Source organism: Haematobia irritans, chromosome 3 (genome assembly GCF_050003625.1).
Source record: "Haematobia irritans isolate KBUSLIRL chromosome 3, ASM5000362v1, whole genome shotgun sequence".
NCBI classification, from domain to species: Eukaryota; Metazoa; Arthropoda; class Insecta; order Diptera; family Muscidae; genus Haematobia; species Haematobia irritans.
The window spans coordinates 207925738-207997826 of record NC_134399.1 but is presented as its reverse complement, the minus strand read 5'-3'; the positions used below and the strand labels follow the sequence as shown (position 1 = coordinate 207997826).

At 31.7% G+C, this 72089-nt stretch overlaps 1 protein-coding gene and 1 long non-coding RNA gene across 2 annotated transcripts; both read right to left on the bottom strand.

Moving 5' to 3' along the window:
* Positions 1-23308: 23308 nt before the first annotated feature.
* On the bottom strand, positions 23309-26496 carry dnc (phosphodiesterase dunce). Its single transcript, XM_075302012.1, has 4 exons — positions 26241-26496; positions 24544-26084; positions 23979-24060; positions 23309-23395 (listed from the first exon to the last, which is right to left on the bottom strand). The coding sequence occupies exons 1-4, from the start codon at positions 26376-26378 to the stop codon at positions 23309-23311; spliced, it is 1848 nt and encodes a 615-aa protein (XP_075158127.1). The 5' UTR covers positions 26379-26496.
* A 12495-nt stretch (positions 26497-38991) lies between these two features.
* On the bottom strand, positions 38992-40167 carry LOC142231775 (uncharacterized). The gene is made up of 3 exons (XR_012720914.1): positions 39624-40167; positions 39308-39568; positions 38992-39235 (listed from the first exon to the last, which is right to left on the bottom strand). It is a non-coding gene; the product is annotated as an uncharacterized LOC142231775 (long non-coding RNA).
* Between the last annotated feature and the right edge of the window lie 31922 nt (positions 40168-72089).

Below are 72089 nucleotides of genomic sequence, written 5' to 3'. Positions count from 1 at the left end.
CTGTAAGAGATACGACTGGATCATAATCGGGTCCGTAGGGCATTTCACAAGAAGTGTATTCGTCAATATCATGTGGTTTCTGAATTATATCGAAGTAATCATAGTTGGGGTCAATCTCCGGACGTGCTATACTTGTTGGAGCTAGTACGAAGAGAACACCAACCAGAGGTAAAATATAGAACTTCATCTTGGACAATTGATCGATTGACTTTTCAAAGAATTTACTTTGGATTGTATGCTTGTCAGAGAGAAATAATTAGGAGTTTATATAGTCGAGTTGCGTACTGCAAATGAGGTAACCCACCCAGCAAATACAGTGAAGCGTTCTTAAAAATGTTCGAAAACAAATATTTGTTTTAATGGAAAGTTAAAGTATTTCTTTATTTTTCATTATTTGTTTCAAATTCAATTCAAATCAATTTAATATGTGGTTGGACTTGAGATAATAAGAATAGCAAAATAAATTTAAATATTAGGAAATTCTGCAGTCAAAAACAAAGACTATATCAATAACATCTTGCAGCAGTGTTTTGCTAAAACAGCTGCTATTAAAAAGCCATACCCTCCATCATAGATTCCTTAGAAACATCTACGAAAGACTGTCATTCGCGATCGAATTGTGGTAACACTTGCCAATGGCAAGGTATCGTAAAATTTCTTAACATAGTCTTATGGCGATTTCGCTTGGGAAAAAAGGTGCAACATTTTCGAAATTGATTGCAACATATCAAGGACACTGCCATAGATTTTGGATCCTTTATACCTCACAATATTATATATTAACAATAACTTTAGAATTACACTATCATTTGGGCGAATTGTCAATTAGGGAAAAAGTAGTGTAACACCAAGGCAACATATTGTTTGCGAATCGAAAACGCCCTTAGTCTTAGTCCGTGTGTAGTCTACGTTTGATAAAACAGGTAGATTAAAGATCTATAAAAATCAACTCACTTCTCACATTGACGGGTCTATAAATAATTATGAACTGATAAGAAGCAATTTTCGCATGGCAACTGCAAAGCCAATGTCAACAGTATCGATTGAAATTTGTGCCTCCATGAAGCTCCAGAAGCCAGATTTATATGATTATTTGAAAGCATATATGTACAGACATTACGTACCAAATTTCGATCGGATCGGATGAAATTTGCTTTCCCATTAGGTTCATGAAATCTGGCGATCGATTTATATGGGGACTATATATAATTATCGATTATCGATATGGACGAATTTTTGCATGGTTGTTAGAGACGTACAAAATATCAACAAACCAAATCTATGGATCGGTTTATATATAGAGTGAAATATCTCAAACGTGGACACTCGGAAGACCGGACACCTCCAAAAAGTAAAGAGTTGTCTGGGGACGTTTGCTATATTAATCCTCCGATAGAAAAAGCAATGAAGAATGGTAAAGAACTTCATTTAGCGTGGCTGAATTAAGTTTTCCATAGGAAAACTTCAATTTATCCTGGTTGAATTAAGTCTTCTGTGGAAAAAATTCATGTTAGCTTGGCTGAATTAGGTTTCCTGTAGGAAAACTTCGAGTTAGCTTGGCTGAATTAAGTTTTCTATAGGAAAACTTCAATTTAGCCTGGCTGAATTAAGTCATCTGTAGAAAAAGTTCATGTTAGCCTTCGCTGAATTAAGTTTTCTCTTGGAAAACTTCGAGTTAGCTTGGCTGAATTAAGTTTTCTATAGGAAAACTTCAAGTTATTCTTGCTAATTTAAGTTTTCGATAGGAAACGTTGAAAATATCCTTGCTGAATTAAATTTTCTATAGGAAAACTTCAATTTTGCCTGGCTGAATAAAGTTTTGTATAAAAAACTTTAATTTAGCCTGGCTGAATTAAGTCATCTGTAGAAAAAGTTCAGTTAGCCTTCGCTGAATTAAGTTTTCTCTTGGAAAACTTTAAGTTAGCCTTGCTAATTTAAGTTTTCTTTAGGAAACGTTCAAGATATCCTTGCTGAATTAAGTTTTCTATAGGAAAACTTCAAGTTAGCTTGGCTGAATTAAGTTTTCAATAGGAAAACTTCAATTTATCCTGGCTGAATTAACTTTTCTGTAAGAAAACTTCGAGTTAGCTTGGCTGAATTAAGTTTTCTGTATTAAAACTTCTATTTAGTCTAGATTAATTAAGCTTTCTATGGAAAAGCTTCAATTTAGTCTAGCTGAATTAAGTTTTCCATAGGAAAAAGGTTAATATGGCTTTGTTGAATTAAGTTTTCAGCAGAAAGAGTCCAAGTTAGTCCTGGTGAATAAGAGTTCAATAAAAGATATTAGTAAGAGTTCAATATAGCCTTGCTGAATTAAATTTTCTATGGGAAAACTTCAATTTTGCCCGGCTGAATTAAGTTTTCTATAGGAACTTTTCAATTTTGCCTGGCTGAATAAAGTTTTGTATAGGAAAACTTCAATTTATCCTGGCTGAATTAAGTTTTGTATAGGAAAACTTCAATTTATCCTGGCTGAATTAAGTTTTGTATAAAAAACTTCAATTTATCCTGGCTGAATTAAGTCATCTGTAGAAAAAGTTCAGTTAGCCTTCGCTGAATTAAGTTTTCTCTTGGGAAACTTTAAGTTAACCTTGCTAATTTTAGTTTTCTATAGGAAACGTTCAAGATATCCTTGCTGAATTAAGTTTTCTATAGGAAACCTTCACGATAGCTTGGCTGAATTAAGTTTTCTGTAAGAAAACTTCGCGTTAGCCTGGCTGAATTAAGTTTTCTATAGGAAAACAACAATTTAGCCTGGCTGAATTAAGTTTTCTATAGGAAACCTTCAAGATATCCTTGCTGAATTAAGTTTTCTATAGGAAAACTTCAATTTAGTATGGCTGAATTAAATTTTCAGCAGAAAGAGTCCAAGTTAGCCGTCCTGAATAAGAACTCAATATAAGATATTAGTTCACTATAGCCTTGCTGAATCAAGTTTTCTATAGGGAAACTTCAATTTTGCCTGGCTGAATTAATTGTATAGATAAACTTTAATATACTTTTGCTGAATTAAATTTTCTATAGGAAAACTTCAAGATATCCTAGATGAAAAAAGTTTCCTAAAGGAAAGCTGCAATTTAGCCGGGCTAAATAAAGTTTCTGTGGGAAAAGTTCAAGTTAGCGTTGCTGAATTAAGTTTTCTATAAGATAGCTTCAATTTTGCCAGACTGAATTAGGTTTTTTCTAAGAAAAGTTCAAGATAACCTTTGAGAATTTAGTATCTATAGGAAAACTTCAATTCAGCCAGGCTCAACTAAGTTTTCTATTCAATTTAGCCAAACTGAATTAGGTTTTCTCTAAGAAAAGTTCAAGATAACCTTGCTGAATTAAGTTTTCTGTAGGAAAAATTCAACTTAGTCTAGCTGAATTAAGTTTTTTATAGGAAAACTTCAATATATCCTTGCTGAATTTAGTATTCTATAGGAAAACTTCAATTTAGCCTGGCTCAACAAAGTTTCCTCTAAGAAAAATTCAATATAACCTTGCTGAATTTAGTATTCTATAGGAAAATTTAAATTTAGCCTGGTTCTATTAAGTTTTCTATAGGAAAACTTCAATTTTGCCTGACTGAATTAAGTATTGTATAGATAAATTTTAATATACTTTTGCTGAATTAACTTTTCTATAGGAAAACTTCAAGATATCCTTGCTGAATTAGATTTTCTATAGGAAAACTTCAATTTAGCCTGGATGGAGTAAGTTTTCTATAGGAAGACTTCAATTTAGTCTGGCTGAATTAAGTTTTCTGTAGAAAAAGTCAACGTGAGCCTTGCTGAATTAAATTTTCTGTAAGAAACGTTCAAGATAGCCTTGCTGAATTAAGTTTTCTATAGGAAAAATTCAATTTAGCCTAACTGAATCAAGTTTTCTATGGGAAAACTTCAACTTAGCCTAGCTGAATTAAGCTGTTTTATATTAAAACTTCAATATATCCTTGCTGAATTAAGTTTTTTATAGTAAAAATTCAATTTAACCTGGCTGAATTTAGTTTCCTATGGGAAAACTTCAAATTAGCGTTGCATAATTAAGTTTCGTATAGAAAAACTTCAATTTAGTCTGGCTGAATTAAGTTTTCTGTAGAAAGAGTCCACGTGAGCCTTGCTGAATTAAGTTTTCGGTAAAAAAACGTTCAAGATAACCTTGCTGAATTAAGTTTCCTGTAAGAAAAGTTAAGTATAGCCTGAATGAGTTAAGTTTTCTATAGGAAAACTTAAATTTAGTCTGGCTGAAAAAAGTTTTCTGTAGAAAAATTCCAAGTTAACCGTGCTGAATTAAGTTTTCTGTAATAAGAGTTGAATAATGCCTTGCTAAATTAAGTTTTCTATAGGAAAACTTCAATTTAGCATGGATGCATTAAGTTCTTTTGGCATAACATGAATTTGGTCTAGCTGAATTAAGTAGTCTAGAGGAAACTTTAAGCCTTGCTGAATTAAGTTCAAAATTTACACAGGGACCTTAACACCCATCGGATGGTTAAGACATTAAAATTAATCTCTAGTAAGTGGACAACTCCTACAGGTGGCAAAAATATAGGCGACTGTGGGTGACCCCTCTTCAGATATTTCCCTGCAATTATTGACTGATATATGGACCAAACTATATATCAGCTTTGCATATTAAGACAGAAGTTCATCATCTGTGGTGGCACAATGGTCTGTATTATTATGTTTAGGTTAGGTATAGTAGCAGTCCGATATTTCAGGCTGACTGAGTAGTCTAATTCAGTCCATTGTGATACCATAGGGGGTGAACTTTTCTTTTATCGTTGAGTGCTGCGGGATTATCTGTTTAGTTCAGTGACAAGGGACCTACTTTCTATAGCCGATTGCGAACGACGTTCGAAACTGGCATTGAAGCCATGACCTTATGTATGCAAGGCGGACAGGGCGGCTTCTTTTAAGTTAGCCTGGAACTATAGACTGCCACTATAACCTGACCCAACCTAACCGTTACTCTCATTATTTATTATTTAATTAACATTTTAAAGCATACTCATATATTTAATGTGGATATTCTCACAAAAAAACTAGCTGACAAAGCCAATCAAATTTTGATCGATTTAATGCATTATAAAAGGAAGAGTAGTAGCGAAACCTGCAGTTGGTGGTCTTGGTATATCCTTGGTCAATCTACGTGCATAGGTCATATGCATGTTAGAGGCTTGAGGATATTTTACATCCATAGTGGTAACAGCTGGATATGTTTTTGAGGGCTGAGGATATTTCAAGTCCATGGTGGAAATTTGAGGATATTTCAGATCCATAGTAGAGGCTTGAGGATATTTCACATCCATAGTGGTGGCAGCTGGGTATGGTGTGGCAATTTCTTGTCCAAACTAAAAAGAATAGAGATAAAAAATAAAACATTAAGAAAAATTAATTTCATTCACAAAAACCAGACCAGAAATGGCAAACGTACCTTAATGTCCATGGTGGAAGCTTGAGGTAAATCATCGGTAGAAGCTTGAGGTAGAGTTGGTGCTGGAGGACACACTTGTACATTTTCAGGCCAAAGATCATCTGTCGAAGCTTCGCGTGGATATGGAGCTGGTATGGCCATATTCATTGGTACGTCATGATGACTTAAAGCCCAAGATGGAGCTCGTGCAGATGGCATTTCCATGCTATCGGTGTGATACATGATCGGCTGAGGAGGCATATCAAGGAAATGACTCATGTCATATTCATGATAATGGAACCGGGGCTTAGCCGAGCCAGCAGAGATGGCAAGAATACCAACGATGGCAAATAAAAAGTACTTCATTTTTACCAAAAGAATCAATAAAGAACGTTCTCCTCGTGAATCCCGATTTCTAGTGAATGCAAATCTTTGCTTATATACTCAATTTGCAGAAAAATTGGCATGCAACCGAGTATAATTTGCTTAATGATACCATTTGAATAAATACAAGGGAAATATTTTTGTTTTTATATTAAATCAATAATTTATTTTAGCAAAGAAGAAACAAAACATACTTAAAATTTTGATCATATAGTCAAATATTGATATTTGAAGAAATACAAATAAGTCACAAGTATTGGAGAATTTGCGAAAAAACAAGGTTTGCAATTATTTAGAAATTCCAAGAAATATTGCATTTAGAAACACAAAGAGGAGATGATGGGGACATACTCTAACAAATGTTTAATGAGATCCAAAGATTTTGACATTCATTTAAGGATTTTGGTATTGCTTCCGAGCCACAAATGTTGCTCAAGGACATTTTTTTAGGGAGCTATATATCTAGCTTTAAATCTTGTATCTGTAAATTTAGAATTAGGATATTGATCTAGTTTTTAGATTTGTTTGTTTTTGAATATATTAACACAGCTATTTATGGTGTGTATATAAAAATTCCATGCCATAACGGATATTTAATAGTAAAAAATATTTTTTAAATTAAAAACAAGTATATACGGACCTAAGTTCGGCCAGGCCGAATCTTTAATACCCACCACCATAAATCAAAAAATATAATTGTTTCCTTAGAAAACTCTTGGTCAGGTTACTAGAAAATATATATATATATATATATATATATATATATATATATATATATATATATATATATATATATATATATATATATATATATATATATATATATATATATATATATATATATATATATATATATATATATATATATATATATATATATATATATATATATATATATATATATATATATATATATATATATATATATATATATATATATATATATATTGAATTTCAGGTGGATTTGATGACAGATACTCTGTCAAGTAACATAGCTATCGGGAGACTTAACACATCGGATCTATAGCAAAACATGGACCGATCCACACCATATTCTATTTAAATCTAAATTTTAAATTTTCGTTAAATCGGATAAAAATTGCGGCGGATAAAAATTGGGAGGTATATCAAAATCGATCGATACGTCCCATAGTCGGCTTACTTATGTATGGACCCAACATACCTCTTGATAACCGATCCCCAGATTTGACCTCCACAGCCTTTTGGTGCAGCAAAATTCATCCGATCTGATTGAAAGTTTGTACGTGGTGTTAGCATATGGTCTATAACAACCATACAAGAATTGGTCTATATCGGTACATAGCCCCCATATAAATCGATCCCCAGATTTGAGGATCGATCTATCCAGGAGACTGGATAGACACATGGTGTCTTTGGCAATATTGTTCAGGGCCGGCCCTGAGTCGATCTAGCCACACCCTCATAAAAAATCGCTTCTGTAACATATACTCCCAAACATATTTTGCTTCAAGCATATACATTTTTGGGTATTGCCCAAACATTTATATGTTTGATCTCTTCCAATATATAATATGTTTGAAAGCATATTGGTCTAAACAATATATGTTTGGGTAGTCTAAGTTCCAAACATTTTGTATTTTTGCATCCATATTCAATAATGTTGTCTTCCAAAAAACAATATGTTATTTTGTGAACATATAATATGTTTGGAAGCATTTTGCACCCAAAAATATTATATGCTTAAAAAAATTCTTCCAAACAATATTGTGCTCAAAATATTATTTATTTATTTATATATTTACAATCATAATGAATTATGAAAATAAACAGGTAATATAGGTTTTCGACCTGAATGCTCAAAATTTTGTTTCTGCCTAATTGTATATTCCCCCACATCTTTCTCACTTCCACGACATTTTTTAGTTCTTAGCACCTTTTTCTGTAATACAAACATTGTAGAAGAAATTATTCAATTTTTTTTTTTATTTTAACTTTACCTTTTGCCGGACGGGGATTCGAACAGCGGACCACACAGTTTGTAAGGATCAAAGAAGTAGCTGATCAATTGCCCAAGGAAAAATAAAATGTTAATTTTGTAATAACAAGCAACAAACACCAACTTAATTCAATATCGCTCCCTGTTAAATAGCGCTCCAAGCTACTAAACACATATATGTTCATAGGCTATTTCTAAATTAATATATGTTTGCATCCAAGCATATTATATTTACAAACATTTTATGTCCCAAACATAATATGTTCTAACATATTAACATATATGTCCCAAACATGTTATGCTAGTTTATGAACATTATATGCTTGCACTCAAAAATATTGTGTTTAAAAATTTGTGTTCCAAACATATAATGTTTATAGCCAAACATATGAAAAACAGTCTTTTTCATCCGTGCATGTCCGTTTGTCTGTGAACACATTTTTGTAATCAAAGTCTAGGTCGCATTTTTGGTCCAGTTGATTTAAAATTTGGCACAAGTATGTGTTTTGGGTCAGAATAGAATCCTATTGATTTTGGAAGAAATCGGTTCAGTTTTAGATATAGCTCCCATATATATCTTTCGCCCGATATCTACTAATATGGCCCCAGAAGCCAAGATTTCAGCCTGATTTGCTTTAAATTTTGCACAAGGAGTGCAAATTTAGTTGAAATCGGTTCAGATATAGCTACCATATATATCTTTCGCCCGTTATGCACTTATATAGCCCCAGAAGCCAAAGGTTTGCCCTGATTTAAGTAAAATTTTCTACAGGCAGTAGAATTAACGTTCTCAATATGTATGCCAATTTTGGTTGAAATCGGTTCAGATTTCAGATATAACTCCCATATATATCCTTCGTTCGATTTACACTCATATCTCTGGGATGATCAAATTTGTAATCCGATGTAAATGAAATTTTGCACAGGAAGTAGAATTAGCATTGTAATTACGCATGCCAAATTTTGATTGAAATCGGTTCAGATTTAGATATAGCTCCCATATATAGCTTTCGCCCGATTTACACTCATATGACCACAGAAGCCAATTTTTAACTCCGATTTAGTTGAAATTTTGCACAGGGAGTAGAATTGGCATTGTAGCTATGCGTGCCAAATTTGGTTGACATCGGTTCAGATTTAGATATAGCTCCCATATATATGTTTTTCTGATTTCGACAAAAATGGTCAAAATACCAACATTTTCCTTGTTAAATCGGCACTGCTTAGTCGAAAAGTTGTAAAAATTACTCTAATTTTCCTAAACTTCTAATGCATGTATATCGAGCGATAAATCATAAATAAACTTTTGCGAAGTTTCCTTAAAATTGCTTCAGATTTAAATGTTTCCCATATTTTTTTACTAACATTGTGTTCCACCCTTGTGCATTAGCCGACTTAAATTTTGAGTCTATAGATTTTGTAGGAGTCTATCAAATTCTGTCCAGATCGCGTGATATTTAAATGTATGTATTTGGGGCAAACCTTTATATATAGCCCCCAACACATTTGACGGATATGATATGGTATCGAAAATTTAGATCTACAAAGTGGTGCAGGGTATAATATAGTCGGCCCCGCCCGACTTTAGACTTTCCTTACTTGTTTTTTACTAAAATTGTGTTCCACCCTAGTGCATTAGCCAACTTAAATTTTGAGTCTATAGATTTGGTATCGAAAATTTAGATCTACAAAGTGGTGCAGGGTATAACATAGTCGGCCCCGCCCGACTTTAGACTTTACTTACTTGTTTTTTTTATTAAAATTTTATTCCACCCCAGGACATAAGGCGACTTAAATTTCATATCTATTTTATTTCTTTAGAAAATTTTCTTAAAATTTTATTTCTAAAGAAAATTTTGTCAAAATTCTATTTCATTGTAGTTGTTTTTTTTTTTTCTAAAAAATTTTTTCAAAGTTTTATTTTTACAGAAAATTGTGTCAAAATTTTTTTATATCGCAAATATTACCAACATTTTATTTCTATAAGAAATGTTTAAAAAATATATTTCTATAGCAAATGTTGTGCAAATTTTATTTCTATAGAAAACTGTATTAAAATTTTATTATACCCTCCACCATAGGATGGGGGTATATAAACTTTGTCATTCCGTTTGTAACACATCGAAATATTGCTCTAAGACCTCATAAAGTATATATATATTCTGGGTCGTGGTGAAATTCTGAGTCGATCTGAGCATGTCCGTCCGTCTGTTGAAATCACGCTAACTTCCGAACGAAACAAGCTATGGACTTGAAACTTGGTACAAGTAGTTGTTATTGATGTAGGTCGGTTAATATTGCAAATGGGCCATATCGGTCCACTTTTACGTATAGCCCCCATATAAACGGACCCCCAAATTTGGCTTGCGATTGCTCTAAGAGAAGCAAATTTCATCCGATCCGGCTGAAATTTGGTACATGGTGTAAGTATATTGTCTCTAACAACCATCCAGAAATTGGTCCATATCGGTCCACTTTTACGTATAGCCCCCATATAAACGGACCCCTAAATTTGGCTTTCGATTGCTCTAAGAGAAGCAAATTTCATCCGATCCCGCTGAAATTTGGTACATGGTGTAAGTATATTGTCTCTAACAACCATCCAGAAATTGGTCCATTTCGGTCCATAATTACATATAGCCCCTATATAAACCGATCCCCGATTTGGCTTGCGGAGCCTCTAAGAGAAGCAAATTTCATCCGATTCGGCTGAAATTTGGTGCATGGTGTTGGTATATGTTCTCTAATGACCATGCAAAAATTGGTCAACATCGGCCCATAATTATATATAGCCCCCATATAAACCGCTCCCCAGATTTGACCTCCGGAGTCTCTTAGAGGAGCAAAAGTCATCCGATCCGATTGAAATTTGGTTCATGGTGTTAGTATATTGTCTCTAACAACCATGGCAAAATTGGTCCATATCGGTTCATAATTATATATAGCCCCCATATAAACCGATCCCCAGATTTGACTTCCGAAGCCTCTTAGAGGAGCAAAATTCATCCGATCCGGTTGAAATTTGGAACATGGTGTTAGAATGTGGTCTGTAACAAACACGCAAGAATTGGTCCATATCGGTTTATAATTATATATAGCCCCCATATAAACCGATCCCCAGATTTGATCTCCGGAGCCTCTTGGAGGAGCAAAATTCATCCGATCCGGTTGAAATTTGCAACTTGGTGTTAGTATAAGGCCGCTAATAACCATGCCAAAATTGGTCCATATCGGTCTATATTTTTATATAAGCCGATTCCAAATCACTCAAAAATTGGTCCATATCGGTTCATAATCATGGTTGCCACTCGAGCCAAAAATAGTCTACCAAAATTTTATTTCTATAGAAAACATTGTCAAAATGTTATTTCTATAAAAAATTTTGTCAAAATTTAATTTCTATAGAAAATTTTGTCAAAATTTTATTTCTATAGAAAATTTTGTCAAAATTTTATTTCTATAGAAAATTTTTTCCAAATTTTATTTCTATAGAAAATTTTTTCCAAATTTTATTTCTATAGAAATTTTTTTCCAAATTTTACTTCTATAGAAACTTTTTCCAAATTTTATTTCTATAGAACATTTTTTCCAAATTTTATTTCTACAGAAAATTTTTTCCAAATATTATTTCTGTAGAAAATTTTTTCCAAATTTTATTTTTATAGAAAATTTTTTCCAAATTTTACTTCTATAGAAAATGTTGTCAAAATTTTATTTCTATAGAAACTTTAAATTTAATTATATACGTATTTAATCGGCCTTTTTAGTTTAATATATACCACGTATGAACTATGTGGGATATATTACGGTGTTAGGAAGCTTTAAGATACCTTGCCATCGGCAAGTGTTACCGCAACCCAAGTAATTCGATTGTGGATGACAGTCTTCAGTAGAAGTTTCTACGCAATCCATGGTGGAGGGTACATAAGCTTCGGCCTGGCCGTATATACTTGTTTTTATACCCACCACCATAGAATGGTGACGGGGGTATAATAAGTTTGTCACTCCGTTTGCAACATATCGAAATATCGATTTCCGACTATATAAAGTATATATATTCTTGATCAGGGAGAAATTCTTAGACGATATAACGATGTCCGTCTGTCTGTCTGTCTGTCTGTCTGTTGTAATCACGCTACAGTCTTCAATAATGAAGCAATCGTGCTGAAATTTTGCACAAGCTCGTCTTTTGTCTGCAGGCAGGTCAAGTTCGAAGATGGGCTATATCGGTCCAGGTTTTGATATAGTCCCCATATAAACCGACCTCCCGATTTGGGGTCTTGGGCTTATAGAAATCGTAGTTTTTATCCAATTTGCCTGAAATTTGAAATCTGGAGGTATTTTATGACCATAAAGAGGTGTGCCAAAAATGGTGAGTATCGGTCCATGTTTTGGTATAGCCCCCATATAGACCGATCTCCCGATTTTACTTCTTGGGCTTATAGAAACCGCAAGTTTTTTTCAATTTACCTGAAATTGGAAATCTAGAGGTATTGTAGGACCACAAATACGTGTGCCAAAAATTGTGAGTATCGGTCGATATTTTGGTATAGCCCCCAAATAGACCGATCTCCCGATTTTACTTCTTGGGCTTATAGAAAACGCAGTTTTTATTCAATTTACCTGCAGTTGGAAATCTAGAGGTATTGTAGGACCACAAATATGTGTGCCAAAAATTGTGAGTATCGGTCCATATTTTGGTATAGCCCCCATATAGACCGATCTCCCGATTTTACTTCTTGGGCTTATAGAAACCGCAGTTTTTATTCAATTTATCTGAAATTGGAAATCTAGAGGTATTGTAGGACCACAAATATGTGTGCCAAAAATTGTGAATATCGGTCCATATTTTGGTATAGCCCCCATATAGACCGATCTCCCGATTTGGGGTCATGGGCTTATAGAAACCGTAGTTTTTATCCAATTTGTCTGAAATTGGAAATCTAGAGGTATTTTAGGACCATAAAGAGGTGTGCCGAAAATGGTGAGTATCGGTCCATATTTTGGTATAGCCCCCATATAGATCGATTTCCCAATTTTACTTCTTGGGCTTCTAGAATCCGAAGTTTTTATCCTATTTGCCTGAAATTGGAAATCTAGAGGTATTTTCGGGTCACAAAGAGGTGTGCCGAAAATGGTGAGTATCGGTCCATATTTTAGTATAGCCCCCATAAGAACGATCTCCCGATTTAACTCCTTGGGTTTCTAGAAACCGTAGTTTTTATCTGATATGCCTGAAATTGTAAATATTCTGGTATTTTAGGCTCACAAAAACGTGTATCGGATTAAGTTTTTATCGGTCCATTTGGTAATGCCTCCATATAGACCGACTTCACATCTTGAGGGTGTAGAAGGCGCACTGATCATGAAAATTGCTTGAAACTCAATGTAAAATTTCCAGATTTTACTTCTACAGATTTAAGATTTCAAATCAAGACGTTATTTTATAATTTTCTTGCACACTTACAAGAGATGTTAATGATTCCTCTAAAACTCAAACAAAAATGGTTCTTATAAATCCAGAATCTGATGTAGTCTTCATAGGTGAAATCTTTAAATTTATCTTCGGGATATGGTCTTCATAGGTGAAATCTTAAAATTTATTCCTCAAGTCCTCAAGCCCTCCTGAAATTTCAAAGGAAACCCTAATATTTGGTTCATGGTGGTGGGTATTTAAGATTCGGCCCGGCCGAACTTACTGCTGTATATACTTGTTATATAATATTTTGTAAAAATTTTATTTCTATAGAAAATTTTGTCACAATTTTATTTCTATAGAAAATGTAGTCAAAATTTTATTTCTATAGCAAATGTTGTCAAAATTACATTTCTATGAAAAATTTTGTCAAAATTTTATACGTTTAAAAAAGTTTGTCAAAATTTTACTTCTATCGAAAATGGTGTCAACATTTTATTTCTGTAGCTGATATTGTCAAATTTTTATTTCTATAGAAAATTTAATTTTACAGCAAATGTTATCAAACATTTTGTTTCTATAGAACATTTTGTCCAAATTTTATTTCTATAGAAAATTTTGTCACAATTTTATTTCTATAGAAAATGTAGTCAAAATTTTATTTCTATAGCAAATGTTGTCAAAATTACATTTCTATGAAAAATTTTGTCAAAATTTTATACGTTTAAAAAAGTTTGTCAAAATTTTACTTCTATCGAAAATGGTGTCAACATTTTATTTCTGTAGCTGATATTGTCAAATTTTTATTTCTATAGAAAATTTAATTTTACAGCAAATGTTATCAAACATTTTGTTTCTATAGAACATTTTGTCCAAATTTTATTTCTATAGAAAGTTTGTGAATTACCTCTTAGTTGGAGAGGAATATTTTGCAAAATCTACCAAAGCCCATAAACGTTATTGTACTTCGCTTTTATACTTTCCATAACAAATTTAATACTGTGATTGAAAGTGGAAATATCCCTAGAAAAATCCTCAAATCACGATTTTATCCCCAGTCAAATCCCCAGATCCCCAAAGTGAAAAAAAATATCTCCAACCACGAGAAAAATTCCCCAGTTTGGGGAAAAATTCCCTAGTCTGACAACACTGATTTGATATGGTATCGAAAATGTGGATTAACAAAGTGGTGCAGGGTATAATATAGTCGGTCACGCCCGACTTTAGACTCTCCTTACTTGTTATTCAAATTGAAAAAGCTTTCAGCTTCAATTAACTTCTTAATTGAAAATATTTTTGTGATATTTTTGGTGGTATGACAAACCCACTTTTGGTTTATATAGTCGTAAATCGTTATTTTGATGTGTTTCAAATTAAACGACAATCTTAATATGCGCTCATCACCTTCCCTATAGGAGGTAAGGCGTCCCGTTATCACCACATGATCACCATCTACAGACTCTGAAGATTTGCCCAAAAAAATGGCGTTATTGAAAATTTTTCAAAATCGATTAGACGATGTGTTTTAGCAAAAAGTCGATATCGATTAATTAAAAGTTGACTCAGACCAATTCTTTTTTTGTTTTGTTTTGAAAGTGACAAAAAATCAATTCGTATATGCCTATCATATAGCCAAAAATAAATATAACCTATAAATATGCTCTTTTCAGATTTTTATTAATATATAATCTTTATTTTTTTTTTGAGAAATGTTCGATCACGTTCATCACATTGTCCAATTTTAATAGGGCACTGGTCGTAGAACTTCACTCCTTGGGACATCTCTAGTCAAATGACTCCATTGAGCAATGGCTGGTTGAGCTTCGAATGTTCCTACCGTAGGTTTATAGGCATGACGGGCTATTGATGGATATGCAGCACCATGAGGCAAATCTTTTGTAAAGCGGCCAGGCAATTTGACATCGAAGGTATCAAAATGGGGTACATCTTTGGTGATTTGAGCTGGGTATCCTTGAGGATAAACAACTTCGGGTCCTTCAAATGTAACGGGTTGCATAGGTGCCGAAATAGGCATTGCCATATTATGAGTATGATGCATTTGAGGATTAGCCATGGCTGAACCGGCAAGGAGAACAAAAGCAGATAAGGCGAAGGGCTTCATGATGTACGTTGAAGATAAGACGATAGCTAAAACTTCTACGATTAATTGCCAGTCCATGATACCTATTTATACTAGAATCTTGGAAATCTTGCAAATCATACCACCCACAAAACTTAAACCAGAAATTTGGAAAATCCATAAAACAAAACAATAATGCGTTAATAACACTTGTTTAACTTTTAATAAATATTTCACTAAACTTTTGTTGAATCTTTGTTTGTGTTTGTTTGCAAAAATCAATATGTGTTTTATTGTGAAATAAAATTGAAATATATTTTTTTTTTATAATTTCTCTAGCAGGTGCTATTGGTAACAAATTGCAATTTTTTAGATTGTTTTATACCCTGCACTATGGTGTCCTTCTCAACAATGATCAGGACCACATCCTGACTCGATTTACGGATCCTACTGTCCGTCCGCCTGTGACCACATTTATCAATGCCAAAATTTTCTATAAAAATCAAATATTGACCAACTTTTCTATAGAAATAAAATTTTGACAAAATTTTCTATAGAAAAATATTTTATCAAAATTTTCTATTTTGACAAAATTTTCTATAGAAATAAAATTTTTACAAAATTTTCTATAGAAATAAAATTTTTACAAAATTTTCTATAGAACTACAATTTTGAAAAAAAAATTATACATATATAAAATTTTGACAAAATTTTCAATAGGAATAAAATATTGACAAAATTTTCTAGAGAAATAACATTTTGACAAAATTTTCTATAGAAATAAAATATTGACAAAATTTTCTATAGAAATAAAATTTTGACAAAATTTTCTATAGAAATAACATTTTGACAACATTTTCCTATAAATATAAAATTTTGACAAAAATTTATATAGAAATAAAATTTTGACAAAATTTCATATAGGAATACAATTTTGACAAACTTTTATATACAAATAAAATTTTGACAAATTTTCAATAGAAATAAAATTTTGACAAAATTTTCTATGGAAATAAAATTTTGACAAAAATTTTTATAGAAATAAAATTTTGACAAAATTTTATATAGAAATACAATTTTGACAAACTTTTATCTACAAATAAAATTTTGACAAAATTTTCAACAGGAATAAAATATTGACAAAATTTTCTATAGAAATAACATTTTGACAAAATTTTCTATAGAAATAACATTTTGACAACATTTTTCTATAAATATAAAATTTTGACAAAAATTTATATAGAAATAAAGTTTTGCCAAAATTTTACATAGAAATAAAATTTGGACAAAATTTCATATAGAAATACAATTTTGACAAACTTTTATATACAAATAAAATTTGGACAACATTTTCTACAGAAATAAAATTTTGACTAATTTTCAATAGAAATAAAATTTTGACAAAATTTTCTATGGAAATAAAATTTTGACAAAATTTTTTATAGAAATAAAATTTTGACAAAATTTTACATAGAAATACAATTTTGACAAACTTTTATCTAAAAATAAAATTTTGACAAAATTTTTTATAGAAATAAAACTTTGACAATTTTTTTTTTATAGAAATAAAATTTTGGCAAAATTTTTATAGAAAAAAATGTTGACAAAATTTTCTATAGACATCAAATTTTGAGAAAATTTTCTAAAAAAAAGTTGACAAAATTTTTTATAGAAATAATTGTTGACAAAATTTTCTATAGACATCACATTTTGACAAATTTTTCTACAGAAATAAAATTTTTAAACATTTTTCGTTAGAAATAAAATTTTTGACAAAATTTTGTATAGAAATAAAATGTTGACAAAATTTTCTATAGAACTAACATTATGACAAAATTTTCTATAAAAATAAAATTTTGACAAAATTTTCTATAGAAATAAAATTTTGACAAAATTTTAGGCATAAATTTTTGACAAAAATTTCAATAGAAATAAAATTTTGAAAAAAATTTCTATAGAAATAAAATTTTGACAAAAATGTCTATAGAAATAAAATTTTGACAAAATTGTCTACAGAAATAAAACTTTGACAAAACTGTCTACAGAAATAAAATTTTGACAAATTTTCAATAGAAATAAAATTTTGACAAAATTTTCTATGGAAATAAAATGTTGACAAAATTTTATATAGAAATAAAAAATTTGACAAAATTTTATATAGAAATAAAATTTGTTGTCGTTTTTTATTGCAGCTTACAAGCATACATTGACTAAACTACAAGTGTATCTTAACAAACAGAGGAAAAGAATGTTTGTCAAATTTATTTGGGCAAAGCCCTATAGACTGCAAGATGGTTGGATGGACGCACGTTTCGGAATTATCACATTCCTCATCAGCATCCTCTACTTGCAGCAAAACTATCAACCAATTATCAGAATAAATTCAGGCAGTTTATTAAACCCAACAAAAGCCACACTTGAACCCTCCGAAAAAATTGTTTCGAATTTATTTCGGCATAAGCCGGCTATCAATGTAAAACCTCTTTTCGGAGGGTTCAAGTGTGGTTTTTGTTGGGTTTAATAAACTGCCTGAATTTATTCTGATAATTGGTTGATAGTTTTGGTGCAAGTAGATGATGCTGATGAGGAATGTGGTAATTCCGAAACGTGCGTCCATCCAACCATCTTGCAGTCTATAGGGCTTTGCCCAAATAAATTTGACAAACATTCTTTTCCTCTGTTGGTTAAGCTACACTTGTAGTTTAGTCAATGTATGGTTTTAAGCTGAAATCAAAAACAACAACAAAATTTTATTTCTATAGAAAATTTTGTCAAAATTTTATTTCTATAGAAATTTTTGTCAAAAATTTATTTCTATAGAAAATTTTGTCAAATATTTATCAAAATTATATTCTTATATACATTTTTGTATATAAGAATAAAATTTTGATAAATGTTTGACAAAATTTTCTACAGAAATAAAATTTTAGCAAAATTTTCTATAGAAATAAATTTTTGACAAAAATTTCTATAGAAATAAAATTTTGACAAAAATATCTATAGAAATAAAATTTTGAAAAAAAATTTCTATAGAAAAACTTTGCAATGAAAATTAATAATTTGTTTTATTTGATATTTTTTGCACTATTGCTTTTATATAGATTGCCATCGCTTAGCAGCATAGCTTAGCAGCATTGATTTCAATCGACATTCAATGAGAAGTTATGTTTACATTTCCTTTGTAGCCAGCAATGCAATTGGTTTTTAAAGAAACTCCCTACAATATTAAGGTTATCTTAATTAATTGATTTGAAGTTGTAATTAAGACAATCAAATTGACAATATTCCTCAATAATGTACAATTAAATGCTACATGGAAATTACAAAAAAGTAGAAAGCTCTCATTGGATTGGATGCATTAACGTTAGAAAAATATTGGAAATATTGCACACTGCAAAAAAATATCGTGAGGCCGAAGAGTTCATGTCCTTAAAATACGAATGCTAAATATCCTTAGAATAGAAAACTCATTACTCTACTATAAAGTTGGTTTCCTTATCCATAAGTCGACACACTATTCGTTGAAGTCGTTTTGTCTTTATAGTTAATTGATTCGACTTACAAATGGGTACTTTAACAAAAAAAAAAAAAAAATTCCCGCTGTATTGTTATAAATTTGATCCTGCCCTATTTTTCCGATTGCTGTTTCTATGATCCTGTATTCTGCGCCCTCACCGTTTACGATTTCTGAAATTCCTACATTTTGTCTGGTTCATGAAGGGACCCCTTCTGACCCATCTGTTTAAATACGTTGAACCTTTTCTGTTGAAAAGAAAACTTTCGATTGTAATAAAATTTGCTATAGGAATAAAGTTTTGACAAAAATTTCTATAGAAATAAAATTTCGACAAAATTTCCTAAAGAAAAAAAATTTTGACAAAATTTCCTAAAGTAATAAAGGTTTGACAAAATTATCTGTACAAATAAAATTTTGAGAAAATTTTCTATAGACATAAAATTTTGACAATATTTTCTATAGAAATAAAATTTTTGACAAAATCTTAAACAGACAAAATTTTGACAAAATTTTCTATAGAAATAATCATTGACAAAATTTTCTATAAACATCAAATTTTGACAAATTTTTCTCCAGAAATAAAATTTTTAAACAATTTTCGTGAGAAATAAAAATTTTGACAAAATTTTGTATAGAACTAAAATGTTGACAAAATTTTCTATAGAACTATTTAAAATTGTGACAAAATTTTCTATAGAAATAAAATTTTGACAATATTTTCTATGGAAATAAAACTTTGACAACAATTTTTAACACAATATTCTATTGAAATAAAACTGTTTCTATAGAAGTAAAATGTTTAAAAAAATTTCAATGGAACTAAATTTGTTACAAATGATCAATGGAAATAATTTTTTTTGCCAAATTTTCTATGAGAATAAAATTTTGACAAAATTTTTATAGAAATACAATTTTGACAAAAGTTCTATAGAAATAACATTTTGACAAAATTTTCTATAGAAATAAAATTTTGACAAAATTTTCTAATGAAATACAATTATGACCAAATTTTCTATTTTAATGAAATTTGCATGGAAATAAAACGTTGACAAGTTTTTCTGTAGAAATAAAATTTTAACAAAATTTTCTATAGAAATAAATTTTCGACAAAATTTTCTATAGAACTAAAATTGTGACAAAATTTTCTATAGAACTAAAATTGTGACAAAATTTTCTATAAAACTTTGACAACAATTTTTAACACAATTTTCTATTGAAATAAAACTTTTTCTATAGTAAAATGTTTAAAAAATTTTCTATGGAACTAAAGTTGTTACAAATGTTCAATAGAAATAAAATTTTCACCAAATTTTCTATGAGAATAAAATTTTCACCAAATCTTCTATGAGAATAAAATTTTAACAAAATTTTTATAGAAATAAAATTTTGACAAAAGTTTTATAGAAATAAAATTTTGACAAAATTTTCTATAGAAATAAAATTTTGATACAATTTTCTATAGAAATAAATTTTTGACAAAATTTTCTATAGAAACAAAATTTTGACAAAATTTTCTAATGAAATACAATTATGACCTAATATTCTATTTTGATGAAATTTGTATGGAAATAAAATTTTGACAAAATTTTCTGTAGACATAAAATTTTGACAAAATTTTCTATAGAAATAAATTTTCGACAAAATTTTCTGTAGAACTAAAATTGAGACAAAATTTTCTATAAAACTTTGACAACAATTTTTAACACAATTTTCTATTGAAATAAAACTTTTTCTATAGTAAAATGTTTAAAAAGTTTTCTATGGAACTAAAGTTGTTACAAATGTTCAATAGAAATAAAATTTTCACCAAATTTTCTATGAGAATAAAATTTTCACCAAATTTTCTATGAGAATAAAATTTTAACAAAATTTTTATAGAAATAAAATTTTGACAAAAGTTTTATAGAAATAAAATTTTGACAAAATTTTCTATAGAAATAAAATTTTGATACAATTTTCTATAGAAATAAATTTTTGACAAAATTTTCTATAGAAATAAAATTTTGACAAAATTTTTTATAGAAATAAAATTTTGACAAAATTTTCTAATGAAATACAATTATGACCAAATATTCTATTTTGATGAAATTTGTATGGAAATAAAATTTTTACAAATTTTTCTGTAGACATAAAATTTTGACAAAATTTTCTATAGAAATAAATTTTCGACAAAATTTTCTATAGAACTAAAATTGAGACAAAATTTTCTATAGAAATAAAATTTTGACAATATTTCCTATAGAAATAAAACTTTGACAAAATTTTCAATAGGCATCAAATTTTGAAAAAATTGTCTACAGAAAAAATGTTGACAAAGTTTTCTACAAAAAAAAAAAAAAAAAAAAAATATTGACAAAATTTTCTATAGAAATAAATTTTTACAAACATTTTTAACACAATTTTCTATTGAAATAAAACTTTTTCTATAGAACTAAAATGTCTATAAAAATAAATTCTATGGAAATAAATTTTGACAAACATTTTTTAACACAATTTGCTATTGAAATAAAACTTTTTCTATAGAAGTAAAATGTTTACAAACTTTTCTATAGAGATACAATTTAGACAAAATTTTCTATAGTAATAAAATTTTGACAAAACTTTCTATAGAAATAAACTTTTGACAAAATTTTGTATAGAAATAAAATTGTGATAAAATGTTCTATAGAAATAAAATTTTAACAATATTTTCTATAGAAAAAAGAAAATTTTCTATAGAAATAAAATTTTGACAAAATTTTCTACAGAAAAGTTTTGATAAAATTTTCTACAAAAAAAAAAAAACAAAAATGTGGACAAAATTTTGTATGAAACTAAATTGTTGACAAAACTTTCTGTAGAAGTAAAATTTTGACAAACATTTTCTATTAAAATAAAACTTTTTCTATAGAAGTAAAATGTTTACAAAATTTTCTATGGAACTAAAATTTGTACAAAATTTTCAATAGAAATAAAATGTTCACCAAATTTTCTATGAAAATAAAATTTTGACAAACTTTTTGACAAAATTATTATAGAAATAGAATATTGGCAAAATTTTCTGTAGAAATAAAATTTTGCCAAAATTGTCTACAGAAAAAATTTTGACAAAATTTTCTGCAGAAAAAAATTTTGACAAAATTTTCTATTGAAATAAAATTTTGACAAACATTTTTAACACAATTTTCTATTGAAATAAAACGTTTTCTATAGAAGTAAAATGTTTACAAAATTTTCTATGGAACTAAAGTTGTTACAAAATTTTCAATATAAATAAAATTTTCACCAAATTTTCTATGAAAATAAAATTGTGACAAAATTTTTATAGAAATAAAATTTTGACAAAAATTTTATAGAAATAAAATTTTGACAAAATTTTGTATAGAAATAAAATTTTGACAAAATTTTCTATAGAAATAAAATTGTGGCAACATTTACTTTCTATAGAAGTAAAATTTTCTATTGAAATAAAATTTTTTCTATAGAAGTAAAATGTTTACTAAATTTTCTATGGAACTTAAGTTTTTACAAAATTTTCAATAAAATTAAAATTTTTACCAAATTTTCTATGAGAATAACATAAAAAATAATTGTATAATTAGATATAATGCATTTGGACGTCAATTGCCTGTTTCGGTATCAGGGTAACATGAAATGAAATAAAATTATGACAAAACTTTTATAGACATAAAATTTTGATATAAATTTTATAGAAATAAAATTTTGACAAAATTTTCTATAGAAATAAAATTATGACAAATTTTCTATCGAAATAAAATTTTGACAAAATTTTCTTATGAAATACAATTTTGATCAACTTTTCTATTTTGACAAATTTTTCTGTAGAAATAAAATTTTGACAAATTTTTCTGTAGAAATAAAATTTTGACAAAATTTTCTATAGAAATCAAATTTTGACAAATTTTTCTGTAGAAATAAAATTTTGACAAAATTTTCTATAGAGTCAATAATTTTTATTTTTGTTCTCCCTCTTTCTGCCTTTTGTAGAAGTATTAGCTTTCTCTTGTGGGTACAAACTAAAAGTATTTAAAAATGCAACTCATTTTCAATTCAAGTCATAATTTATACACCCAAATAAATTTATTTATTTATTACGAGATTTACAATCATAATAAATTATGAAAATAAATATAAAAAAATAGGGGCTAACAACAAAGGTTTTTGACCCAACCCAAATAAATTGTCTCTATTAGGAGTGATAAAAAAAAAAATTATAAATAAACTTCTAAAATAAAATAATAAAACATTTTTTTATTTGGTAATTGTTGGTAAAATTGTCTTCAAATTTTTGTAAATTATTGAGATGTGGAAATTTTGGTGGCCATTGTTGAAATTTTGATTGAGATGTGGAAATTTTGGTGGCCATTGTGAGTAATAGCAACCTGAAGTTAGTTGCAATACATATCAGTACATTGTACGGTGTTACTGGTCCCCCGACCTCTTGGTGAGATGGAAAGCTTATATTGTCCCCATAATCAAGTACCGACATCAATTGCAGCCAGTGAGTTCGAAGTAGCCATAATCACAGGCACCACACTAATTGGGACAGTGTGTCTTAGCGGGCACTGCCGTTAGCCAATCAGGGGTATAGTGAGTGCAAACGTTACCGAAACTGCAATCCCACTATAACGTGATAAGGGGGTTACATTAAAGTGTCACACATTGCGTTAATTCTGCCCCTTGTGGTCCTTCGTCCTCACCCATTGGCGCTGATATGACCAGACAGACAGACCGACTTGCCCGTGCACAACGCAGTGACCCGAATTCGTGCTGGCTTAATCTTATATGCCGCCCTACATAGCCTACCCCACAGTCACTGAACCTAATTGGAAAGTGGTGACACACATTGTGTTAATTCTGCCTCTGTGGTCCTTCGCCCTGACCCATCGACGCTGATACGATCAGACAGACAGGCCGATTTTCCCGTGCACAACGCCGTGACCCGAATTCCTGTTTGTTTAATCTTATATGCCGCCCTACATAGCCTACCTCACAGTCACTGAACCTAATTGGAAAGTGGTCGTTAAGACTGAGAAATATTGTATTTCGCCTAGACCACTCATTTTATTCTCAATGAAACACTCACACTCACAAATAATTAAACCTCCTGCGTTCTCTCTGTCACTGGAAGAAATACATTTTCTGGGATGAAACCGATCCCATGAGTTATACACAAGCCTGCGAAGGAAGGAAAACCTTTCGTTACTCTTCGAATCCTATGACTAGGTCTTTTCAAACTGATATAGTTGATTTTTGGTAGAGGTTTAAGAATACTTGGTTTTGTCGAACTGTAGAGAGGATATACTTATTAGCCCTAGTAGAAGAGATATTGAAGAAACTTTCAACGATATTCTTAATGTCATTTCGCATTTAATGCCTTGGAAAATATTGCGCATAACACTAAGGCTATGCTCTTTAAGGCCATCTATTGTATGATAGCATCCTGTAACCATGACCTCATATTAGGTGCAGCAAACATCAAGGATTTAACTCTAGGTTGCCTATCCAAAATCAAACGTAATCACAAAGATAGAACAAGATTCGTAATAGTGTCACACAAATTGACACTTTCATAAATTATATGTAATTTTTCCTTATCTTAATGAACTTCACCTATTAACTAATGAAAAATTTCGTACTATTAATGAACACGTTCATTGTTTTAATGAAAATGCTACGTAATGACAACGAACTATACACTAATTCACCAAAATTCCTATAAATCTTAGATCGAAGAAATAAAAAAAAAAACAATATTCCTTTCTACTTACCGAACATTGGCCAAGGTGTGCCGACGATTTTTCAAGTATCTGCTATGATACTTCTGCAGATCGCCTATGGATCCTTGTTCCGCTTGCATTTTGCTGGCAGGTAATAGTTGTGAACTATTCGATTGAGGTGCCCCTAAGGCCGATACCGAGGACGATGCTAAACGTGAATGGGCTGCAGTGGCACTGACTGTAGCAGCACTGCTGCTATTATTCGAGGTAAGGGTTTCACTTGAATTGTTGGCACCACAACTAGTGGCCCCCGCTATACCACTGGGGGCAAGGACAATGCGAGACCAACCGGATTTATGTTGTTTGCGGAATTTATGCTTAATTCGGGGCGATGGTGTGGAAGTGGTAAAGTCTTGGGCTGTACAACCTGTGTTGGACGATGTGGTGACGGCGTTAGCTGACAGAGATGTACAACTTTCACTGCTGCCACTAGGATTGGCGGTATATGGAGACAGTTGATCAATTAACGATTGCTGTTGTTGTTGTTGGTGCTGGGATTGGCGTTTTGCGGTGGTTTCACTGGAGTCGTCAGGTTGGACGCTATGTTGGCGATTGAGTTGATGTTCAGACTCTTCTTCCTCTTTGATGTGAGGCAATGGCGAGGTTTGTGGCGGTGGGCAACAACAACGCGACGGTGTTGAGGTAGTGTTAGCAGTTGTTTGATTTCCCGTTCCACTTGTACCGCCGGCAATGCCTGAGGAGACGTTCGATGCAACTGCGTTTGGCCCAACAATACTGCCTTGATTGCTGTTGGTGTTTGTGGTATTCGGTGGTGTGGTTGGTGATGATTGTGTGGAAATGGCCGTTGGCCCAGCCGCTGTGGCCACGGACAACAATGATGTTGTGGTCGAGAGCAATGAGCTGGCCGATGCCGAACCTGCCCCACCAGCCACTGCTGTCTGTAGAGCTACGGCCGCAGCTGTAGGTGATATACTGGTATCGCTTAAGGTTTCCGGTTCCGCTTTGCGTGGCAATATACCGGAAGCCAAGGTGGCGGCTGCTATATCAACAGCACTATAATTTTGATCCAACTCCTCAACGTCGTTGATTAGGGTCTTTAGTGAAATGGGTGTGGTCGCCGATGTGGCTATGGTATCGGCCAAGGAGTGTTTCTTGACGGTGGCTATCAAGGATTCGTTACCGTCTGCCAAATCCAATGATGATTTACCCGATCGTTTGCGTTTCACTGAACTATTGTCCACGGCAGCTGTGGCAGCCGTTTGCACAGGGGTATGTGGTGGACTTGTGGCGGGGGCTGCTGAGCTGCTGCCCCCGCGACAAGGAAGACAACAGCGAAACACTGTGCTACTGAAACACTTGAATGTTTTTGACTTACGTCGCTTGTGGTGGCATGAATTGTTCGTAGATGACGATGAGATACAGCTACCGTTGCCGAAGCTGCTACGTTGATTATGATGATGATGTTGATTACTGGGCGTCGTATTGTTGCCGCTGTTATTGCCACCTGGACCAATGCTACGACAACTGCCACTATTATTGCTGCTGAGTATGCTAAGGGTGCCACTAAGGCGCTATAAGAAAGAAAGATTTTTTTTTAAACAAAATAAATATATAAAACAAAAAAAAAAAAAATTTAATTTTATTCAGAGAGTAGTTGCAGAGAGTAGTTGTTGTTGTTTAGTGTTTTTTTTTTTGTAATCTCTTTTATTATCTGTAGAAATTTTAACCTTTCCAAATCCTCCCATTTGCCCTTTGCCACTGCAATCATGATACTGCTGTTGCTGTTGTTGTTGTTGCTGTTGCTGTTCATATTTCTGTGCCGTCGTTTTTAATTGTTTTTGTGATGTGAATTTTGACAAACGCATGGCCCATTAATTATATTTCTATTTAGCGTCTTGAAAACATTCACTTTGATGATATTGGCAACGCGATCTTATATTCAATAGAAACCGTTAAGCGTATTGCATATTTTTAGGCGCCTTGTGTGAATTTTGATGTGCAAAGTTTTTATCTGTAATGAGACGACAGGATAAATATTCAATTAGATAATGTTATTAGAAAGGTATAAAAGAAATGGAAATTTTATTTTAAGTATGAAAAATCGAAAAACATTGACAGAACACTGAAAAAGTTTCGTTATATTAACAAATTGAGCCAATGGCTTTGGTGTAGGTCAACCGAGATACAGTGGTTCCAAATCGTTTTTGTGGGAAATAATTCTATAACTTTTAAATGAATAAAGATATCAAAATGAATTTTGTCTTTTTTTGTGAAAGCTGAGGTATTTGAGGTGTTTGATGTTTTTTTTTTTTTTGTTTGCGAAAACGGCATTTACTTGCAAATTCCAGAGTACGTAGAGGGTGTTAATGTGGTGAAAATATCTCATTTTTATTGATATCTGGTCGAGGAGGAGGGGTACTTCTACCATTCCCTACTTTCCGATTTGCTTGAAATTTTCAAGAAAGAAGGTCTAGACAAAGGTCCTCCCTTTGCCTGACTTTTTTTTCTAAAGTACAGTCAAAAATCTTCTCCAATTTACCTGAAATTAATATCTTGCCCAGGCTTTTGAAAATTGTACCTATTTGTTTCAAATCCTTTATCAAAATTTTATTTCTATAGAAAATTTTCTAAAAATTTTATTATTACAGAAAATTTTTTAAAAATTTTATTTCTATACATTTATTTTCTATCAAACTGTTTGTTAAAAATTTATTTCTATTGAAAATTTTGTCAAACATTTATCAAAATTTTATTTTTATAGAAAATTTTCTAAAAATGTTATTTCTATAGAAAATTTTCTAAAACATTTATTATTCTAGAAAATTTTTTAAAAATTTTATTTCTATAGGAAATTTTTTCAAAATTTTATTTCTATAAAAAATTTTATCAACATTTTACTTTTTATAGAAAATTTTATCAAAATTTTATTTCTATAAACAGTTTTATTAAAATTTCATTTCCAAAGAAAACTTTGTCAAAATTTTATTCCTATTGCCAATTATATCAAAATTTTATTTCAATAGACAATTTTGACAAAAGTTTATTTCTTTAAAAATTTTTGTTAAAATTTTATTTCTATAGAAAATTTTATTATTATAGAATTTTTTTTTTTAAATTTTATTTCTATAGAAAATTTTATTTCTATTGAAAATTTTATCACAATTTTATTTCGATAAAAAATTTGTTCAACATTTTATTTCTATAGACAATTTTATCAAAATTTTATTTCTATAAAAATTTTTGTTTAAGTTTTATTTTTATAGAAAATTTTCTCAAACCTTTATCAAAATTTTATTTCTATAGAAAATTTTCTAAAAATTTTATTATTACAGAAAATTTTTTAAAAATTTTATTTCTATACATTTATTTTCTATCAAACTGTTTGTTAAAATTTTATTTCTATTGAAAATTTTGTCAAACATTTATCAAAATTTTATTTTTATAGAAAATTTTCTAAAAGTGTTATTTCTATAGAAAATTTTCTAAAACATTTGTTATTCTAGAAAATTTTTTAAAAATGTTATTTCTATAGAAAATTTTTTCAAAATTTTATTTCTATAAAAAATTTCATCAACATTTTACTTTTTATAGAAAATTTTATTAAAATTTTATTTCTATAAACAGTTTTATTAAAATTTCATTTCCAAAGAAAATTTTGTCAAAATTTTATTCCTATTGCCAATTTTATCACAATTTTATCAAAATTTTATTTCAATAGACAATTTTGACAAAAGTTTATTTCTATAAACATTTTTTGTTAAAATTTTATTTCTATTGAAAATTTAATCAAAATTGCATTTCTATAAAAATTTTTTCAACATTTTATTTCTATAGAAAATTTTATTATTATAGATTTTTTTAAAAATTTTATTTCTATAGAAAATTTTATTTCTATTGAAAATTTTATCACAATTTTGTTTCTATAAAAAATTTTTTCACCATTTTATTTCTATAGACAATTTTATCAAAATTTTATTTCTATAGACAATTTTGTCAAAATTTTATTTCTATAAACATGTTTGTTAAAGTTTTATTTTTATAGAAAATTTTGTCAAAATTTTATTTCTATTAAACATTTCGTAAAAATTTTATTTCTATAGAAAGTTTTCTTAAAATTTTATTTTTATATAAAATTTTGTAAACCTTTATCAAAATTTTATTTCTATACAAAATTTTCTAAAAATTTTATTATTATAGAAATTTTTTTTAAAAATTCTATTTTTATAGAAAATTTTGTCAAAATTTTATTTCTGTAGAATATTTTGTCAAAATTTTATTTCTATAGAATATTTGGTCAACATTTTATTTCTATAAAAAATTTTGTCAAAATTTTGTTTCTAAAGAAAATTTTATCAACATTTTATTTCTATAAAAAATTTTGTCAAAATTTTGTTTCTAAAGAAAATTTTGTCAAAATTTTGTTTCTAAAGAAAATTTTGTCAACATTTTTATTTCTATGGAAAATTTTGTCAAAATTTAATTTCTTAGAAAGTTTTGTCAACATTTTTATTTCTATGGAAAATTTTATCAAAATTTTATTTCCATTGAAACATTTGTCAAACTTTGTTTCTATAGAAAAAAAGTGAAAATTTTATTTCTATAGAAAATTTTGTGAAAATTTTATTTCTATAGAAAATTATATCAACATTTTTTTTCTATAGAAAATTTTGTCAAAATTATATTTCTAAAGAAAATTTTATCAATATTTTATTTCTATAGAAAATGTTGTCAAATGTTTATTTCTATAGAAAATTTTGTCAAATTTTATTTCTATAAAAAATTTTCCCAAATTATATTTCTATGGATAATGTTATTTCTGTAGAAAATTTTGTCAAAATTTTATTTCTATAGAAAATGTTGTCAAGATTTTATTTCTATAGAAAATTTTGTCAAATTTTATTTCCATAGAAAATTTTGTCAAAATATTATTTCTATAGAAAATTTTATCAATATTTTATTTCTATAAAAAAAAATTGTCAAAATTATATTTCTATGGAAAATGTTATTTCTATAGACAATTTTGTCACAATTTTATTTCTATTAAAAATTTTGTTAAAATTTTATTTCTGTAGAAAGTTTTGTTAAAATTTTATTTTTATAGAAAATTTTGTCAAACTAATTTTCTAATTTATTTTTATAGAAAATTTTGTCAAAATTTTATTTTTATAGTAAAATTTGTCAAAATTTTATTTCATGGAAAATTCTGTCGGAAGGTTCAAGTGTGGTTCATTGTTGGGTTTAATGAACTGCCTGAATTTATTCTGATAATTGGTTGATAGTTTTGCTGCAAGTAGAGGATGTTGATGAGGAATGTGGTAATTCCGAAACGTGCGTCCATCCAACCATCTTGCAGTCTATAGGGCTTTGCCCAAATAAATTTGACAAAAATTCTTTTCTTCTGTTGGTTAAGCTACACTTGGAGTTTAGTCAATGTATGGTTTTAAGCAGCAATAAAAAACAACAAAAATTTTATTCCTATAGAAGATTTTGTCAAAATTTTATTTCTCTAGAAATTTTTTTCATAATTTCATAATATAGAAAAATTTTCCAAACTTTTATTTCTATAGATTTTTTTTACTATAGAAGATTTTGTCAAAATTTTATTTCTATTGAAAATTTTGTTAAAAATTTATTTCTATAGAAAATTTTGTCAAAATTGTATTTCTTAGAAAATTTTGTCAAAATTTTATTTCTATAGAAAAGTTTGTCAAAATTGTATTTCTTAGAAAACGTTGTCAAAATTTTATTTCTATCGAAAATGTTGTCAAAATTTTGTTTCTTTCGAAAATTTTGACCACATTTTATTTCAATAGAAAATTTTGTCAAAATTCTATTTCGTTGGAAAATGTTGTCAAAATTTTATTTCTTTAGATAATTTTGTCAATTTTTTTATTTCTATAGAAAATTTTGTCAAAATTTTATTTCTATAGAAAATTTTGTCACAATTTTATTTCTACAGAAAATTTTGTCATAATTCCATTACTATAGAAAATTTTTTCAAAATTTTATTTCTATAGAAAATGTTGTCAAAATTTTATTTCTATAGAAAATTTTGTCAAAATTTTATTTCTTAGAAAATTTTGTCAAAATTTTATTTCTATAGAAAATTTTGTTATTTTTATAGAAACTTTTATCAAAATTTTATTTCTATTAAACATTTTGTCAAACCTTTATCAAAATTTTATTTCTTTAGATAATTTTGTCAATTTTTTTATTTCTATATTTCTATTTCAAATTTTCTTAAAATTTTATTTATATAGAAAATTTTGTCAAACAAATTTTCTTAAAATTTTATTTTTATAGAAAATTTTGTCAAAATTTTATTTTTATAGAAAATTTTGTCACAATTTTATTTCTAAAGAGAATTTTGTCAAAATTTAATTTCTTAGAAAATTTTGTCAAAATTTTAATTTCTATCGAAAATTTTATCAATATTTTACTTCCATAGAAAATTTTGTCAAAATTTTATTTCTATAGAAAATGTTATCAAAATTTTAGTTCTATAAAAAATTTTGTTAAAATGTTATTTTTATAGAAAATTTTATCAAAATTTTATTTCTATTAAACATTTGGTCAAACCTTTATCAAAATTTTATTTCTATAGAAAATTTTCTAAAAATCTTATTATTATAGAATTTTTTAAATTAAATTTTTATAGAAGATTTTGTCAAAATTTCGTTACTATAGACAGTGTTGTTAAAATTTTATTTCTATGGAAAATTTTGTCAAAATTTTATTTCTATTGAAAAATTTGTCCAAATTTTATTTCTTTAGAAAATTTTATCAAAATTTATTGTCCATAGAAAATTTTATCAATATTTTGTTTCTATGGAAATTTTTCTCAAAATTTCACTTCTATAGGAAGTTTTGTCAAAAGTTTATTTCTATGGAAAATTTAATCAAAATTTTATTTCTATAGAAAATTTTATCAAAATTGTATTTCTATAGAAAATTTTATCAACATTTTATTTCTATAAAAAAATTTGACAAAATTTTGTTTCTAAAGAAAGTATTGTCAAAGTTTTTATTTCTATGGAAAATTTTGTCAATATTTTATTTCTATTGAAAAATATGTCACAATTTAGTTTCTATAGAAAATTTTGTCAAAATTTTATTTCTATAAAAAATTTTGTCGAAATTTAAAAAAAAAAATTTTATCAAAATTTAATTTCTTAGAAAATTTTGTCTAAATTTTTATTTCTATCGAAAATTTTATAAATATTTTATTTCCATAGAAAATTTTGTCAAAATTTTATTTCTATAGAAAATTTTATCAAAATTTTATTTCTATAAAAAATCTTGTTAAAATGTTATTTTTATAGGAATTTTTATCAAAATTTTATTTCTATTAAACATTTTGTCAAACCTTTATCAAAATTTTATTTCTATAGAAAATTTTCTAAAAATTTTATTATTATAGATTTTTTTTTAATTAAACTTTTATAGAAGATTTTGTCAAAATTTCGTTTCTATAGACAGTGTTGTTAAAATTTTATTTCTATGGAAAATGTTGTCAAAATTTTATTTCTATAGGACGTTTTGTCAAAGGTTTATTTCTATGGAAAATTTTGTAAAAATTTTATTTCTATAGAAAATCTTGGCAAAATTATATTTCTATGGAAAATTTTATAAAAATTTAATTTCTATCGAAAATTTGTGAAAATTTTATTTCTATAGAAAGTGTTGTTAAAATTTCCGATAATACTCGTATACTATAGCAAGCAAATTTTATTAAAATTTCTTGTTGCAAGGAGATGTTCAAAATATAATATAAAAAAAAAAAATATAAAAAAAAAATTGCAAAAATTTCCTATTTTCCAAAGAAATTTGCCATAACCACGAACGTGACCAATAGGAGGAAAGCACATTTTTGGGAATCGCATTTGCCCACTCTGGACTCTGTCTATATGGCAAAGTCTTAAAGCCCGCTCAAGAAATAATTCTAAGGCGATACAATGCTACCCTTGTCAAATGCCACAAAGCGAAGAAAGGTCCCATATGAAAACGAAACACTAATCCCAAAAAAGATATTGGGGTTCATTTTCATTTGCAATATTGGGGTTGATTTTCATAATGCAAACGGGACCTAAAAATAAAATGAAGGTACTCCTCATTAAACATGAAACTTTGGCTGTTATTGTGATTCTTATAATTTTTTGGGGTCCTACTTTGTTTTTCGCTATTGGGGCTAGTTTTTATGGGGCCCTATATTTATACCGCCTGTCTGTAAAATCCCCAAGACATTTAGGTGATTTATTCCAAACGAAAAACAAAATATTTCAGATTAATTCACAGGACATTTTATTACTTTCATCGATTATACAAAATGTGTTCAGTTAACCCCCAAATTTGGTGAAAAACTGTTTTATAAATGCATGTTTAGTGGGAGTAGCAGTTGCTGGAGGAGGAGGAAGAACGGTTGACGTAATGGTAGTGGGTGAGGTAGTATATGTACCCGTTGGAGTCAATGTACCAGTTGGAGTTAAGGTAGTAGCTGTTGGCGAAGTATATGTTGCTGGTGGTGATAATGTTGGCGAAGCAGTCGTTCCCGTTGTTGGTGATGTTACTGTGGGAGATGTAGGCGTCGCCGTCGAAGGTGGTGGCGAAGGTGTAGGTGGTGGTGGTGGTGGAGGTGGTGGTGGCGGTGGTGGTGTTGCTGGTGGTGTTGCTGACGGTGTTGTTGGAGGTGTTGCTGGAGGTGTTGCTGCTGGCGGTGTTGCTGCTGGCGGTGTTGCTGCTGGCGGCGTTGCCGCTGGCGGTGTTGCTGCTGGTGGAGTTTGCGAGTTACACCAATATACTTGAAGAAGTACCGCGAAAAGGACTAACACAAATCCCTTGGACATTTTTCTCTTTGTTGCTTTTGTTCGCTATAGAATTGATAGACCCCGTCTGCAACTTCAGCTCTAGATAGAATGATGCAGAATAGAAACTATGATGCACCATTTATAAGAAACAAAATGAGGTCAAATTTCATGTGTAAGTCAGAAAAGAATGTTTTGTCGGAAACACTTGCTGGGTCAAGTAAACACAGAAGTCGAAATGTCTCAGTCTCTGTAGCACCTTCCAACACTTTGGTTATTGGTAATAGAACAGTAAGCACTTGTGGCTTGATCAAAATGTCTGTATGCAAGAAAGAACAAATTTACTTCGCTATGGACAAGTTGAAATATGTGTGATGTGTCAGTAAAGTCTAAATGGAAATTGTTTTTGGCGGTTTGCAGAGCGATACAAAGTTACGGATCGCAAGTTTGGGGTTACTCCAACTTTGAGGAAGTCGACAGACTTGTTCAATACTTTTTGAAAAAAATTCTTAGATTGCCAAAATGTACGCCCACATATGTACTGCTGCTGGAAACTGGTGTAGAAAATGGCCACATATTTACCTTGGGAACACATATGAAATATTTGTCCCGAATTATTTTTGATTTAAATGAAAAACGACTTCCTCACCAAAGTATTACCAAGTGGAATATTTTGGGCAGAAGCCATAAATAATTAAATGCTGAAACACTATGTTGGGAGAATGGAGATAAATTCGAAGTCTAACTGGATGCGGAGAAGTGAACTTTTGCTGTACAACATGCGCTTAGAATCTTAGTTGAAATATCACAAATATTCCATCGTCCACTAAACATTGAGTTAGCTATAGTGTCAGGCTATTATTTAAGGCTTACTTAGGCTATTTAAACCATTGCACAGAGAAAAGGTCTGTTTTTTAACTGATGCTAATTTCAATTTATTTTAATTAAAAAAATGACTTTGTTTTAATTTATTAAAAAAAAAAAAAAACATTTTTATACCCTGCGCCACACTGTGGAACAGGGTATTATAAGTTAGTGCATATGTTTGCAACACCCAGAAGGAGACGAGATAGCCACATGGTGTCTTTGGCAAAAATGCTCAGGGTGCGCTCTTGAGTCGATATAGCGATGTCCGTCTGTCCGTGAACACATTTTTTGTAATCAAAGTCTAGGTCGCAGTTTTAGTCCAATCGACTTCAAATTTGGCACAAGTATGTGTTTTGGATCAAAATAGCTCCCTATTGATGTTGGAAGAAATCGGTTCAGATTGAGATATAGCTCCCATATATATCTTTCAACCGATATGGACTAATACGGTCCCAGAAGCCAGAGTTTTACCCCAATTTGCTTAAAATTTTGCACTAGGAGTACAATTAGTAGTGTAGTCAAGTGTGCCAAATTATATTGAAATCGGTTCAGATTTGAATATAGCTCCCTTGTATATCGTTCGCCCGATTTACAATCATATGATCACAGTGACCAATCTTTTGCTCCGATTTAGTTGAAATTTTGCACAGGGAGTAGAATTAGCATTGTAGCTATGCGTGACAAATTTGGTTGAAATCGGTTCAGATTTAGATATAGCTCCAATATATAGCTTTCGGCCGATTTACACTCTTATGACCACAGAGGCCAATTTTTTGCTCCGTTTTAGTTGAAATTTTGCCCAGGGAGTAGAATTAGCATTATTGCTATGCGTGCCAAATTTTATTGAAATCGGTTCAGATTTAGATATAGCTCCCATATATATCTTTCACCCGATATGGACTAATACGGTCCCAGAAGCCAGAGTTTTACCGCAATTCGGTTTAAATTTTGCACTAGGAGTACAATTAGTAGTGTAGTCAAGTGTGCCAAATTATATTGAAATCGGTTCAGATTTAAATATAGCTCCCTTGTATATCGTTCGCCCGATTTACAATCATATGACCACAGTGACCAATCTTTTGCTCCGATTTAGTTGAAATTTTGCACAGGGAGTAGAATTAGCTGATTTCGACGAAAATGGTCATAATACCAACATTTTCCTGCTTAGTCGAAAAGTTGTAAAAATGACTCTAATATTCCTAAACTTCTAATACATATATACCGAGCGATAAATCATAAATAAATGTTTGGGAAGTTTCCTTAAAATTGCTTCAGTTTTAAATATTTCCCATATTTATTATACCCTGCCCCACACTGTGGAACAGGGTATTATAAGTTAGTGCATATGTTTGCAACACCCAGAAGGAGACGAGATAGACACATGGTGTCTTTGGCAAAAATGCACAGGGTGGGTCCCTGAGTCGATATAACCATGTCCGTCCGTCCGTCCGTCCGTCTGTGAACACATTTTTGTGATCAAGATCTAGGTCGCAATTTAAGTCCAATCGCCTTCAAATTTGGCACATGTTCCTAATTTGGGTCAGAATAGAACCCTATTGATTTTGGAAGAAATCGGTTCAGATTTAGATATAGCTCCCATATATATCTTTCGCCCGATATGCACTAAAATGGACCCAGCAGCCAGAGTTTTATACCGATTTGCTTGAAATTTTGTACAAACATAACACTTAGTCGTATAGTCAAGTGTGTAAAATTTGATTGGAATCGGTTCAGATTTAGATATAGCACCCATATATATCTTTCGCCCGATATGGACTTATATGGCCCCAGAAGCCAGATTTTTGGCCGAATTTAGATGAAGTTTTGCACTAGAAGTACAATTAGTAGTATAGTCAAGTGTGCAAATGTTGATTGAAATCGGTTCAAATTTAGATATAGCTCCCATATATATCTTTCGCCCAATATGGACTAATATGGTCCTAAAAGCCAGAGTTTTTGCCCAATGTGGTTGAAATTTTGCACTTGGAGTACAATTAGTAATATAGTCATGTGTGTCAAATTTGATTGAAATCGGTTCAGGTTTAGATATAGCTTCCATATATGTTTTTCTGATTTCGACAAAAATGGTCAAAATACCAACATTTTCCTTGTTAAATCGCCACTGCTTAGTCAAAAGTTGTAAAAATGACTCTAATTTTCCCAAACTTCTAATACATATATAACGAGCGATAAATCATAAATAAACTTTTGCGAAGTTTCCTTAAAATTGCTTCAGAGTTAAATGTTTTCCAATTTTTTTACTAAAACTGTGTTCCACCCTAGTGCATTAGCCAACTTAAATTTTGAGTCTATAGATTTTGTAAAAGTCTATCAAATTCTGCCCAAATCGAGTGATATTTAAATGTATGTATTTGGGACAAACCTTTATATATAGCATCCAACACATTTGACGGATGTGCTATGGTATCGAAAATTTAGATCTACAAAGTGGTGCAGGATATAATATAGTCGGCCCCGCGTGACTTTAGACTTTCCTTACTTGTTTTTGTATAGAAAATTTTGTCAAAATTTTATTTCTATAGAAAATTTTGTTAAAATTTTATACCTATAGAAATATGTTTCAAATTTTTATTTCTATAGAAAATTTTGTCAAAATTTTATTTCTACAGATGTTTACAATGTTTTCAAAATTGTATACCTATAGATACATTTTTCAAAATGTTATTTCTATAGAAAATTTTGTGAACATTTTATTTCTATAGAAAATTTTGTCAAAATTTAATTTCTATAACAAATTTTGTCAAAAATTTATTTCTATAGAAAATTTTGTCAAAATTTTAATTTCTATAAAAAATTTTGTTAAAATTTAATTTCTATAGAAATTTTTGTCAAAATCTTATTTCTATAGAAAATCTTTTTAACATTTTATTTCTATAGAATACTTTAAAAATGTTTATTTCTGTAGAAAATTTTGCCAAAAATTTTATATAGAACATTTTGTCAAAATTTTATTTCTATAGAAAAATTTGTTAAATTTTTTTTTCTATACAAAATTTTGTCAGAATTTTATTTTCATAGAAAGTTTTGTTAAATTTTTTTTCTACAGAAAATACTATCAAAATAACCTAATATATAAAAATAAGACAGATTTTCCTTCCTGACGCAATAACACCAAAACACACGAAACAATTTACACGGTTTTGCATTCGTTATAAAAGTCTCGGCCTCTGCGAGGTTTATAGCAAAGAAAACTCAAGAAAAGCTTCAAGGGAAAATCTGTTTTTACATACAGCGCACATTACAAAAATTTATAATTTGAATTCATTGCAGTTGCTTTTGTTATAAAATAATTTTATTTTTTCGCATGACAAATGCTCGGAGATCCTAATCATGTGGTGATATCTGGTGGGGGAGGGGGACATCCCGCTTGCCCGATTCTTTCAAAATTGGGCCAAATTTCTCCGATTTCCATGAAATTTTCAAGGAAGGTTAGGGGTGATGTCTAGACAAAGGCCCGCTAATTTATTTTTCGGTATTTGGTCGCGGAGGTGGACCACCCCTTTATGCGATCTTTGTTTAAAGTAGAGTAATAAAAAAAAATCTCTGATATACTGAAGATTGGCAGAGAACACGCCGTGAGGTTACGAATTTATTTTGGGGTATCTGACTTTTTAATATTTGTATGGGGAAGGGGGGTGGAGGGGAAACAATTAAAGTTTTCCAATTCACTTGAAATTTACATAGTCTGTGGGGTAGGTTTATTATAATGAACATCTGATTTTGTGATATTCGGTAGGCAAGATGGGCGTTCCCTTGCCCTGTTGTTTAAAAATTGGGCTTATAATTTGCTTGAGATTTTCTGGGACGTCTACACAATTTAACATACGCTATATCATTTTTCTATATTGGGACGAGGAGGGAGACCTGGAAAAAACTAGAATTCTCAAGTTTACTTGATATTTACAAAGGCCTTAGGGGAAGGTTATGAAATCAATATGGTGTACTTGATTTTTGTGTATTTGGACGCGAACCTTCTCCTTGCCCCACATTATGAAACTTGAAGGAAATTTTACATATTTTCTTGGAATTTGCAATTAGAGCAAAATCTAATTGCAAATTCCAATCTCTGAGAAGTATACCTCCCCTTGACAAACCACGCTTGAAATCCACAGAAAATGTAGAAGATTGTCCAACGATTTGAATACAAAACAATTAAGAAACAAAAAAATTGGTTGAAAGGGACACCCCCTACCCGATGTATGTTAAGCCGGTCCGTGTTACAACTGCATAACCGCCCTATTTCTGTATAGCAACGAAAAAGCAAGAAGTACGGTTTTTTTTAATGTATGGACACGTGTGTGGAAACCATGGAGAGATTAATCAGTACTTCAGTTTTGATGCCATACTTCCCCTGACCCTACTCTTTAAAAGAGTTCAAATCTTTTCGAATTTGTTTCAGATCGAAGGATTTGGTTGACTAAGTTAACCAAAATATGCTTCGGGAGGCTCAGCAAAGCGGGCTAGGCTACCCTAGTATTTCTATAGAAATGTTTGTAAAAATTTTATGTCTACCCGTGTAAAAATTGGTGGATCTGGCCAGATATTATTAGATCTCCTGCCATATCTGATTAGATATGATAGTATATGTGGGCAGATCTGGACAGATCCGAAAAATGGTAATATCTGATCAGATCTAATTCTAAAGGAATTAGATCTGATCAGATCTCAAATTTGGCCCACATCTAATTATATCTAATTTGATATAATTAGATGTTAATATATCTAATTATATATAATTTTATCTACAAATTTCCAAAATTAGTGAAATTACAGTAATTAATAAAAAAGATTTATTTTATGGTTTTATTGTGAAAAGAGTATTTAATATTATAAGTTGGATCAAACATATGTACATTATATATATGTCTAGGTATAAAAGCCTAAGAATTAAAAAACAACAAAAACAAAATATATACATAGCCACCAAGGGTTCTGGCATTTGAATTTCCCAAGGCGTTAGTACATTGCTCTCTGCAAACAGTTCTTTAAATGAGTCTCGCAATTCCTTTATTTGGCTACTCGGAATGAAAACTCTGAAAAATATAAAATATACAGAAGATTTATCAGTATTTAAAGATATATTTGCAAATAATACTTATACTTACCAAAATTTGCTTCTCGTACCCAATAATTTAAACCAGCGCTGTATTGAATGGTTTGCGCGAAGCTCCAAATGCCATAATATAACTAATTGCACGGGAATGTATCCGGTTCACAATGCAAATCATCTCCAAATTTGTATTCTTTTTGATATTGGAAAATACTTCCTTCTATCGCAACTTCGGATATGGCCTGGTCACAAATCTTTACGTTGTCTTCCGATGTCTTCTTTTAATCTTTTCCTGGACTACCACAAATTCATCCTCCTAAAACAGAGAAAATATTCAATATATAAAAATAGGAACAAAATAATAAACTTACCTTATCACAGCTTCTCATACTCCTTTATCTTCCTCGAAAAATGAGAAGACATTCGATTTTTATATGAAATAAAAATATGAAACTCGCATTATCAAATATTTGATATATATTTTTTTCAAATTTAATAACAACAGGCGTTGCTAATGGTGATAGTTATGGGGTGACATTTTTGAAAACAAAAAGACGGTTGTGTCTGAAAGTTAAGCATTTTATAAAGACACTTCAAAATGATATTTAAAAGGGTTTCTTGAAACTGTCACAACATATAAAGATTGTTTGCTTATGTTCACCACATGTTTTGATGTGCGACCATACATACGTGCTTGTAACCCAGTATATCACGTTAGTATTCTCGTAACAAACACATTATTTTTGCACACAAACATATACAAATATTTTTTTATCCGTGTTACACAACTGGTTCATGATTTAATGCGATATATATAATTAGATATGGAGCTATATATAGTATATATAATTATATATGATGTCATATATGAAGATATATAATTAGATCTTACCAGATATGACTGATATAAATAGATATAACAACATATATAATGAGATCTTGAATCAGATCTAATCATATATAACACTATACATAACATATCTCCGTAGATCTATTTATATCTACGACCATATCTGAGCAGATATAATTATATATACTTTGATATTATTAGACATGATTAGATCTCTCAATTTTTACACGGGTATACGTAATTTTGTCAACATTTTATTTCTAAAGAAAATGTTGTTAAAATTTTATTTCTATAGAAAATTTTGTTAAAATTTTATTTCTATAGAAAATTTTGTCAAAACTTTATTTCTATAGAAAATTTTGTCAAAATCTTAATTCTATGGAAAATTTTTTTAAAATTGTATTTCTATCGACAATGTTATCAAAATTTTATTTCTATAGAAAATTTTCTCAAAATTTTATTTCTATAGAAAATTTTGTAAAAATTTTATTTCTATAAAAAATTTTGTCAAAATTTTATATAAAGAAGTTTTTGTCAAAATCATATTTCTATAGAAAATTTGGTGAAATTTTATTTCTATAGAAAATTTTATCAACATTTTATTTCTATAGAAAATTTTGTCAAACTTTTATTTTTATAGAAAATTTTGTCAAAATTTTATTTCTATAGAAAATTTTGTCAAATTTTTTGTTCTATGGAAAATTTTGTCAACATTTTATTTCTATAGAAAATTTTGTCAAAATTTTATTCCTATAGAAAATGTTGTCAAAATTTTTTTTCTATGGAAATTTTTGTCAAATTTTTTGCTCTATGGAAAATTTTGTCAACATTTTATTTCTATAAAAATTTTCTTAAAATTTTATTTCTATACAAAATTTTGTGAACATTTTTTGTTCTATGGAAAATTTTGTCAAAATTTTATTTCTATAGAAAATTTTGTAAAAATTTTATTTCTATAGCAAATTTTGTCAAAATTTTATTTCTAAAGAAAATTTTGTCAAAATTTTATTTCTATAGAAAATGTTGTCAAAATTTGTTTTTCGAGAGAAAATGTTGTCAAAATTTTTTTCTAGAGAAAATTTTGTCAAATTTTTTGCTCTTTGGAAAATTTTGTCAAAATTTTATTTCTATAGAAAATTTTTTTAAAATTTTAGTTCTATAAAAAATTTTGTGAACATTTTTTGTTCTATGGAAAATTTTGTCAAAATTTTATTTCTATAAAAAATTTTGTCGAAATTTTATTTCTATAGAAAATTTTTGTAAAAATTTTATTTCTGTAGAAAATTTTGTCAAAATTTTATTTCTGTAGAAAAATTTTCCAAAATTTTATTTCTATAGTAAATTTTGTCAAAATTTTATTTGTCAAAAATTTTTATCTATAGAAGTTTTTGTCAAAATCTTATTTCCATAGAAAATTTGGTCGAAATTTTATTTTTTTTTTTAATTTATCGTTTATTTACTTAAATTAAACTTCATTCATATTTGGGCCTCAGCGCCATAAGGGCATTGTAGAGGCATGTGACAACAAATAATATTTCTTACTGTAAACTATTTACAAAGTGAATATAATTTTTGTGTTATATAATTAATTTTATATTAATCTAATAATTCTTTTTATAGCTTGTTACTTAGAAACTCTTTACATGCCTTCTTGAATCTTGAAATAGTACAGATCGACTTTATACATTGTGGTATTTCATTGTACTTTAAACAACCTGAGTAATCTATTCTTTGTTTGCATTTTTCAAACCTACATCGAGGTACTCTCAGATTTTGTTGATTTCTTGTATTAAAATAGTTTCTTGTATTAAAATAGTTTCTATAGAAAATTTTGTCGAAATTTTATTTCTATAGAAAAGTTTTGTAAAATTTTTATTTCTGTAGAAAACTTTGTCAAAATTTTATTTCTATAGAAAATTTTGTCAAAATTTTATTTCTATAGAAAATGTTGTCAACATTTTTTTCTATAGAAAATTTTGTCAAATTTTTTGCTCTATGGAAAATTTTGTCAAAATTTTATTTCTATAGAAAATTTTGTAGAAATTTTATTTCTATAGACAATTTTTGTAAAAATTGTATTTCTGAAGAAAATTTTGTCAAAATTTTATTTCTATAGAAAATGTTGCCAAAATTTTATTTATATAGAAAATTTTGTCATATTTATTGCTCTATGTAAAATTTTGTCAACATTTTATTTCTATAGAAAATTTTGTCAAAATTTGTGTTTCTAGAGAAAATGTTGTCAAAATTTGTTTTCTAGAGAAAATTTTGTAAAATTTTTTGCTCTATGAAAAATTTTGTCAAAATTTTATTTCTATAGAAAATTTTGTCAAAAATTTATTTCTATACAAAATTTTGTGAACATTGTTTGTTCTATGGAAAATTTTGTCAAAATTTTACTTCTATAAAAATTTTCTTAAAATTTTATTTCTATACAAAATTTTGTGAACATTTTTTGTTCTATGGAAAATTTTGTCAAAATTTTTTTTCTATAGAAAATTTTGTCAAAATTTTATTTCTATAGAAAATGTTGTCAAATTTTTTGCTCTTTGGAAAATTTTGTCAAAATTTTATTTCTATAGAAAATTTTTTTAAAATTTATTTCTATACAAAATTTTGTGAACATTGTTTGTTCTATGGAAAATTTTGTCAAAATTTTACTTCTATAAAAATTTTCTTAAAATTTTATTTCTATACAAAATTTTGTGAACATTTTTTATTCTATGGAAAATTTTGTCAAAATTTTATTTCTATAGAAAATTTTGTCGAAATTTTATTTCTATAGAAAATTTTTGTAAAATTTTTATTTCTGTAGAAAACTTTGTCAAAATTTTATTTCAACAGAATAATTTTCCAAAATTTTATTTCTATAGAAAATGTTGTCAAAATTTTATTTGTCAAAAATTTTTATCTATAGAAGTTTTTGTCACAATCTTATTTTGTCGAAATTTTATTTCTATAGAAAATTTTGTCACAATTTTATTGCTATAGAAAATTTTGTCAAAATTTTATTTCTATAGAAAATTTTGTCGAAATTTTATTTCTATAGAAAATTTTTGTAAAAATTTTATTTCTATAGCAAATTTTGTCAAAATGTTACTTCTATAAAAGATTTTGTCAAAAAAAAAAATAATATCTATAGAAATTTTTGTCAAAATCTTATTTTCTATAGAAAATTTTGTCAATATTTTATTGCTATAGAAAATTTTATCAAAATTTTCTATAGAACATTTTATCAAAATTTTATTTTTATAGAAAATTTTGTCAAAATTTTATTTCTATAGATATTGTACAAAATGTTTATTTCTGTAAAAAATTTTGCCAAAACTTTATTTCTATAGAACATTTTGTCAAAATTTTATTTCTATAGAAAATTTTGTCAAATTTTTTCTTCTATTGAAAATTTTGTCAAAATTTGATTCTATGGAAATTTTTGTCGAAATTTTATTTCTATAGAAAATTTTGTCATTATTTTATTTCTATAGAAAATTTTGTTCAACATTTTATTTCTATAGAAAATTTTGTTCAACATTTTTTTCTATAGAAAATTTTTGTAAAAATTTTATTTCTATAGAAAATTTTTGTAAAAATTTTATTTCTCTAGAAAAGTTTGTCAAAATTTTATTTCAACAGAATATTTTATAAAAAATGTATTTCTGTAGAAAATTTTGCCAAAATTTTATTTCTATAGAAAATTTTATCAACCTTTTACAACCTACGCTTATGGTCATATGAGGTTTTCTGTGCTATTACTAATTTCTTGAATATTTCGTTTCCTCGCTATTATAAATTTTCCGGCTTACTTTACTCCATATTTTATTTGAAATGAAAACAAGACATTAAAACTCATTTCTTACACCTTAGAAAATGTCTGTGGTTAATTGTAGACTTATTGGATATTGGATAAACAGCAGACGTTTTCACCTATACCCCATAACCCTAGCCGTATTTACTACAGTAAATAGACGTTTTTTTTTAAACCAACAGCGCTGAATGTTCTATTTCCTATGTCTAATGTCTTAAGTCATGGTAGAGAGAAAGAGAGAGAGAGAGTATGTGTGTTACCCACAAGAAACAAAACCACTATGACATTTATTTCTATATTTATTTGACCTAGCAAGTGTTTCCGACAAGCATTCTGACATCAATATGTGAAATGTGACCCAATATTATTTCCTATAAATTAGGCATCATATATTTTATTCGGTACCATTGTATCTGCAACTGAAATTGTGGACGGAGCCCTTTATTTTAATATAGAAAATAAAAAATAAGGGAAAAGAAGAATGGGAATGTCCAAGGGATTTGTTTTCACCCTTTTCGCGGTACTTCTTCAAGTATATTGGTGTAACTCGCAAACTCCACCAGCAGCAACACCGCCAGCAGCAACACCGCCAGCAGCAACACCGCCAGCAGCAACACCGCCAACAGCAACACCTCCAGCAACACCGCCAGCAACACCACCAGCAACACCACCACCGCCACCGCCACCGCCACCTCCACCCCCCCCACCACCTACACCTTCGCCACCACCTTCGACAGCGACGCCTACATCTCCCACAGCAACATCACCAACAACGGGAACGACTGCTTCGCCAACATTATCACCACCAGCAACATATACTTCGCCAACAGCTACTACCTTAACTCCAACTGGTACATTGACTCCAACGGGTACATATACTACCTCACCCACTACCATTACGTCAACAGTTCTTCCTCCTCCTCCTGCTACTGCTACTCCCACTAAACATGCATTTATAAAACAGTTTTTCAGTAAATTTAGTGGAGGTGCACCAGCACCAGCACCAGTGGTAAAAAAATAGATACAATAAAATGATGCATTAGACCATGTGAACTTTCAATGTGTACCAAAAATTCTGTATTTCTTTGACGCAATTGGGTGGAATTTCGTAGGTTTCCTTCCTATTGTGACATACGATGGTCATAATGGCAAAAGGGCTGAAGGGCGAAAACATAAAACAAAACAGGTATAGGGTTTATAATAACATTGTGATTTTCGATAGGTTTTAGATAATTCCAAGTCGATCTGCTGCTCGTTCGCCCAAAATTTAGTTTGGCGATTGTTTATTTATACTCAGTAAGTCTCAAAACATATGGATCGCAAACCACGCAAGAACGATAATTAAAATCCTTTGCCCTTTACGGCTACGATAGAACATGGATATGTTCTGAAGGGGTACCTAATTTCTCGCTGATATAAATATACAATACACCATGAAGAAGATTAGAAAATATTCCTCCAAGGCACTGTGAGGAACTTTAATTGCGGGAGTGATTCGTGGCCCAATAGCAGACGTTATTGCGTTATTGTCATTCCGTTCTGTAAAAGACATCGATATCTTGGTCTTGGACCCCATAAAGAATATATGTATTCTGGGTAGAGGTGTGCACGTGACACGAAATTGTCGTGACACACGAAAATTTTCGTGAATCGTGCGAGAGTCACGCTCATGACAACAGCGTGAGTGTGCGTGAGCGTGATTAACAAACAAAAATGTCGTACGTGAGCGTGATTCACGAAAATAATATCTTCGTGAGTGTGCGTGAGTAACGAATTACACTCACGAAAATATTCCTGCTCACCAACATAAATCGCTTAAGAGTTAAATTCAATTACAACTCTAGTGACACCTGGGACGTTAAGAGTTTAATAACAGCTTCGATTTTAATAATGCTCATGTTTTCAGACACTTCGGTAAGGTAAATTAATCATAAAATTATTCGTGAGTCACGTTATTTTTCGTGAGTCGCGACGTTTTCGTGCGTGAGTACAAATTTTCTTTTCGTGAGTGTGCGTGTGCGTGAGTCCTACCAAACAATATCGTGCGTGAGTAGGATTTTTCAGTCGTGAGTGTGCGTGAGTAAACTATTACTCACGTGCACACCTCTAATTCTGGGTCATGATAAAATTCTGATTTCATCTAGTGATGTTCGTCCGTCTGCCTGTCGGATAAAATCAAGCGCAATTCCGAACCAATCAAACTTTGTAAAAGTTTTCTTCGACTTGGTTACCTCTGGCAAGAATTATGTCGATAAAGCCATCACATGCTGCTCAAAAATAGCTCTGCCGTATTTTGGTCCATATCCGGTGTGGGGAAATGGGATGATCAACACGTTGGTATGTTTAGTGCCAAAATTCAACCTCTCCAATATGCCCCAAAAGTCCAATGGATTAAGATCCGGAGATTTTGGTGGCCATTGTGAGGTAGAAATGAAGCAAAGATCCACCTTTTTAAGTCATTCTTGGTTGACGCGTGTTAAGTGCAATAATTGTGAGTCCTTTTGGAATATCCATGGTGTGCGGTTGAAATGTTTGTCTACCCAGGGCTTCAATTAGAGTTGCTTTCCACGCCAGGTATACCGCTCAAAGAAAATCCTCCTTTGATGTGGCATACATTTTGGACAGTGAAAAATAGCAATGAACGTATTTTTAACCTTTTATATTAGTCAACAAGTAAGAAAAGTCTAAAGTCGGGCGGGGCCGACTATATTATACCCTGCACCACTTTGTAGATCTAAATTTGGGAAACATTTAAATCTGAAGCAATTTTAAGGAAACTTCGCAAAAGTTTATTTATGATTTATCGCCCGATATATATGTATTAGAAGTTTAGGAAAATTAGAGTAATGTTTACAACTTTTCGACTAAGCAGTGGCGATTTTACATGGAAAATGTTGGTATTTTGACCATTTTTGTCGAAATCAGAAAAACATATATATGGGAGCTATATCTAAATCTGAACCGATTTCAACCAAATTTGGCACGCATAACTACAATGCTAATTCTACTCCCTGTGCAAAATTTCAACTAAATCGGTGGTAAAAATTGGCCTCTGTAGTCATATGAGTGTAAATCGGGCGAAAGCTATATATAGGAGATATATCTAAATCTGAACCGATTTCAACCAAATTTAGCACGCATAGCTACAATCCTTTTTCTACTCTCTGTGCAAAATTTCAACTAAATCGGAGCCAAAAATTGGCCTCTGTGGTCATATGAGTGTAAATCGGCCGAAAGCTATATATGGGAGCTATATCTAAATCTGAACCGATTTCAACCAAATTTGGAACGCATAGCTACAATGCTAATTCTACTCCCTGTGCAAAATTTCAACTAAATCGGAGCAAAAAATTGGCTTCTGCGGTCATATTAGTGTAAATCGGGCGAAAGCTATATATGGGAGCTATATCTAAATCTGAACGGATTTCAACCAAATTTGGAACGCATAGCTGCAATGCTAATTCTACTCCCTGTGCAAAATTTCAACTAAATCGGAGCAAAAAATTGGCCTCTGTGGTCATATTAGTGTATATCGGGCGAAAGCTATATATGGGAGCTATATCTAAATCTGAACCGATTTCAACCAAATTTAGAACGCATAGCTACAATGCTGATTCTACTCCCTGTGCAAAATTTCAAGCAAATTGGGGTAAAACTCTGGCTTCTGGGACCGTATTAGTCCATATCGGGCGAATGATATATATGGGAGCTATATCTAAATCTGAACCGATTTCAATAAAATTTGGCACACTTGAATATAGTGTTATTTGTTCTTCTTGTGCAAAATGTTAAGCAAATCAGGGTAAAATTCTAGCTTCTGGGGCCATATAAGTCCACATCAGGCGAAAGATATATATGGGAGCTATATCTAAATCTGAACCGATTTCTTCCAAAATCAACCTACTTGAGTCAAATTTGAAGTCGATTGGGCTAAAACTGCGACCTAGATTTTGATTACAAAGATGTGTTCACGGACAGACGGACAGACCCTGCGCCACACTGTGGAACAAGGTATTATAAGTTAGTGCATATGTTTGCAACACCCAGAAGGAGACGAGATAGACATATGGCGTCTTTGGCAAAAATGCTCAGGGTGGGCTCCTGAGTCGATATAGCCATGTCCGTCTGTCCGTGAACACATTTTTGTAATCAAAGTCTAGGTCGCAGTTTTAGCCCAATCGACTTCAAATTTGGCTCAAGTAGGTTGATTTTGGAAGAAATCGGTTCAGATTTAGATATAGCTCCCATATATATCATTCGCCCGATATGGACTTATATGGCCCCAGAAGCCAGAATTTCACCCTGATTTGCTTAAAATTTTGCACAAAAAGAACAATTAGTACTATAGTCAAGTGTGCCAAATTTTATTGACATCGGTTCAGATTTAGATATATCTCCCATATATAGCTTTCGCCCGATTTACACTCATATGACCACAGAGGCTAATTTTTAACTCCGATTTAGTTGAAATTTTGCACAGGGAGTAGAATTAGTATTGTAGCTATGCGTGCCAAATTTGGTTGACATCGGTTCAGATTTAGATATAGCTCCCATATATAGCTTTCGCCCGATTTACACTCATATGACCACAGGGGCCAATTTTTTGCTCCGATTTAGTTGAAATTTAGCACAGGGAGTAGAATTAGCATTGTAGCTATGCGTGCCTAATTTGGTTGAAATCGGTTCAGATTTAGATATATCTCCCATATATAGCTTTCGCCCAATTTACACTCATATGACCACAGAGGCCAATTTTTACCTCTGATTTAGTTGAAATTTTGCACAGAGAGTAGAATTAGCATTGTAGCTATGCGTGCCAAATTTGGTTGACAGCGGTTCAGATTTAGATATATCTCCCATATATAGCTTTCGCCCGATTTACACTCATATGACCACAGAGGCCAATTTTTAACTCCGATTTAGTTGAAATTTTGCACAGGGAGTAGAATTAGCATTGTAGCTATGCGTGCCAAATTTGGTTGACAGCGGTTCAGATTTAGATATAGCTCCCATATATATGTTTTTCTGATTTCGACCAAAATGGTCAAAATATCAACATTTTCCTTGTAAAATCGCCACTGCTTAGTCGAAAAGTTGTAAAAATAACTGTAACTTCCTAAATTTCTAATACATATATATATCGAGCGATAAATCATAAATAAACTTATGCGAAGTTTCCTTAAGATTGCTTCAGATTTAAATGTTTCCCATATTTCTTAAATTTTGAGTCTATAGGTTTTGTAGAATTCTATCTAATTCTATCCAGATCGAGTTATATTTAAATGTATGTATTTGGGACAAACCTTTATATATAGCCCCCAACACATTTGGTATCGAAAATTTAAATGTATAAAGTGGTGCATGGTATAATATAGTCGGCCCCGCCCGACTTTGGACTTTCCTTGCTTGTTATTTATGAGTATAAGATTCGCCATGGCCGAACTTTCGGCTGTATATACTTGTTATACCAAACACCATATAATGGTGATGGGATATATCGTTTCAGGTTTTGATATTGACCCCATATAAACAAACCCCCTATTTGGAGTCTTGAGCATAACCGATTTGCCTGAAATTGAAAATCTAGAACTATTTTAGGTCCACAAAGAGGAGTGTCGAGCACGGTGTATATTGGTCCGTGTGTTGATATAGCCCCATATAAACCGATTTCCCAATTTGGCTAAAATTCAAAACGTATAGGTAGTTTAGATCTACAAAGAGGTGTACTGAATATGGTGTATATCGTATTCATGTATTGATATAGTCCGCATATAGAGCGATCTCCTGACTTGACTTGCGCTTTTAGACTCCGCATTATTATCATATTTTCCTGAAATTGGAAATATGGAGGTATTTTAGGTGCATAAAGACCAATGTTGGTTTTTGTCGATTAGCGTTTTGGTAAAGCCCATATACAAACCAATCTCTTGACATGACTTCCTGGGCTACAAGACACCGCAATTTTTCCCCAATTTGTCTCAATTTCGAAATCTGGATGTATTTTCGGTTCACTAAAACATGTGGTGAATTTGGTTTATATCGGTCTTTATTGTGACCGACCGACGGGTCGGAGGAATAGAAGGTGCACTGACGGTTCAAACTGCCGCAATAACGTCTGCTATTGGGCCACATATCACACTTGCAATTAAAGTTCCTCACTGTGCCTTGGAGGAAAGTTTTCTAAACTTCGAGAAATTAGGTACCCCTTCAGGGCAAAGGATTTTAAAAATCGTCCTTGCGTGGTTTGCTATCCATTTAGTTTAACTTAGTGTAAATAAACAATCGCCAAACTAAATGTTGGGCGAACGAGCAGCAGATCGACTTGGAATTATCTAAAACCTATTCGAAAAATTCGAAAAATCACAATGTTATTATAAACCCTATACATGTTTTGTTTTATGTTTTCCCCCTTCAGCCCTTTTGCCAGTATGACCATCGTGTGTATCAATAGGAAGGAAACCTACGAAATTCCACCCAATTGCGTCAAAGAAATACAGAATTTTTGGTACACATTGAAAGTTCACATGGTCTAATGCATCATTTTATTGTATCTATTTTTTTACCACTGGTGCTGGTGCCGGTGTTTTAGTTGCACCTCCACTAAATTTACTGAAAAACTGTTTTATAAATGCATGTTTAGTGGGAGTAGCAGTGGCAGGAGGAGGAGGAAGAACTGTTGACGTAATGGTAGTGGGTGAGGTAGTATATGTACCCGTTGGAGTCAATGTACCAGTTGGAGTTAAGGTAGTAGCTGTTGGCGAAGTATATGTTGCTGGTGGTGATAATGTTGGCGAAGCAGTCGTTCCCGTTGTTGGTGATGTTACTGTAGGAGATGTAGGCGTCGCTGTCGAAGGTGGTGGCGAAGGTGATGGTGGTGGTGGTGGTGGAGGAGGTGGTGGTGGTGGTGGTGTTGCTGGTGGTGTTGCTGTCGGTGTTGCTGGAGGTGTTGCTGGAGGTGTTGCTGTTGGCGGTGTTGCTGCTGGCGGTGTTGCTGCTGGCGGTGTTGCTGCTGGAGGTGTTGCTGCTGGTGGAGTTTGCGAGTTACACCAATATACTTGAAGAAGTACCGCGAAAAGGACTAACACAAATCCCTTGGACATTTTTCTCTTTATTCCTTTAGTTCGCTATATAATTGATAGACCCCGTCTGCAACTTCAGCTCTAGATAGAATGATGCATAATAGAAACTATGATGCATCATTTATAAGAAACAAAATGAGGTCAAATTTCATGTGTTAGCCAGAATGTTTTGTGGGAAACACTTGCTGGGTCAAGTAAACACAGAAGGTACATCACAGAACCATTGTGGTTCTGTGATGTACCTAAGAATGGGAGACCTTAGAAATGTTCTATTTACACTCGCAGTGCTACAGTGTTTCTAAGCTCAAAGCCATTGCGTAGGCTTATACAAATATGTGGTAATTGATTCACAAATAAGAGGTGTTCACGCCGGTCAAATTTATTTCAAATGCCCTCCAATTATAATACAATTCCTATAAACAGGGTGGCTGATGTGTAATGCAAAAAATAAAGCGTTACAGAGTTGTTTTTTTTTTAATAAATTTTTTCATCAAAAGCAAAAAATTAGAAATAGTTTCGATTTCTTCAGCGTGGCTACCTCTGGCAAGAACTATGACCTCTATACCGTCGATAAAGTCATCACATGCTGCTCACAAATAACTCTGACGTGTTTTAGTTCATTACCGGCGTTGATATGTTTAGTGGCAAAATTCAACCTCTCAAATATTCCCCAAAGTCCAACGGTTTGAGATCCGGAGATTTTGGTGCCCATTGTGGGATGGAAATGGAGCGAAGGAGCCACTTAACAAGCGTCAACCACGGTTGACACGTTTTTAGTGCAATGATTGTAAGTCATCTTGGAATAACCATGGTATGCGGTTGAAATGTTTGTCTGCCCAGAAATAAAATTGTGATAAAATTTTCTATAGAAATAAAATTTTAACAAAACTTTATACAGAAATAGAATTTTCCATAGGAATAACATTTTGTTAAAATTTTCTATAGAAATAAAATTTTTTAAAAATTTCTATAGAAATAAAATTTTAAAAAAATTTCTATAGAAATAAAATTTTGTCAAAAATGTCTATAGAAATAAAATTTTGACAAAATTTTCTATAGAAATAAAATTTGGCAAAATTTTCTATAGAAACAAAATTATGACAATATTTGCTGCTATAGAAATAAACTTTTGACAAAACTTTCTATAGAAAGAAATTTTTGACAAAATCTTTTATAGAAATGAAATTATGACAAAATTTTCTATAGAAATAAGATTTCGTCAAAAATTTATATAGAAACAAAATTTTGTCAAAAATTTCTATAGAAATAAAATTTTGACAAAATGTTCTATAGAAACAAAATTTTGTCAAAAATTTCTATAGAAATAAAATTTTGACAAAATTTTCTAGAGAAACAAAATTCTGACAAAAATTTCTATAGAAATAAAATTTTGACAAAATTTTCTATAGAAATAAAATTTTGAAAAAATTCTCTAAAGAAATAAAATTTCCATACGAATAAAATTTTGACAAAAATTTCTAGAGAAATAAAATGTTGATAAAATTTTCTATAAAAATAAAACTTTGACAAAATTTTGTATAGAAACACAATTGTGACAAATTTTTCTATAGTAATAAAATTTTGGCAAATTTTTCTATAGAAATAAACTTTTGAAAAATTTTTCTACAGAAATAAAATTTTGACACAATTCTTTATAAACACCCAAAAAGTAATGGGTGCGCAAATTACTAATCCGACAAAATTTTCTATAGAAATAAAATTTTGAAAAAATTCTCTAAAGAAATAAAATAAAATTTTGAAAAAATTCTCTAAAGAAATAAAATTTTGAAAAAATTCTCTAAAGAAATAAAATTTGAAAAAATTCTCTAAAGAAATAAAATTTCCACAGGAATAAAATTTTGACAAAATTTTCTATAGAAATAAAATTTTGAGAAAAATTTGTATAAAAATAAAACTTTGACAAAATTTTGTATAGAAATACAATTTTGACAAAATTTTCTATAGTAATAAAATTTTGGCAAAATTTTCTATAGAAATAAACTTTTGAAAAATATTTCTACAGAAATAAAATTTTGACACAATTCTTTATAAACACTCAAAAAGTAATGGGTGCGCAAATTACTAATCCGATAAAATTTTCTATAGAAATAAAATTTTGAAAAAATTCTCTAAAGAAATAAAATTTTGAAAAAATTCTCTAAAGAAATACAATTTTGAAAAAAATCTCTAAAGAAATAAAATTTCCATAGGAATAAAATTTTGACAAAATTTTCTATAGAAATAAAATTTTGAGAAAATTTTCTATAAAAATAAAACTTTGACAAAATTTTGTATAGAAATACAATTTTGACAAAATTTTCTATAGTAATAAAATTTTGTAAAATTTTCTATAGAAATAAACTTTTAAAAAATATTTCTACAGAAATAAAATTTTGACACAATTCTTTATAAACACTCAAAAAGTAATGGGTGCGCAAATTACTAATCCGATAAAATTTTCTATAGAAATAAAATTTTGAAAAAATTCTCTAAAGAAATAAAATTTTGAAAAAATTCTCTAAAGAAATAAAATTTTCACAGGAATAAAATTTTGACAAAATTTTCTATAGAAATAAAATTTTGAAAAAATTTTCTATAAAAATAAAACTTTGACAAAATTTTGTATAGAAATACAATTTTGACAAAATTTTCTATATTAATAAAATTTTGGCAAAATTTTCTATAGAAATAAACTTTTGAAAAAATTTTCTACAGAAATAAAATTTTGACACAATTCTTTATAAACACTTAAAAAGTAATGGGTGCGCAAATTACTAATCCGACAAAATTTTCTATAGAAATAAAATTTTGAAAAAATTCTCAAAAGAAATAAAATTTCCACAGGAATAAAATTTTGACAAAATTTTCTATAGAAATAAAATTTTGAAAAAATTTTCTAAAGAAATAAAATTTTCCATAGGAATAAAATTTTGACAAAAATTTCTATACAAATAAAATGTTGACAACATTTTCTATAGAAATAAAATTTTTCGTTTTGTTTTGTTATTGTTGGTTTTGTACTTTAATCATTGTTGTTTTTTTGATTTCAGCTTAAAACCATGCATTGACTAAACTACAAGTGTAGCTTAACCAACAGAGGAAAAGAATGTTTGTCAAATTTATTTGGGCAAAGCGCTATAGGCTGCAAGATGGTTGAATGGACGCACGTTTCGGAATTACCACATTCATCATTAGCATCCTCTACTTGCAGCAAAACTATCAACCAATTATCAGAATAAATTCAGGCAGTTCATTAAACCCAACAATGAACCACACTTGAACCTTACGAAAAAAGGTTCTACATTGATAGCCGGCTTATGCCGAAATAAATTCGTACAAACATATCTCTTTTCCTTTGTCACGGTAAAATCATCAATTTGAGTGCAGTTGGCTGGGTTTATTATGAGCGTGCTTCCTCTTTTTTCATTCGTTTTGTTTTGTTATTGTTGGTTTTTTTTCTTTAATCATTGTTGTTGTTTTTGATTTCCGCTTAAAACCATGCATTGACTAAACTACAAGTGTAGCATAACCAACAGAGGACAAGAAATAAAGTTTTGACAAAATTTTCTATAGAAACAAAATTCTGACAAAAATTTCTATAGAAATAAAATTTTGACAAAAGTTTCTACAGAAATAAAATTTTGAAAAAATTTTCTAAAGAAATAAAATTTTCCATAGAAATAAGATTTTGACAAAAATTTCTATAGAAATAAAACGTTGACAAAATTTTCTATAGAAATAAAATTTTGACAAAATTTTCTAAAGAAATTAAATTTTCCAAAGGAATACAATTTTGGAAAAAAGTCTATTGAAGTAAATTTTTGACAAAATTTTTTATAAAAATGAAATTCTGACGAAATTTTTAGTGGAAATACAATTTTGACAAAATTTTCTGCAGAAATAAAATTTTGACAAAATTTTATATAGAATTAATTTTGATAAATTTTGACAAAATTTTCTATAGAAATAAAATTTTAACAAAATATTGCATAGAAATAAAATTTTGACAAAATTTTCTACAGAAATAAATTTTTGACAAATTTTTTATAGAAATGAAATTCTGACAAATTCTTCTATGGAAACAAAATTTTGTCAAAGATTTCTATGGAAATAAAATTTTTAAAATATTTTATAAGGAAACAAAATTTTGATAAAATTTTCTATAGAAACAAAATTCTGACAAAAATTTCTATAGAGATAAAATGTTGACAAAATTTTCTATAGAAATAAAATTTTGACAAAATTTTCTATAGAAATAAAATTTTGAGAAAAATTTCTAAAGAAATAAAATTTTCCATAGGAATAAAATTTTGACAAAATTTTCTATAGAAATAAATTTTTGACAAAAATTTTTATAGAAATGAAATTCTGACAAAATTTTCTGTGGAAATACAATTTGGACAACATTTTCTGTAGAAATAAAATGTTGACAAAATTGTCTATAGAAATAAATGTTTGACAAATTTTTTATAGAAATGAAATTCTGACAAATTCTTCTATGGAAATAAAATTTTTGAAAAATTTTCTATAGAAACAAAATTTTGATAAAATTTTCTGTAGAAACAAAATTCGGACAAAATTGTCTATAGAAACAAAATTTTGTCAAAAATTTCTATAGAAATAAAATTTTGACGAAAGTTTCTATAGAAATACAATTTGGCAAATGGTGCTCTGGAGCCAATTTTATACCCTTTAGCACTACTGTGGTACAGGGTATGTAACGCCAAGAAGGAGTCGTCATAGACACATCTTTTAGTATACCGATCGTCTTAGAATTAAATTCTAAGTCGATTTAGCGATGTTCGTCTGTCTGTTGATGTATTTTTGTGTGTAAAGTTCAGCTCGCAGTTTTAGTCGGATCGTCTTCAAATTGTGCATACAGTTCGTTTTCGGCTCAAAGACGATCGCTATTGATTTTGAAAAAAAAAACAGTTCAGATTTCGATATAGTAGCTGCGATATATATTTATAACCGATCTGATCACAAATGACGTATTTAAATATCGATCTTCTTTAAATTTCGTATATTAAAAAAATTTTTTTTGTGTGTATGCATACTGAATTTGAGTGAAATCGGTTGAGATTGTGATGTAGCTTCCATATATATTTTTCGTCCGATATGCACTTAGAATCAACATTCTTGCTATGAATATATCACCCATGTTCGAAGAACAAAATGTTACTTTTTCGTGGAAAATATGTAGCATGTTTGTCGAAACCATGTTCTTTTCTCGGAAATTATGTATCTGATTTTGGAAATCATATTATGTTTGACGGGAAAAGAATATGTCAAAATTTTATTTCTACAGAAAATTTTGTCAAAGTTTTTTTTTCTATAGAAAATTTTGTCAAAATTTTTGTTTCAAAAAAAAAAATTTGGCAAAATTTTATTTTGGTAGAAAAGTTTGCAAAATTTTACTTCCAAAGGAAATTTTCTCAAAAATTTTATTTCTATTAAAAAATTTCGTCAACATTTTATTTCGATAGAAAATTTTGTCAACATTTTTTTTCTATAGAAAATTATGTCAAAATTTTATTTCTGCCGAAAATTTGGTCAATTTTTTATAGAAAATATTGTCAAAATTTTTGTTTCTATAAAAAAATTTGGCAAAATTTTATTTCGGTAGAAAATTTTGTCAAAATTTAATCTCTTGCAATTTCTATCTTGGAACTTTGGTTGAAATGTGGCGAAAAGTACTTTTGCGCTCAAAAAAATCTTTTTTTGTACTTTCTTAAAAATTGTATTTTCCAGCCCTATTTTATTTTGCAATTATACAAATACTTTTGCCCCTCTTATTGAAGCATGCGAAATGAAGAAGAATTGTTTTTTTAGCTTAATGCAAAACTAATTTCATCAGACCTATGACAAGTGTAAATTTGATGTAAATCGGTGATGTTATTTTCTTTATAAAATGGTCTAACACATGTTGGATCACTTTTTTCGTACCCTTTGAAAATTCTCAGTAATAATCTGGGTGGAGGATATAATAAGTAACATTTACATACCCTGCTTTCACCAAATCGAAATAAAGCATCAAAGCATATAAAAATAATTTATTTTATTTATGAAGAAATATATTTTGATAAATTAATGCTCCATCCTTAAAGTATGCAAACATTTCAATTGGAATTACACCTAGACCTCGCTTTGCGTTGTTTCGAAGTTGCGTCGCCGCTGAATTAGGACTAGTTTTCACTTTGCGTCGTTAGATTTTGGAAGTTGCGTTGTTATCGTTATTATCTATCTCCAATCTTTGCATGGTTTGCCATAGAAACTCATAATTCTCTTTTCGTGGATTCAGTTTGCGTCGTGTTTTTTGGAACGTATCTGCGACGCAAAGCGAGGTTTAGGTGTACACAAATATGTTTGACCCCAGGGATGGAAAGTTAAATTTTTAAGAAAGTACCAAAAAGGTATTTTTTGTGAGCGAAAAAGAACTTTTCACACAATTTCAATAAAAACTCCATTGGAATATTATTGTGAAGAGATCCTTTACACTGAATTTTAAAGAAAGGAAATTTTTGTTTGTCAACTTCTCAATTTTAAATATTTTTTTTAGTTTTACAAATTTTTTATTGATAACTAATAAAAAATAAAATTATCTATAGAAATAAAATTTTGAGAAAATCTTCTATAGAAATAAAATATTGACAAAATTTTCTATAGAAATAAAATTTTGACAAAATTTTCTATAGAAATAAACTCTTGACAAAATTTTCTATAAAAAAAAATTTTACAGAATTTTCTATTGAAATAACATTTTGACAAATTTTCCAAAAGAAAAAAATGTTGACAAATTTCTACAGAAATAAAAGTTGGAAAAAATTTTCTATAGAAATAAAATTTTGATAAAATTTTCTATAGAAATAAAATTTTGACAAAATTTTCTAATCAAATAAAATGTTGGTAAAATTTTCTATAGAAATAAAATTTTGACAAAATTTTCTATAGAAATAAAATTTTGCAAAATTTTCTATAGAAACAAAATTTTGACACATTTTTCAATAGAAATAAAATTTTGGAAAAATTTTCTATAAAAATAAAATTTTGACAATATTTTCTATAGAAATAAAATTTTCCATAAAAATAAAATTTTGAGAAAATTTTCTAGGGAAAAAAATTTTTACAAAATTTTCTATTGAAATAAGATTTTGATAAAATTTTCTATAGAAATAAAATTTTGATAAAATTATATAAAAAATCCATTTATGACAAAATTTTCTATAGAAACAAATTTTCCAAGAGAAAACAAATGTTGACAAATTTCTACAGAAATAAAAGTTGGACAAAATTTTCCAAAAAAAAAAATGTTGACAAATTTTCTATAGAAATACAATCTTGACAAAATTCTACAGAAATAAAATTTTGACAAGATTTTCTATAGAAATTAAATTTTTACAAAATTTTCTATAGAAATAAAATGTTGATAAATTTTTCAATAGAAATAAAATTAAATGTTGACAAAATTTTCTATAGAAATAAAATTTTGACAAAATTTTGCAAAATTTTCTATAGAAATAAAAGTTTGACAAAATTTTCTATAGAAATAAAAGTTTGACAAAATTTTATATAGAAATAAAATTTTGACAAAATTTTCTATAGAAATAAAATTTTGACAAAATTTTCTATAGAAATAAAATTTGGCAAATTTTTCAATAGAAATAAAATTTTGACAACATTTTCTATAGAAATAAAATTTTGACAAAATTTTCTATAGAAATAAAATTTTCGATAAAAATAAAATTTTGACAAAATTTTCTATAGAAAAAAAAATTTACAAAATTTTCTATTGAAATAAGATTTTGGTAAAATTTTCTATAGAAATACAATTTTGATAAAATTACATAAAAAATAAAATTATGACAAAATTTTCTATAGAAAAAAATTGACAAATTTTCCAAAAGAAAAAAATTCTGACAAATTTCTACAGAAATAAATTTAGACAAAATTTTCCAAAAGAAAAAAAATGTTGACGAATTTCTACAGAAATATAAGTTTGACAAAATTTTCTATAGAAATAAAATTTTGACAAAATTTTATATAGAAATAAAATTTTGACAAAACTTTCTGAAGAACTAATTTTTTGCAAAATAATATTTATACCTTGCGCCACACTGTGGAACAGGGTATTATAAGTTAGTGCATATGTTTGTAACACCCAGAAGGAGGAGAGATAGACACATGGTGTCTTTGGCAATAATGCTCAGGGTGGGTCCCTGAGTCGATATAACCATGTCCGTCTGTCCGTCCGTCCGTCTGTCTGTGAACACATTTTTGTGATCAAAGTCTAGGTCGTAATTTAAGTCCAATCGCCTTCAAATTTGGCACATGTTCCTAATTTGGGTCAGACTAGAACCCTATTGATTTTGGAAGAAATCGGTTCAGATTTAGATATAGCTCCCATATATATCTTTCGCCCGATATGCACTAATATGGACCCAGCAGCCAGAGTTTTGTACCGATGTGCTTGAAATATTTTACAAACATAACACTTAGTCGTATAGTCAAGTGTGGAACATTTGATTGAAATCGGTGCAGATTTAGATATAGCTCCCATATATATCTTTCGCCCGATATGGACTTATATAGCCCCAGAAGCCAGATTTTTGGCCGAATTTGGTTGAAATTTTGCACTAGGAGTACAATTAGTAGTATAGTCAAGTGTGCAAAATTTGATTGAAATCGGTTCTGATTTAGATATAGCTCCCATATTTATCTTTCGCCCGATATGCACTTATATGGACCCAGAAGCCAGAGTTTTATTCCGATTAGCTTGAAATTTTGCACAAGGAGTACAATTGGTAGTATAGTCATGTGTGCCAAATTTGATTGAAATCGGTTCAGATTTAGATATAGCTTTCATATATATTTTTCGCCCGATATGGACTTATATGGCCCCAGAAGCCAGAGTTTTGGCCCAATTTGGTTGAAATTTTGCACTAGGAGTACAATTAGTAATATAGTCATGTGTGCCAAATTTGATTGAAATCGGTTCAGATTTAGATATAGCTCCCATATATATGTTTTTCTGATTTCGACGAAAATGGTCAAAATACCAACATTTTCCTTGTAAAATCGCCACAGTCGATTTTTGTAAAAAAGTTGTAAAAATGAATCTAATTTTCCTAAACTTCTAATACATATATATCGAGCGACAAATCATAAATAAACTTATGCGAAGTTTCCTTAAAATTGCTTCAGATTTAAATGTTTCCCATATTTTTTTAATAAAATTGTGTTCCACCCTAGTGCATTAGCCAACTTAAATTTTGAGTCTATAGATTTTGTAAAAGTCTATCAAATGCTGTCCAAATCGAGTGATATTTAAATGTATGTATTTGGGACAAACGTTTTTATATAGCCCCCAACACATTTGACGGATGTGATATGGTATCGAAAATTGAGATCTACAATGTGGTGCAGGGTATAATATAGTTGGCCCCGCCCGACTTTAGACTTTCCATACTTGTTTTTGATAAGATTTGCTCCAAATGTTCGTAGATTATTTTTGTCTCAACGTGACTGTACGTGATCGATAACTTCTTATCTAGAAGTGTTCGTGTTAAAATATTTTGCAAAACTATTATACCATAAATCTGATATCAGCTCAAAACTGTATATACGAAAGGTACTAAATCATTCGCGGGGGTACCACGGGCTTTGAAAAAAGTACTGTAGTACAGCATTTTCCATTCCTGTTTGACCCTCTTATTTTGGTGGATTAAAGGGTGATACGGTCAAAATTTGGTCAAGGGAAAACGCGTTTAAATCGGTGAAATCGTTTATTTAAAAAATCAAATTAAATTTCTTTTTCAAGTTCAATTAGTATAAAATTCAGGAAAAATATTCAGTTAGGCTTTCGCTTTTCAAATCCGAATTGCCGGGCCCACGCTTGACACCTGCCATCAGATTTTGTACAGCCACCTTGTCCACCTTCTTCGCCGCAGAAAGCCAGTTTGCCTTGAACTGCTGCTCGTCCTTTGCAGTTTTTAGTCTTCTTTAGGTTCCGCTTGACAATAGCCCAGTATTTCTCAATTGGACGGAGCTCTGGCGTATTGGGACCGTTCTTGTCCTTGGGAACCACCTGCACGTTGTTGGCGGCGTACCACTCCATGGCCTTTTTACCGTAATGGCAAGATGCCAAATCCGGCCAAAACAGTACGGAACAACCGTGTTTCTTCAGGAAAGGCAGCATAGGTTTATTCAAACACTCTTTCACGTAAATTTCTTGGTTGACAGTCCCGGAAGCTATGAAAATGCTGCTTTTCAAGCCACAGGTACAGATGGCTTGTGAAGTTTCGTTGTGAACTTTGACAGTTTTACGTGCTTGAAAATATCTGATACCTTTCCCCTTCCTTTTGCCGTATAAAACTCCTGTCCCGGAAGCTGCTTGTAGTCGGCTTTGACGTAGGTTTCGTCGTCCATTACCACGCAGTCAAACTTCGTCATCATCGTCGTGTACAGCCTCCGGGATCGCGCTTTGGCCGTCGTATTTTGTTTATCATCGCGATTTGGAGTCACTACCTTCTTGTAAGTCGATAGTTCGGCTCGTTTTTTCGCTCGATGCACGGTTGTAGACGATACACCCAGCTTATTTGCGGCATCTCGGAGAGAGAGGTTAGGGTTTCGCTTGAAACTACCGGCAACTCTCTTTGTCGTCTCAGCGGCTTCCGGTTTTCGATTCCCCCCGATCCAGACTTCCTGACTGTCGACAAACGTTCCCCAAACACTTTAATTACATTTGTAACGGTTGATTTGTCAACTTTTAGCGATTTTACCAGCTTTGCGTGCGAGTAGTTCGGATTTTCCCGATGCGCGAGCAAAATTTTGATACGCTGCTCTTCTTGCTTGGACGGCATTTTGACAACTGAAGAGTGAATTCCAAAATCAAAATAGGAGCAACATTCTACACACACACACCTTCAAAATGAGGGGTGTTCAGGTTTTTTAAATGCAAAATTGAAAGAAATACGTCAAGTTTATATTGACCAAATTTTGACCGTATCACCCTTTATAAAGTGTAACCCTCTACGAAATGATAAGAAATTTGGCGTTTTAGCTTAACCCAAGCATAATTTGTAAAAAAACATGTGAATAACATAAAACTAATGTAGATGGCTGTAACTCGGTGTTATTTTTTTATTATTAGAAAGTGTCCATCCCTTCATATGCCAAGCATGCCTCTTTTTTTGATAGAGGATATTCGAAATAAACCATTAAACATAAACAAACACATAATTTATTTTATTTATAAAAAAATATATTTCGAAAAATTTATAGTCGTTTATTATTTGATTCGATAGACGGTTTTTCTATTTATACATACATGGTTAATAATTAAAAATAAAATTTAAGTTTGAATGGCATAAGCTGCAAGTTGGACCTTACCGTTGGTCAGCAACTACACTGACATTGAGAATCAATGTCAATTTTTTTGGAATAGTAAAACTGCCAAAATTTACCCAAAACTAACAATGGCGAATATTCCATTGCTTGGGAATTCGGAATTACTTGGCATTGTGTTTACCACTGGAATAGCCGATAACATATGGTTGGTTGGAGCCCCGCTATTGGTTGGTAAATTTACATTGCTGTTCAATGGCGTTATGCTAGGATAAGTAGTAAAGGCGGACGAAAATGTATCATTGCGAGCGGTCATACCAAGGTAAGGAAAAACCTAGGTTAGGTATTAAAGGGAGGTAAGAAATTATCATTACATGACTGCTGCACCTATCAGTGCATGGTCTTAACTAATGGGCCATTACAATTGGTGTTGACTTGTTGGGATAGTTTGAGGAGTAGTTGGGCAGTGACGAAGGAGTCATGGCACTGCTAGGTTGCATTTGTTTCACAAATGGACCGAAAGGATAGCCACTGGGTGTTGGCTTGCTGGGATAGTTCATTGTAGAGGGGTATCTGGGCAATGATGAAGGACCACCAATAATAGTTGGTTTGCTGGGATAGTTCATTGTAGAGGGGTATCTGGGCAATGATGAAGGACCCCCAATTATAGTGGGTTTGCTGGGATAGTTCATTGTAGAAGGGTATCTGGGCAATGATGAAGGACCACCAATTACAGAGGGAAATTTACCATTGTGTGGAGGCATCACACTGCTAGGTTGCATAGGTCTAACAAATGGACCAAAGGGATTTTTATTTGGGGAAGTGGGCATAACAATTGGTTTTGGCTTGTTCGGATAGCTCAGTGTAGAGGGATACCTAGGCAATGATGATGGACCACCAATTATAATAGGACGTCCATTTATTGGACTGGGTTTATAGTTAGTTACCGGAGATCCTGGGAAATATCCAGGATAACCATAATTGGGTCTTGGATAATATCCGGGACGAACAATGTGTGGATTGGGGAAATATAATCTATAATGACCGGGTGTGGGATAACCATGATGAGGATATCCGTACACTGGATATCCATAAATATTACGCAGCAAATAGTTTGGAATGTAAGGTCCATACATTAAACGAAGTAGATAGTCTCTTGGTGGTTGAGGTTTTGGCATGAATTGCATAGGACTGGGGTTACCATACAGATACAAGGTCAACAAATCACGTGTGGGCATATCGTACAATATATGTAGTAGATAGTTGCGGCGTGGGGCATCATACAACATATGAACTAGATACTTGTGCAAAGTCGGCTCTCTGGAAGTGTAGTATAATTTCATTATCAAATTGGCAATAAGTGGATTGTATTGGGTGGGATTTCTTCCATAGATTGGCACATAGTTAAGCTCGTGAAGCAAGTCAATAATAAGATGGTCATTAGGACCGTGGTATGTGAATTGAGGATAGCTCTGCATGTATCGAATAATTGTGGCACGAATTGGTTTTGGAAGGGTATAGAAGAATTGTGGATAAGGTCCTGGTCTTCCAGTGATTTCCCAAGTCGGTCTCCATGGCTGTGGATAAATGGGATAGTTGGGTTCCAAAATATGTTCGGGTGTTTCATGATCAGGTTTCGTCCAATGGGGAGTTTCTGGGTTTTGTTCTTCAATGGTGGGTTGCTCGGGATTTTCCCCGATTGGACTTTCAGGTTTCCAGTTGGGACGTTCTTCAGGTTTTACGTGCTCAGGATTTTCCCAGGTTGGTCTTTCGGGTTGCCAAGTTGGCTGTTCTTCTGGTTTTACGTGCTCAGGATTTTCCCAGATTGGGGTTTCAGGTTGCTGTTCTTCTGGTCTTACGAGCTCAGGATTTTCCCAGATTGGAGTTTCCGGTTGCTGTTCTTCTGGTCTTCCGTGCTCAGGATTTTCCCAGATTGGGGTTTCGGGTTGCTGTTCTTCTGGTCTTACGTGCTCAGGATTTTCCCAGATTGGAGTTTCAGGTTGCTGTTCTTCTGGTCTTACGAGCTCAGGATTTTCCCAGATTGGGGTTTCGGGTTGCTGTTCTTCTGGTCTTACGTGCTCAGGATTTTCCCAGATTGGAGTTTCAGGTTGCTGTTCTTCTGGTCTTACGAGCTCAGGATTTTCCCAGATTGGAGTTTCCGGTTGCTGTTCTTCTGGTCTTCCGTGCTCAGGATTTTCCCAGATTGGGGTTTCAGGTTGCTGTTCTTCTGGTCTTACGTGCTCAGGATTTTCCCATATTGGAGTTTCAGGTTGCTGTTCTTCTGGTCTTACGAGCTCAGGATTTTCCCAGATTGGAGTTTCGGGTTGCTCTTCTTCTGGTCTTAGGTGCTCAGGATTTTCCCAGATTGGTTCTGGTTTAACGTGCTCAGGATTCTCCCAGATAGGAGTTTCGGGTTGCTGTTCTTCTGGTTTTACGTGCTCAGGAATTTCCCAAATTGGAGTTTCGGGTTGCCAAGTTGGCTGTTCTTCTGGTTTTACGTGCTCAGGTTCAAAGATTGGAGTTTCGGGTTGCCAAGTTGGCTGTTCTTCTGGTTTCACGTGCTCAGGATGGTCCCAGATTGGAGTTTCGGGTTGCTGTTCTTCTGGTTTTACGTGCTCAGGATTCTCCCAGATAGGAGTTTCGGTTTGCTGTTCTTCTGGTTTTACGTGCTCAGGAATTTCCCAAATTGGAGTTTCGGGTTGCCAAGTAGGCTGTTCTTCTGGTTTTACGTACTCAGGTTCAAAGATTGGAGTTTCGGGTTGCTGTTCTTCTGGTTTTACGTGCTCAGGAATTTCCCAAATTGGAGTTTCGGGTTGCCAAGTTGGCCGTTCTTCTGGTTTTACGTGCTCAGGAATTTCCCAGATTGGAGTTTCAGGTTGCCAGGTTGGCTGTTCTTCTGGTTTTACGTGCTCAGGTTCAAAGATTGGAGTTTCGGGTTGCCAAGTTGGTTGTTCTTCTGGATTTACGTGCTCAGGTTCAAAGTTTGGAGTTTCGGGTAGCCAAGTTGGCTGTTCTTCTGGTTTCACGTGCTCAGGATGGTCCCAGATTGGACTTTCCGGTTGCTGTTCTTCTGGTTTAACGTGCTCAGGATTCTCCCCGATTGGAGTTTCGGGTTGCTGTTCTTCTGGTTTTACGTGCTCAGGAATTTCCCAGATTGGAGTTTCGGGTTGCCAAGTTGGCTGTTCTTCTGGTTTTACGTGCTCAGGTTCAAAGATTGGAGTTTCGGGTTGCCAAGTTGGCTGTTCTTCTGGATTTACGTGCTCAGGTTCAAAGTTTGGAGTTTCGGGTTGCCAAGATGGCTGTTCTTCCGGTTTCACGTGCTCAGGATGGTCCCAGATTGGAGTTTCCGGTTGCTGTTCTTCTGGTTTTACGTGCTCAGGAATTTCCCAAATTGGAGTTTCGGGTTGCCAAGTTGGCTGTTCTTCTGGTTTGACGTGCTCAGGTTCAAAGATTGGAGTTTCGGGTTGCCAAGTTGGCTGCTCTTCTGGTTTAACGTGCTCAGGATTCTCCCAGATAGGAGTTTCGGGTTGCTGTTCTTCTGGTTTTACGTGCTCAGGAATTTCCCAAATTGGAGTTTCGGGTTGCCAAGTTGGCTGTTCTTCTGGTTTTACGTGCTCAGGTTCAAAGATTGGAGTTTCGGGTTGCCAAGTTGGCTGTTCTTCTGGTTTCACGTGCTCAGGATGGTCCCAGATTGGAGTTTCGGGTTGCTGTTCTTCTGGTTTTATGTGCTCAGGATTCTCCCAGATAGGAGTTTCGGGTTGCTGTTCTTCTGGTTTTACGTGCTCAGGAATTTCCCAAATTGGAGTTTCGGGTTGCCAAGTAGGCTGTTCTTCTGGTTTTACGTACTCAGGGTCAAAAATTGGAGTTTCGGGTTGCCAAGTTGGCTGTTCTTCTGGTTTTACGTGCTCAGGTTCAAAAATTGGAGTTTCGGGTTGCCAAGTTGGCTGTTCTTCTGGTTTTACGTGCTCAGGTTCAAAGATTGGAGTTTCGGGTTGCCAAGTTGGCTGCTCTTCTGGTTTAACGTGCTCAGGAATTTGCCAGATTGGAGTTTCGGGTTGCCAAGTTGGCTGTTCTTCTGGTTTTACGTGCTCAGGTTCAAAGTTTGGAGTTTCGGGTTGCCAAGTTGGCTGTTCTTCTGGTTTCACGTGCTCAGGATGGTCCCAGATTGGAGTTTCGGGTTGCTGTTCTTCTGGTTTTACGTGCTCAGGAATTTCCCAAATTGGAGTTTCGGGTTGCCAAGTTGGCTGTTCTTCTGGTTTTACGTGCTCAGGTTCAAAGATTGGAGTTTCGGGTTGCCAAGTTGGCTGCTCTTCTGGTTTAACGTGCTCGGGAATTTGCCAGATTGGAGTTTCGGGTTGCCAAGTTGGCTGTTCTTCTGGTTTTACGTGCTCAGGTTCAAAGATTGGAGTTTCGGGTTGCTCAGGATGGTCCCAGATTGGAGTTTCGGGTTGCTGTTCTTCTGGTTTTACGTGCTCAGGAATTTCCCAAATTGGAGTTTCGGGTTGCCAAGTTGGCTGTTCTTCTGGTTTTACGTGCTCAGGTTCAAAGATTGGAGTTTCGGGTTGCCAAGTTGGCTGTTCTTCTGGTTTAACGTGCTCAGGTTCAAAGATTGGAGTTTCGGGTTGCCAAGTTGGCTGCTCTTCTGGTTTAACGTGCTCAGGAATTTGCCAGATTGGATTTTCGGGTTGCCAAGTTGGCTGTTCTTCTGGTTTTACGTGCTCAGGTTCATAGATTGGAGTTTCGGGTTGCCAAGTAGGCTGCTCTTCTGGTTTAACGTGCTCAGGAATTTGCCAGATTGGAGTTTCAGGTTGCCAAGTTGGCTGTTCTTCTGGTTTTACGTGCTCAGGTTCAAAGATTGGAGTTTCGGGTTGCCAAGTTGGCTGTTCTTCTGGTTTCACGTGCTCAGGATGGTCCCAGATTGGAGTTTCGGGTTGCTGTTCTTCTGGTTTTACGTGCTCAGGAATTTCCCAAATTGGAGTTTCGGGTTGCCAAGTTGGCTGTTCTTCTGGTTTTACGTGCTCAGGTTCAAAGATTGGAGTTTCGGGTTGCCAAGTTGGCTGTTCTTCTGGTTTTACGTGCTCAGGTTCAAAGATTGGAGTTTCGGGTTGCCAAGTTGGCTGTTCTTCTGGTTTTACGTGCTCAGGTTCAAAGATTGGAGTTTCGGGTTGCCAAGTTGGCTGCTCTTCTGGTTTAACGTGCTCAGGAATTTGCCAGATTGGAGTTTCGGGTTGCCAAGTTGGCTGTTCTTCTGGTTTTACGTGCTCAGGTTCATAGATTGGAGTTTCGGGTTGCCAAGTTGGCTGCTCTTCTGGTTTAACGTGCTCAGGAATTTCCCAAATTGGAGTCTCGGGTTGCCAAGTTGGCTGTTCTTCTGGTTTTACGTGCTCAGGAATTTCCCAAATTGGAGTTTCGGGTTGTAAAGTTGGCTGTTCTTCTGGTTTTACGTGCTCAGGTTCAAAGATTGGATTTTCGGGTTGCCAAGTTGGTTGCTCTTCTGGTTTAACGTGCTCAGGATGGTCCCAGATTGGAGTTTCGGGTTGCTGTTCTTCTGGTTTTACGTGCTCAGGGATTTCCCAAATGGGAGTTTCGGGTTGCCAAGTTGGATGTTCTTCTGGTTTCACGTGCTCAGGATTGTCCCAGTTTGGGATTTGTTTTTCTATCAATTGGAGCAAAGCCGTCAGATCAATAGTTCCTGAGGGGCTAGTGGGCAGGTGCTTTATTGTATCGTAGTTGATAGTAAAACTACCACCATTAATCAAACCCAGCTGTGCAAGCAGAGGTCCAATATCAACTTGATTATTGTTATCGGGACGAAGAGATTCCACATTTATGGTTACAGTATGTCCTGGATTATTGTGAGCCAGTTGATTGATAATGGCATTTATGTCAATAGTAGTGGGAATTTTGTTGTTGGTCCACTCAATGGTGGTTGATCCGCCATTAGATACTGGTAGTTTACTGAGAAGTGTGATAAGATCGATGTTTCCAGATGGCCCAGTGGGTAGATCCTTAACGACATTAAAATCTAAGGTGATAGGTCCTCCGTTACCTATACCAAGACTTTGTAGCAGTGGTCCGATATCGACTTGATTGTTGTTGTTGGGTCTCAAATTTTGAACATTGATGGTTACAGTGCTACCTCCATTGACAATATTTGGTCGCAATTGATTAATAATGGCATTAATGTCAATAAAATTCGGCTTCTGAGGTTCAACGGTCCATCCCAATGTAGTACTGCCCCCACCGTTAATAAGTTTTTGTAGAAGAGGCAAAAGATCAACGGTACCCGAAGGTCCAGGTTGGAGATTCTTAATGATGTCATAATTGACGGTGTAGCTACCACCATTGCCAACACCTAAATGGGCCAGGAATGGTCCTAGGTCGACCTCGTTGTGCGAGTTGGGTTGCAGGTTCTTGATGGCGTTGACATCAATGGTAATTGTGTGACCACCATTGGTTCCGCTAAGTTGGCTCAACATATTCACAATGTCATCAACGTTCAATTTGATGGGTTCCGGAGCGGGAAGGCCAGTAATGGCGATGTTAAACTTACTGAGAAGTGTTAGCAAATCAATGTTTCCATTGACATCCGAGGGCAGATTCTTTACTGTGTCAAAACTTACAACAAATGAACCTTTGCCAATACCGAAAGGTTCCAAGAAATGACCAATATCAACATTTCCTGCAGCATCGGGTTTGAGAGTTTTCAGTGTTTCAATGCTAACATTGATTTTACTACCCTTGTCCAGACCCAATTTCTGGTAAATGTCATCAGCGGGAACAGTAATGGGTTCTTGGCTATCAATTGGAATGCCGTTGCCATAGACAAAACCAATCTTGAAGTTATCCAAAAGGGTGAGAAGATCAATTTTACCATTAGGATCTGTGGGCAATTTCTGAATGGTATCGAAGCTGACGATATATGATCCATTGCTAATACCCAGAGGTTTAAGGAAGGCACCCACATCTACATTACCAAAGGCATCAGGTCTTAGATTTTTCAAACTCTCCACATTCAAGGTAATCGTATTGCCTTTATGCAAACCAAATTTATTATAGATATCGTCTAAATGAACCACAATTGGAGCTGTGGGACTACCAGTAGTGTTGCCATAGTCAAAGCCAATATTGAGATGAGAGAGGAAAGACAAAAGATCCGTTTTTCCATTGGCATCGGTTGGTAGCGTTTTAATTGTATCAAAGCTTACAATGTGGGGTCCATTGCTAATGCCGAGAGATTGAAGGAAGGGTCCTACATCCACATTTCCAAAGGTATCAGGTCTCAGATTCTTTAAGTTGTTCACATAGAGGGTGATAGTGCTACCCTTACTGAAGCCCAATTTCTTATAGAGATCATCCAGCTGTACTATAATAGGATCCTGGGGAGCATTAGGTGTGGCTCCACCATAGTTGAAGCCGATGTGCAAATTCTCCAAAAGGGACAAAAGATCCATTTTACCTTGGGAATCGGCGGGAAGATTCTTTACAATATCGTGGTTGATCAAATACGAGCCATTGCCAATGCCCAAAGATTTAAGGAAATGACCCACATCTACATTTCCGTTGGAGTCAGGTCTAAGAGCCTTCAAGCTATCGACTTTAAGGGTAACGATACTGCCTTTGGCAAAACCAAGATCATTGTAGAGTTTATCGATATCAACAATAAGGGGTTGGGTAGAACTATTAGTGGGAGCTCCACCATAATGGAATCCTATCTTGAGTTTCTCCAGCATGGTTAAGAGATCAATTTTACCCTCTCCACTGGTGGGTAAAGTTTTCACATCATCATAATTGACCAAATAGGAACCATGGCCAATGCCAAGCGGTTGAAGGAAGGGACCAACATCAACATATCCAAAAGAATCTGGTCGAAGGGTCTTCAAGTTTTCAATATTCAAGGTAACCGTGCTACCCTTACTGAATCCAAGTTTCTGGTAAAGATTATCAATATCTACAGAATCCATAGGTTGACTGCTTCCATAACTGAAGGGAATATTGAAATTATGCAGTAGAGTCAAGAGATCTATCTTGTCTTCAGCATCAACGGGAAGATTTTTCACCACTTCATAGTTGAGCAGCAAGGATCCACTACCGATACCCAAAGGTTGCATAAAGGGGCCAACATCCACATTTCCATTAGAATCAGGTATCAAGGTTCTCAAATTGTCCACTTTCAAGGTGATGGTGCTACCTTTGCTGAAGCCCAGATGGGAGTAGATCTGATCAAGATTGACGGGCTGCATGGGTTCTTGGTTGGCGGAGGTTTCTCCATAATTAAAGGCAATGTTGAGTTTATGAAACAAAGTCAAAAGATCCAATTTGCCTTCGTAATCTGTAGGCAGGGTCCTGATAACATCATAATTCACCAAATATGAGCCATATCCAATGCCCAAAGGCAAAAGGAAGGTGCCAATATCTACATTGCCATTTGAGTCGGGTTTAAGGGCTCTCAAGTTATCCACTTTCACAGAAATCGTACTGCCCTTGGCGAATCCAAGTCTCTGGTAAAGATCATCAATATTGGTGGATAATTGTTGATTGCCAGAACTGCTGCTGCTGCTTCCATAACTATAGCCAATATTCAACATTCCCAAAAGTGTTAAAAGATCAATTTTACCAGCGGCATCGGTGGGAAGATTTCTCACCAAATCATAGTTAACAATGTACGAACCACTGCCCACACCCAAAGGTTGAAGGAATGGACCAACATCAACATTACCAAATGAATCGGGATGGAGTTTTTTCAAATTATCAATATTGATGGTAATGGTACTGCCCTTGTTGAAGCCCAGCTTCTGATACAAATCATCGACATTCACTTGAATTGCATCGCGTTGGCTGCCATAGGTAAAACCAATACCCAATTTATCCAACAAAGTCAATAATTCAATTTTGCCAGCAGCATCACTGGGTAGAGTGCGAACAATTTCATAATTGACCACATATTTACCAGTGCCAATGCCGAAATGTTGTAGGAATGGACCAACATCGACATTACCAGCAGAATCGGGACGAAGATTTCTCAAGTTATCAATGCCAACAATGATTTTGTTGCCCTTGTTGATATTCAGTCTCTGGTAAATATTATTCATATCGACCATTATTTGGTCAGTGAGGCCACCACCACCACCAAGGATATTACCCCCACTTGTAATCATATTGCTAAGACCACCAAGCATACTGCCATCACTAGATGAACCTATGGAGGAAATGGAAATCTATGCTAGATCATCATTCTCTTCTTTGGCAAAATTCTCTTCTCATCTCACTTACCCAATGGTATACTAGTGGCTGCATATATCCTTGGAGCCTGGCCCATTATGCCAAGCATAATGGCCAATGTGGCACTTAGAAATAATTTCATATTTCTCACACCTGTTTAGCTCTGGACGACTTTGGCCAAAACTATGATAAAAGCACAAAATTAAAACGACATATTTATACCTTTTATGCGACATATTGATTTTTTTCCATGGCAAATACTTTCCCTAAACAATAGATTTCCGTTGAGGCTCCAGGTTGCCAATTGACGCCAGATGTTTGAACGTCATTTGCTTAGTTTGGAAACAAAAAACCTAAAATCAAACATTCTGTTTTTCTTTTTGAGTTATATCTATTCTCGAGCAAATGTTTTTGCCAAAATTTAGAAAAAAAAACCACATTGTTTGCTAATGCGCGCATGTAGAAAAATCAACAACTTTAACTTGTTCATGGATCATTTTTATTTAGACAAAATAAAATATATACATATATTTAAAGT

What these genes read in the sequence shown, in the direction of transcription:
- dnc (XM_075302012.1), bottom strand. Translation starts at nt 26,378, where the DNA reads ATGCGTTTGTCAAAATTCACATCACAAAAACAATTAAAAACGACGGCA. An exon ending in AAATGGGAGGATTTGGAAAG is followed by an intron (nt 26,085 to 26,240) that starts GTTAAAATTTCT and finishes TCTTTCTTATAG; the next exon opens with CGCCTTAGTGGCACCCTTAG. An exon ending in CACACCTTGGCCAATGTTCG is followed by an intron (nt 24,061 to 24,543) that starts GTAAGTAGAAAG and finishes TCCTCTCTACAG; the next exon opens with TTCGACAAAACCAAGTATTC.